The sequence below is a fragment of the Camellia sinensis genome, chromosome 15 (assembly GCF_055761805.1).
Source record: "Camellia sinensis isolate YWXY chromosome 15, ASM5576180v1, whole genome shotgun sequence".
Lineage (NCBI taxonomy): Eukaryota > Viridiplantae > Streptophyta > Magnoliopsida > Ericales > Theaceae > Camellia > Camellia sinensis.
In genome coordinates, this window is record NC_138975.1 from 121,472,715 (window position 1) to 121,544,803 (window position 72,089).

At 36.7% G+C, this 72,089-nt stretch overlaps 3 protein-coding genes, 1 long non-coding RNA gene and 1 pseudogene across 7 annotated transcripts; 2 read left to right on the plus strand and 3 right to left on the minus strand.

Annotated features, from left to right (window-relative positions):
* Window positions 1-538: 538 nt before the first annotated feature.
* Window positions 539-5,443, plus strand: LOC114304423 (uncharacterized; annotated as a pseudogene). Its single transcript, XR_014356344.1, has 4 exons — window positions 539-1,023; window positions 3,197-3,513; window positions 3,601-3,826; window positions 4,068-5,443. The product of XR_014356344.1 is annotated as an uncharacterized LOC114304423 (transcript).
* Window positions 5,444-15,041: 9,598 nt separating this feature from the next.
* Window positions 15,042-19,845, minus strand: LOC145813460 (uncharacterized). Of its 3 annotated transcripts, none has more exons than XR_014356550.1 (4): window positions 19,576-19,845; window positions 19,315-19,419; window positions 16,200-16,572; window positions 15,042-15,994 (listed from the first exon to the last, which is right to left on the minus strand). XR_014356550.1 is itself a non-coding variant. In XM_082908887.1 (3 exons), exons 1-3 carry the CDS (start codon window positions 19,774-19,776, stop codon window positions 15,755-15,757), a joined length of 546 nt encoding a protein of 181 aa, XP_082765013.1. In that variant the 5' UTR covers window positions 19,777-19,845; the 3' UTR covers window positions 15,617-15,754. The 3 variants fall into 3 exon arrangements, 1 of the variants encoding a protein (XP_082765013.1); XR_014356549.1 differs by having other exon boundaries at window positions 15,766-15,994; window positions 16,063-16,572; XM_082908887.1 differs by lacking the exon at window positions 16,200-16,572 and having other exon boundaries at window positions 15,617-15,994.
* Window positions 15,217-15,738, minus strand: LOC145813254 (uncharacterized). The gene has a single exon (XM_082908538.1). It carries the CDS (start codon window positions 15,736-15,738, stop codon window positions 15,217-15,219), a length of 522 nt encoding a protein of 173 aa, XP_082764664.1.
* A 38,452-nt stretch (window positions 19,846-58,297) lies between the features above and the next one.
* On the minus strand, window positions 58,298-62,210 carry LOC145813508 (uncharacterized). Its single transcript, XM_082908987.1, has 3 exons — window positions 61,852-62,210; window positions 59,263-59,648; window positions 58,298-59,186 (listed from the first exon to the last, which is right to left on the minus strand). Exons 2-3 carry the CDS (start codon window positions 59,644-59,646, stop codon window positions 58,632-58,634), a joined length of 939 nt encoding a protein of 312 aa, XP_082765113.1. The 5' UTR covers window positions 59,647-59,648; window positions 61,852-62,210; the 3' UTR covers window positions 58,298-58,631.
* Window positions 62,211-62,241: 31 nt separating this feature from the next.
* Window positions 62,242-64,924, plus strand: LOC145813509 (uncharacterized). The gene is made up of 2 exons (XR_014356624.1): window positions 62,242-62,594; window positions 64,779-64,924. It is a non-coding gene; the product is annotated as an uncharacterized LOC145813509 (long non-coding RNA).
* The last annotated feature ends 7,165 nt before the right edge of the window (window positions 64,925-72,089 follow it).

Sequence of the window (72,089 nt, forward strand, 5' to 3'; positions counted from 1 at the left end):
TGGAGAAAGGGTTCCAACCCAATTTCATTACTTAGACCATCTTCAACCCTGAACCAAATCTGGCATCAAATTTAAAATTTGGTGAAAAAAGTATTTTTTCATGCTCCAACGGTTTCACCAAATTGATATCAAATCGAGATTTCACCAAACGTTTCACCAAAATGAGGACAGGCTCCTCATTTCATCAAAACACTGTGCGTGACCGTTGGGGGAAACCAATCGGTTGACCACCAAAAGGTTCAAACAGTTCCAAAAAAAAGGTCAAACAGTTGAAAAAAAAAATTTTTTTTTTTTGCCTTACCGATGACCAGCCGGTCGACCACTAAAAGGTTCAAAAAGTTCAAAAAAAAATAAAATAAAATTTTGGCTTAACCGGTCGACCGGCCGGTCTACTAACCGGTTATCCCGGCACAGATTTGATGAAAATCAACCGTTAGAACACTCGGTATCAGATTGAGGAAAAAGTCATTTTTTTACTTAGATTTGATGAAAAATTTGATTCAGGGTTGGAGATGCTAGGGTTGGAGATGCTCTTACGGCACTATAATAAATGGACTATGCAAAATTGGAAACACCAGTGCTGCTATTCTTTTACTAAGAAAGATGGAATAAATAGGAGGTTGTGAGCCTGGACTAGTGGAATACAGCACGGTCATCGATAGACTTTGCAAGGACAAACTAGTAACCGAGGCTTTCAAGCTCTTTTCGGAAATGATAGGTAAAGGTTTTTCACCAAATGTCGTCACTTACACGTCATTAATTCAAGGTGTATGTAGTTTAGGTGAGTGGAAAGAAGCTATAAGATTGTTGAATGAAATGGTTGGTAAGAATATCTCGCCAAATGTTCAAACTTTTACCGTTTTAGTTGATGCACTTTGTAAAGAAGGAAAGGCCAAAGAAGCACAAGCTGTTGTTCAATTGATAATCCAAAGAGGTGTGGTGCCTGATGTTGTCACTTATAGTGCTGTAATTCAATTGATAATCCAAAGAGGTGTGGTGCCTGATGTTGTCACTTATAGTGCTGTAATGGATGGGTATTGTCTGTGTAAGAATTGATGTATTATTGATTGTTGTATTGATATCTATTACAATGATTCATGATTCCTATATATAGAAGAGGGTGAGTGTGTAGTAGGTGAGGAGTAGGTGAGGAGTAGGTGGAGAGTAGGTGAAGTAGGTGAGTGTGTAGTAGGTGGTAGTGGTAGGTGTGTAGTAGGTGGATTTTAATAGCCCCCCGCAAACTCAAAGGGGATAGGAACTAACCAACTTGAGTTTGGAGAGAGTAACAAAACAAGAAAATACATAAAAAGAAAAGAGGATAGGAGACACTGTATGGCCGTGTCAGACCGTTGGTGAAGGCACTGAATGGTGGTGTCATAACGTTGTAGAGGACACTGTATGGTAGTGTCATAACGTTGTAGAGGACACTGTATGGTGGTGTTATAACGTTGTAGAGGACACTGTATGGTTGTGGCAGACCGTTGTAGCAGATAAAGTCTGGACAGTTGACGAGGTCACACCGGACCGATGGAGAAACTAACCAGAATCAAATGTCGGGACAGTTTTATGTGGTCATGTCGGACCGTTGGAGATGCTAATCGGAATCAATGTCGGGACAGTTTTATGTGGTCATGCCGGACCGTTGTAAAAGGCTAACCGGAATCAAATGTCGGGACAGTTTATAGGGTCATGTCGGACCGTTGGAAAAGGCGCACCCTCAAAAGGTGTGCCCAATTTTTCAAAAAGGCGTGCCATCAAAAGGCGTGCCCAATCCATAAAAAGGCGTGCCATCAAAAGGCGTGCCAAATCCATAAAAAGACGTGCCATCAAAAGGCGCGCCCATGTTGGTCTAGCGCCGAGCGGCGCATGCTGCGCGTGGCTGCCTTGGCTATTTAAACAAGGTTGAGGCGGAGGCTGTGCAAACCAGTCTGAAACCGCCGAACATTTGTATTCTGAAATACTCTGTAACCAATTCTTCTCTGAAAATACCAGTCGAAAATCGCTGCTTCGCTGAAATACTCAGCAACCCAAAAAACATGGCCTCGTCTTCTCGGTCAGCTACCCAGAACATGGCCTCGTCTTCCCGGGGTCTGCTCACTCTCTTTCCAGACCTCAACGAGGAGTCAACAAGAGAGATAACTGGTGCGGTGGCCCGTGAACCTCAACCAAACACCTCTGGTTTTGCTCCGCTGAACTTTCTGATGTGGTCGGTGGAGCAAAAAATGGCGGTGCAAACGGATATTGAAGCCAATCAGTATACATTGAAGTCATGTGTGGAAACCATGACTGCGGTCACAAACTTGTCGCACCGGCTGCAGAGTAGGACAAATGAGGTGCAGCAGTTAAACGCCCAACTGGCTCTGCTCCAACGCATGTATAAGGATGCGCGAGCAGAGATAAGTGTGCTAAAGGCGGAAAATAAGGAGCTGAAGCGGAAGGCCACCGTGATGTTCCGATTTGGAGGGCCGCCATATGCTGCAGTGGAGGAGCAGGGGGGAGTGAACGTGCTCGGCGGCGTGGGAAACACGGAGGCAGCACCGTCAAGGGCCGCCCAGGACGGAGGCAAAAAGAAAAGACCGGCGGCAGAGTAGAGAAGAAAAATCCCACTGTGGGTGCGGTTGTTTTGTTTTTGTGTGTTTGTTTTTTTTTTTTTTTTTTTTTTTGATGTAAAATGGTGATCGGGGTGAGCCCCGATATGAATAAAATGAGAGTGGTGTGCAGGCCGTCTTCGTCTGTTTGTTGTTTTGTTTTGTTTTTTTTTTTTGTTTTTCGGAACTTTGAAAATCAGAACAAAAGATATTTGGTTGGGAAGGGTAATCAAAATATATTTGTGGGTGTGTGTAAGGGTGGATAAAAAAAGGGTCAAAGAGCACATGGAGTCTGATTTTGTGTGTTTTTTTTTTTTTTTTTGAAAAGTAAGGGAATCGAATAAAAAAAAAATATGGTGATGGTGATGAAATGATAAGCATAGTGATAATGAATATATAATGATGAATATAAAATAATAAAGGAGGGACTGGGAAACAGGGAGAGCACCAATTAAGCTTTAGAATAAAAAAGAAAGTTTGGGCGGTGGATGGGTGAGTAAATAAAAAAAAAGAAATTAGAAGTGTAGAGCAACTAAGCTTTATAATAATGAAAATAAAGGTGAAGATTTGTTTAAAAATAAAAAAGAATATGGATGTGTGTGCAAAAGGTGATGGATGATATGGCTGCCATGGAACCTTTCAAAACGGCCATCAAAAGTCGGACGGCCTCGCGTGCCAATGGCATCAATACCAGGCTAGACCCAAAGACCATAGCCACCGTTCTCAGGCATTCTGAAACAAATACTGCCCCAGCCATGGGCACTGCTGCATGCAATCTACCTATGCGGAAGCTGGAAGCTCTTGAGCTGGTGAGAGGGGCTTTGACAGCAAAGCATTCTTCATCAATGCCCTGCCCCCACCATACTTCCAGTAGATTGGAGCTGTATTGGCATATTCATATCAACAATTACGACACTGTTCTGAGGTGATGTCTCCCGAACGCATATATACTTATCGGATTCCATGGTAACATGAGTGAACAGGATGAACTGTGGATTTATCCCTATGCTAGACAACGTGAGGGCCTCCCTTATGCTGATCGGAGCATTAGCGGCCGCCGTGGTGGCGAGATCGAACCTCCGAGATCAGAACTCGGATCTACGAGAGAGAAACCGATTGAGAGATTCGAATCGCTGAGATCTGAGACAGCGAAGCAAACCTCGAACCCTCTCCGGGAAATAGAGAGAGAAAGTAGGAGAGAGGTCTTGCGAGTTGATGGAGGTCTCAAATTGGTTGAGGTCCGGCGGGCGGCCAAGGCGAGGTTGCCGCCCGCCGGTGAAGCGAAAAATATTAAATTCTTAACCTTGCTCTGATACCATGTAAGAATTGATGTATTATTGATTGTTGTATTGATATCTATTACAATGATTCATGATTCCTATATATAGAAGAGGGTGAGTGTGTAGTAGGTGAGGAGTAGGTGGAGAGTAGGTGAAGTAGGTGAGAGTGTAGTAGGTGGTAGTGGTAGGTGTGTAGTAGGTGGATTTTAACAGTCTGTGTGGCCAAGTAGATGAGGCAAGGAAAATGTTTGATGTTATGGTCAGTAGGGGTTGTGCTCCTAATGTTTTCGCTTATAATATCTTGATAAATGGGTACTGTAAGATCAAAAACATAGATGAAGCCATGAATCTCTTTAAGGAAATGTCTTGAAAAGGATTGCTTCCTGATACTATTACCTACACCACTCTTATTGGTGGCTTGTGCCAAACAAGAAGACCTCAAGATGCACTTTTGCTTCTTGATGAGATGCAAACTTATGGCCAAATTCCTAATCTGTTTACTTTATCTACTTTGTTGGATGGCCTATGCAACAACCAATATCTTGATGAGGCATTGGCATTGTTTGAAAAGATTGAAACAGCTGGATTAGTTCCTAATATTGTTGTCTATAATAGCCTAATACAACAAATACTTTTATCAGTGCATTGCCTACTTAAGTGTAAAGCAACTCCGCTTAAATAAAATTGCCATTACCTATGGCTCCAAGAGCATTCACTTTTAGGCGCATATGAGAGAACCAATGCAGACAATAATAGTTCATCCACAAATATCTGAGAATGTTGCTTATTTGACAAAACCAGTTTCCTGCAAGGTACATACAACAGATAAAAAGGTATCATGATAAAGACTAGATGATATATAAAACGCAAATCCCAGAAGATCATATCACAAATGACATCAGCGAGAAAACATGGTTCTAGCACAAGACACAAACATCTCTCTTTACATTCTCTCTTTTAGTAAAAGCAATAAATATCTCTCTTTATATCAAGAAACCAAGTTCAAGAGAGAGAAGCAGATGAAGAGTTTGAGAGGAAGATGAACAGAGAGAGTGAGAAATCATCAGAATGAACAGTAATAGAAACTACAGAGTTGAAAACTTTACTATTCCACAAAAAAAAACTACAAAAATTTTCTCGAAGTTCCATAATTTCTAAATCTTGGCATTCATCTTCTTAAACTTTGAAAGGTATGCAATGATGTATCTCCTTTGTCCTAGTGCTGTGTGTCTTATTTTTAAGGAATGCAAAGTCAGGTAGGTAATAAAAAATGATTAATTACTGATAATAAATAACATATTTCATAGAATCTGGATCACTTGATAGTAAGTCACAGGCACAACGAAACATTTTTCAATTACCAGAAAGTTAAACTATAGACTAGTATTAATGAAGTACTGCACAGGTCAACTAGAAGATAAAATGGACCGACACTTGAGAAGAAACACAACTCATAAGCATTTCAAGACAATTGCTATCGAACTTCCAAAAGTCAAAGTCAGCATCAAACAAAAACAAGTGACCAAAAGAAAATAAAGTTATCAACATAAATATTAGAAAGGGAATGACCTGGAATTCCACACCGTGCCAAAATCACAGCTTAGCAACAACAGAGCCCTGCTATGCTTCATAACTTCACTTTCAAGGACATCAAGGGAAGATGCATACCAACTTGACATGTTATCACTTCCATATTCATCTTTCTTTACAGATAAGTTGCTATGCATCTTGTATCTTTCAAGTGCAGCCATAAAAGTTTGTTTTGCCACATTATATAATGGCAGAAGAACCTGAGTTGAGATGCCCAACTTATGGTCTCTACACCAAAAAACTGTCTCTGAAGGATTAACTTTTGATACTCTGGATCCCAGGACCCTATGCATAGTCCCAACAGAAGATAGGAGGGAACCGACAGCCTCTTCATTGAGCGCGACAAACTGGGATGGATGAATAAACCCCACTTCATCACTGAATGCAAGTAAAATATATTATAAAGATAAAACCAAGGCCATGAAAATAAGTGAACAACAAAATGTCACAAAGAATCTCATAACTCCCCATATTCAGAATGAATCAAATTTCCCCTGTAAGGATTTGCAAAGCAAAAAAAAAAAAAAAAATGAATTGTTTAGCACAAAAAGAAGATGAACGATGTGTTGTTGGACGGCTTTATTTAGCATAAGTCATTATGATTCTACGATGACACAACAAAAATCAAGCTAACATAGAAAACTTTAAATATTTGTAATTATGTATGATGTGAACTAACTCATGAATTACGTGTAAATTATAAATTGAAATACCCATAGAAGGTCTGCTTCTCAGAAACCAATATGTGTGTATATATATATATATGAAGACATTTGAACCATGTGCAGTGCATGCACAATGAGAATCAAAGAGCTGTAGCCAATTTTGATGAGATAAAGGCAAAAAAAGGGATTTATGATGCTTGAAAGAGTTAAACACAGTGATGACATGGTGCAATTGACTAAAATTTCTTATATCTGAAACTGATATATCAATGATGCTAAGATTGAACTAAAAGGGTACACATTTTCTTTAGCATTCCAAAAAGTACTATGTTCTACTTTGAACAGCCTCTGTAATTCTTTGAACAGCCTCTGTAATTCCAACGATTATATTTCAGTTATTTCATTCTCTGTTTTTTTCCAAAAATTTTTTTTTTGATAACCCATTGAAAATTTATTTGCAGAAAACTGAAAAGCCAATGAATTCCCACATAAAAATTCAGTGAGATGCAGATTTAACTTTTTTAAAATTGCACATTCAGAATTCAGTCCCTTTATTTTTCTGTTATTGAGGAATCAGTTGAACATGCAGAATTCCTTATTGCTTTTTATTGGCTTACACAATCGAAGCTACTATTTAACCATAGACTCATCACCTAAGCTTGTTCCAACACTTAGACATGCATGTGTACATTACATACACCTATATATTCCAAATTATTAATCGTTGAAGAAGAGAGGGAGGAAACGCAGAAAAGGAAGGAAAAAAAAAAAAAAAAGAAAAAGAAAAAGTTAGACTCACATTAATGATGTTTGAAAAAGAGAAATGATACCGCCCTCTTTAAAAGAGTATTAATGATGTAAAAAATTAAAAAATAAAATTAAGGTTAAAATATTACATCATATTAGACTCACACATCAATTAAAGCTCTTAATTTAGAGTTTTTAATCTTTTTTTTCTTTGAAAAATTATATTAATTCTTTGTCATTGTAATTATTTAGACGGAATGAAATATTGAACTCATACACACTCTCTTTCATTGCTTTTATTTATTTATTTCTTTTTTTTTTCTTTTCTTTACTTTATTTTTTTTAATGTCATTTTTTCTATTTTTACTAAAAGTTATTACTTTTATATAAGTAAGGAATTTATAAAATAGAACTATTAATCACAAGGGTGTCAATGTAATTTTTAGAATTTCAAAAATAATATGTAATTGAATCAAATATCAGAGAATGTCAGTGTAATTTATCAAAAAAATAAATAAATAAAGGGTAAATTACAAATACATTTCTTAAGATTTGCTTAAAATATATATTGCTCCCTGTGGTTTGAAAAATTACAAATACCCCCTTATTAAAAAAATTTATTTAACAGAATTAACTAAAAAATGAAATTCATAATTGCTCTCTTATACAATAATAAAATTACCTAAATTATTAATTGAAATATATTTTTAACATCGTTAAAAACTGTTAATTGACTTTATGATTTATTAATAAAAGGGGCGATTTATTATGAAATTAGAAATCTTAGGGGTGGAATGTAATTTTCAAAACTACATGGGCAATTTGTATTTTAATGAAATTTGAATGAGTGTATTTGTAATTTACCCATAAATAAATAAAGTGGGTCAACTCGGCGAATAAAGTGGGTCAACTCAGCAAGTTTTTAAACTCAAGTGTGGCGAGCAAGTTTTTTTTTTTTTTTTTTAACCACTCACAATTTATTACCTATACTGATTTCAATATATTAATAAAAATAGTATATATTATCTCAAAATTGATTTTTTTTAATTGAATTTTTTATTTTTCATATTTTTTTATTTTTATTGAATTTTTTTAATATTTTATATATTCTTTTTAATATACCTAATATAAATATGCTTAAAAAAATATAATATTATACCAAAAATATATAATAAAAAATTTTAAAAAATTCAATATATTTTTATATTTTTGTGTATTCATTGATTTTTTATATTTTTTTATAAACATTTTATTTTTAAAGTATATCTAGGTGAAGTATATCTAAAACATTAAAAAAATTACTTAACATATTAAAAAATTTAGTTTAAAAAAAAAAGACAAAAATTAAAATTTTTAACCCATTACACACCATCAACATGAAATTCCCGAAAAACAGGATAATTACTCCCCCTTTCACATTGAGGCCTCGTTTGGCAAGTGACTTTTTTAGTCAAAAAGTTAAAAAGTTACTAAAAAAATCAAAAAGCCAACAATTCATACCAAAAAGTCAAAGATTCTCTTTTCTCTTTACTTTTTATACATTTTTTCGTAAAAAGCCAAAAAGTCATCCCAAACATATTAGTTTTTTTTAACTTATATTTTAGCCAAATAGTCAAAAAATTACTAAATTAACTTGTTTTCAAACGAAACCTGAATAAAGCTTAAGACCTCCACCGCCAGTGCCCCCGGCACCACGTGATTGGAGGGAATATATATTTTTTTGGCCTACTGGGGGTGTTGGGGTCCCTAGCACCGTTGCTTTCACATTATCAAACACGTAATACTTCATCCACCTCCATTTCCTTTTTTTTATTCACAATCATTACTCAAAAATCGTGCACCTTTGTCATCACTATCCCTTTATATTGCACCACTACAGTGTGAGTTAGGTCAAGTTTGGCATGTCTCAAAAAAGATAAAAAGTCAAAAAGTTACTCAAAAAGTTAAAAAGTTATCACTATTCACCAAAAAAAATATTAAAAAATTAATTTTACACACAAAAATACAACTCATCAATCACAATAAAGTCAGATATGTGCTGCGGTTCAAAAGGAAAATTGCACAGTTGGGTTGAATTTGAACAAACTGTTGTTCGGCCCGTGGGGGCCCATCACAGGTCCCGTTTTGATAATCTGAACCGTTGAATATGTAGAACTTGTCGAGTACTATATGTCTATAAAAAATCATGTTGTTCGGATATCGATAACTATATGATCAAATCAGTTTTGTATAAAAAAAAGGATGGTGTTATAGTTAACGGTTGAAAAATAAATAAATCTGATCAGATAGTTATCGATATCTGATCAACGTGATTTTTTACAAGTATATAGTACTCGACGAGTGCTACACATTGAACAGTTCAGATAATCAAAACGGGACCCGTGATGGCCCCCACCAGTCGAAAAGCACCGTCCACTAAAATGCCTGAAAAGTAGACAATTACCCTTACCATCTATTCAACCTGCGCATGAAGGATAGTTGTACAACCCAAAAAACAAATTTTCTCCTACACACTAATTTATACAATTTTTTAATACACATTTTTTTTTATAAAAAAGTCAAAAAATTAACCCAAACAACCATATTTTTTTCTTAACTTTTTAATCCAAAAAGTCAAAAAGTATACTTATTTAGGATATCCCAAACAACTCCTTAGTGTAAATAGGTACCGTTCCATATAACAAAGAACATTTGAACATCGATAACTAGTTTGACAATATGGAATCAAACAATTTTCCCCCGCTTAGCAAAGAATAACCCAATACAAATCATCGATTTGGCATTGGTTATTTGAATGATAAAACGAAAAATGATAAAATAGGCAATAAGAAAAGAATGACACAAAAGGGGTTAATAAAATAAAATAAAATTGATACAAAAGGGGTTCTTAAATTAAAAAATAATGAGAGGTTATTATAGTAAAGGGCTAGGAGTGAAGGAGGATCGCAATGGTGAAGAGATTTCCAATAAGAAAAGAGGAACTAGATTGGTAGAGGTCACAAGTCTAGGAATGGCATGATCGGCTTGGAAAAGGTGGGAGATTGTTGGGATTAGCATCAAATTCGACGACTTAAGACCATCTCCAACGGTGAACCAAATTTTTCATCAAATTTGAGTAAAAAAAGCTAATTTTCTCAATCTGATATTTCTTCCTCCAACTGTGCATCAAAAGGGGAGGGTCGACCGGTAAGGCAAAATATATATTTTTTTTAACCTGTTTGAACCTTTTTGACCGGTTTGAACCTACCTATTTGAAAGGGAACTGGTCGACCGGTTGGTCAACCGGCCAGTCAACCGGTTGGTTGACCGGTTGGTCTCCTCCAACGGTCACGCACAGTAAAGTAGTGAAATCTGTACCCTCTTCTCACTTTGATGAATTTTTTGTTGAATTCTCATTTTGATACCAATTTGCTGAAACCATTGGAGCTCCAAAAAGTGACTTTTTTTATCAAAATTTAAATCTGATGCCAGGTTTGGTTCACCATTGGAGACGTTCTAAGGTAGATTCGAAAGGTAATAATGGTTAGAGAATGAGAACTATGGGATGAAAGATGTTGGTCGAAGTTAGTAGTAGTGGCTGGGGTACAAAGTGGCAGTTTAGTTAGGTTGAAAAAGGGTCATGGATCTGGCCCAAATGAGTATAGTTCTGGATTTGGGCTGTGAATTTGAACTTCAATTCGGTCCATTGGACCACCCATTTCTGCAATAAAGATGATTCATTGGGCCATCCTTAAACCTGTCAAAAGTTATAAAAAAATGAAGGACAAATTACCCATATGCCATTTTTAAAAATTATGTGTTCTATTTAATCCCAAAACTTTTTAGATAGACTCAAGAGTCACGTGCCCATTTATCTTCTCTTCCTTGCTTCTTTTCTTTATCTCTCTTTCTCTAATATCTAACGACGACTACAACTATGACCATGCCTTCCTTCTTTTCTTTCTCTTTATAATCTACAGTCATAGACGACTAACGACCACCATTGATTGGGGTTCATCGACAATCACCAAGCATTGACTCCTTATTTCGCACTCACCGACGGCAAAGAATATGAGTTTCCGATGAAGAAGATAAGTAGATCTACGTCAGATCTGACTAGATCTAAACAAAAAAATAGTTGCCAGAATACGAGCCTCTCTATATCTATCTATTTCCTTTGATCTCTCAGTTTTTTTACTTTTTTTGTACTATGCACTTCTATTTTCTTGTTATAATAGAGAAAATTTTCAATTTTTAAACAAATTGTTTTCGAATTTTAGTTACAGGCGGTAAAAACAACAAATTTTTATGGTTTCAATTTTTTTTTTTTGGTGCTAAAATGAATCATTCTTTGGAACTATAAAATTTTACAATTTCATAACATGTTTTTAAATTTGATTAATAAGAATAAATGCTTAATAAAATCATTCTTTGAAATTATAATATTTTATAGTTTCAAAACTTACTTTTCAATTTGATTAATATTGGAGATTATTTATTTAAATCTTACAAAAATTAAAAATAATATATGTTTATTCTCATTGTTACTGTTTGTTATTCTTATTTTTTCCTTTCTTTCTTCTTTTAGTTTATCAATATTTAGCATATTTTGCTATATTTTTTCGCTTTAATTTCTTAATTTATTTTTTTTCTTGCAATATTCTGAACATTCTGGTGAGTCTCTAGAGATATTCTTGACGTCCAACGAACATTCTAAACATTCCGATGACTTCTGATGACGTTCAAAACACTCTGACGATACTTCGGTGAATTACTGGTGATACTTCGACAACTTCCAGTGATGTTGAACATTCCAGCGAGTCCCTGGTAATCATCTTACGGAAGTTCGACTGTGATAGGATGTAGCAACGTATTTAAATTTAAAAAAGGATATTTTAGCAACAATGAAAAAATATAGCACTAATTGGTACAAGTATTTTATTTTGGGACTAGATAGATTTTGAATTTTGTATATGGACCTATTGGTAAGTTCCCAAAAAAATAAAAAAACAACAACTTGTTTGGTTTCACTTTTCAGGATTAATTTTTCAAAAAATTAAAATTTTTTATTTTTCATATTTTTTTTGTTTTCACTGAATTTTTTTAATATTTGAAATATTTTTTTAAATTTTTTTTAGATATACCTAACATAAATACACTTAAAATGTATAATATTTATGAATTTTTTGTTTAAAAAAATTCACTAAATACTAAAAATATAAAAAATATATATGAAAATTCAGTACATTTTCGTATTCTTGTATATTTATTAATTTTTTAAATTATTTTTATAAATATTTTATTTTAAAAATATATTTAAGTAATGTATATCTAAAAAAATAAAAAAATTACTTAAAATTTTAAAAATATTTATTAAAAAAAAAAATTTAAAAATTAAAGATAAAAATTTATAGGACAGGCATTGGCCCGAACTGGCCTAAGTTGGGCTTAGTTGGAGGGTATCCACACAAGAAATATTTGCTAAAAAAAATCATAAAGGTGTATAAATGAAATACAACAATGCTAAGTAGCTAAAAATTTTGTGGCTCAAATGGCTCAAATCACTTACGCTGTGTTTGGTTGGGGGATTTAGGAAGGGAAATGGAAAGGGAAATGGAAATGACAGGAAAAGGAGAAAGAATTAATAGAATTCCAAATCCCAACTATGTTTGGTTGTGTTGGGAATCCAAGGAGGAAAAGAAATCATTTCTCATGAACTCTCTCATTGTCCTTCACACACAGAATTGTAGTCATGAATTGCAATAACAAAAAATAAGGTTGCACATGATCAAAGTGCTATTTGTTTTTTAGAAAAAAAAAAATTAATTAATTAATTTTTTTTAAAAAAATAAAAAATCAATCAAAATAAAAAATTAATTTATTATATTTTGATAAAAATAAATAAATATATATATATATATATATTAATTTGATAAAAAATTAATCAATCAAAATAAAAAATCAATCAAAATAAAAAATAAAAAATTAATTTGATAAAAATAAAAAATCATAACTAAACAAAACTTTATTATATTTTCTCGACAAATATATATATATATATATATATGTTATTTTCTTCTAATTTTTCTAATCCAACCAAAAATGTACGAGAACATAACAACCACATCAATCACTAGAGCACAGAACAAGTGAAAACATATAGTCAAACACTAAAATTACACAGCTCATCTTTTTTTTTTTTTCTTTTTCTGTTTTTGAGAACACTGAAGATGCATATATGATTGAATTTCCTAGCAAACAAAAGCATATGTGATAGAGAGAAAAATTATGCTCATGCAAAGAATAATTCCACAGAGACGGGATTTACATATATTTATATATGATATTATTATATTGTTGGTTGCAACCATGAAAAAATGCTATGCTGCTTACAGACAGACACAAACCAGCATCATTGGTGTGTAAATAAAACAGCATTGATGTGGAATTCTGAACCAACAAACACCAACTTTTGACATATTGTAAGTAGCAAACCAGCCCAAACACATGTAAAACTACAATAGTATACTGATATATTGACAATAATATAAAAGCATTTATATATTAGTGGAAGAGCTTCCCCTCCAAACTTGATAAAGTTTGAATTGCAGATTCAACAGACAGACACCAATTTAAATTGAACATAATGATGATTCCAAGAGTTCTATTATGATGATCAGAATAATCTCACAAGCATTACCAAAAAAAAAAAAAAAAACAAAGAAATAACATCAATGTATCATAGTGCAGCAATGCATCACAACCACCTACAGACAGCTAGCATAAGCAACAACATAAGTGCAGAACACCAAACCAAAGCATAAGACAGCATCAGCAGCAGAACATCAAAACCAAGACACCAGACTCATCCACCAATATAGAAAACATAACATCAATGTATCATAGTGCAGCAATGCATCACAATCAGAATAACAGATTCATCTACCAAAATAGACTCACCACCAACTAATAGAGTCTACAGACAAAAAATCCAAGCCTAATGATATTTTCATAGATTCACCACATCCCTGAAATATTCAAATAAAAAAGTACCAACGAAAGAAAAATAGTACTACGCATCAAAGATTGAAGATCCGAATTTAATAGACAACCAAAGACCTCGGTGTTCAATAGGGCATTCTATGTACGCTCGAGCATCACTCACTTCTTTAGCAAGAACTTGATACACCTTCATTCGAGAAGCATCACTCATGCCACTAACCTTCTCAATCTCCTCAAATAATTGTCCATTTGTGTAGTTCCGAAGGTTACCACGATCAAGCGCTGCTGCAACTGCATCTAGACCTTCCTTAATTGACCTTATTTGCTCACTCAGAGTGTCACCTAATTTATTCTTTCTCTTCTTTGAGTTAGAGGAACAAGATACTTCAGCAGTTTGGTCATCTTGAGTTCCAATCCCATCAAAATTCTCTGAGAGTGACTCAGTATGATCAGTATTTTCATCATCCAAAAGAATTTGTTGCCCAGCCCAACGAAGTCGCTTTTCTTTTGGACCTATAGCAAGACTCCCAGTTGCTCGATCCTTTTCGAAGAGTTGACATAACTTTTGAAAGTTTTGAATCGGAGCATGTCGAAATTGAGAAGCTTTAGGCTTTGCCTATAGAGAATAGCATATATAATATTATATTAAATAATGATGAACAAATATTGTAATTTTCTAGTACAGAACTACATCAATCTGACAATTAGATATGCCTTGAGGTAAGCTTCCCATACACCTGCTGTAGCTTCAATCAGTTGTGTTGAATGATTATATCCAAATCCACTATTAGTTGTTAACATATCGTTAGCCATTGCAAGATTCCTTTTTAAAGTCTTCAACCGATTCCTTACATGACTGGAATCACAATGTACACTAAACTTGGTACTCACCGCATTGCTTGCAGGTCTATAAGCAGATGATGTAAAACTACCACCAATTTTTTGCCCTTTGAGCATTTGGTCCAAGAGTGAGTCAATAAGAACAACATCCATTTGATTATTCCATTTCAAATGTTTCTTGTCAATTTCTACTGAACATTCTTGGTCACCTTCCACCTACACTCAAAAATGCCATAAAACATATCGGAAGAAGAGCATAACTAGTAGCAAATTATCACCCAAACAAACGCAATGTTTCACATAATACAATAACAAATTAAAATATAATTCATTCCAAGATAACATTCAAATAATAATAATTAACTTGTCAATTTTTTGTTTTATCAGCAAAAGAAAAATATTATATTGATGTAAAGAAAATGAGTACATAATGGGTACATCATAAGAACAAGAACAAGAAGAAGAACATCAAATAACCCTTCTAGCCCCTCTCTGTTTTCCAAAATCCATATTATAATTTGATTGTCATTGAAGATTTATATCATAATCTCTCCACATGTCAGTAGCTATTCGCTCCCTTAACAATTCTCCTTCCCTACATTCTTCAGCTAAACTTGATCTAGCCACGTTAGATTGCACTTGTGCTCTTCTAAGCTCTGTATCAACCTCCTCAATAAGACTTTCATTGGGATCAACACCCATGAGGTAGTTGTGCAAAATACAACAGGCCAAAACAATATCTGTTTGAGTGTCAACATCATAATATGGCTCTGTCCCACTTCCTAAAATTGGAAACCTTTTCTTTAGGACACCAAAGGCTCTTTCAATTGCATTTCGCAAAGATGCATGACGAAGGTTGAAAAGCTCTCGAGAATTTTCTGGTTGATGAACACTATACTCCTTCAAATGGTAATGAGTACTTCTATATGGAGCAAGGAACCCAGTTTTTAGTTGAAATCCTGCATCTACTAAGTAATATTTCCCTAGGACCAACAAGTAACTAAATGATGTTAGTTTGAAAGAAAACAAAAATAGATTTATATTCATCAGCATATATACACGTTCAGTGATCACCTTGAGGAATGATCAATTTATCCATTTCTCTTGTTAATGCATTATCTAATATTCTCGAGTCTGAAGCAGATCCTTCCCATCCCGGAAGGATATATGTAAACTTTAAATCAAAAGAACATGCAGCCAAAGCATTTTGAGTGGGATAGCATTTTCGTCCTCGGTATCTTTGTGCATCCTTGTTTGGCACTCTTACACGAAAATGTGTACCATCAATCGCACCAACACAATCCTGTAAAAATTCATTATTTGTATCCAAACATATAATATTATATACCCTAATTGCATTCATGTAACTACCTTAAAATAAGGCCAATACTTGGGATTGTTTCTAATCTCTGGAGGGCAGTTGAATCCATCAGGTTGCTTTAAAAAGATATCTTCCAATGATATAATGGCTTTAAGAACTTGATGAAAATGTCGACTAATAGTCTCACCTGATCGTCTATAAAAGAACTTGATCGTACGGTTCCTCAAATTATGGCCAATTATATGAAGGAATTTTGCAACTTGTTCTTCTACTTTACTTTGAGGATTGTCTCTAAGAAACTGAGTTCTTTTAAGCATGCTAACTAGTGTGGCAAACGCATCTTTGCTCATGCGTAACTGGCTACGACAATCTGCATCTTCCAAAGTCGTTAGCCGTTTAATTAGGGCATATCTTTCATAATCTCCTTGTTCTTAAATTGACTTCCTTATATGATCACGACAATGAAGAATTGAGACAAGGCTGACAGCATATGAAGCATACATAGCTACAAAAGTGGCTGCCCACTTTCTATACTTTTCCCACTCCTCTTGATCATTTATCTACAATTTTTTAATATAAAAAATCACATCCACTTGTTAATAATGTTCTAGAATTGAAATGATACTTCAAAAAGTTCATAGACTAGGCAACACTCAAAATGACAACCCATTTGATTGGTTAACTTGAAGCATGTAAAAATGAATAGGAGACAACAAGTTGATGCAGAAATATGAATTAATAGGCCCACTTTATCTTTTTTATATGGTGTTACATTTGAATTCTTCCTTGGTCAAATGGTAAACTATTTGGATGTTAATCAGGAAAAAACTCCAAGTGCTAATCAGGTACCAGGTCTTATGTATTAAGTTGCTAAACTATATTATTCCAAAATAAATCCAAGAATCAACCGTAGCATTAAGTTTAAAAAAATCTATCATGAACTCATAGAACTATTAATTTGTTTGTGCAGGAAATCGTGATTGAATCAGCAGCAGCAGAACCAAAGACAAATTGAAGCACAAACTCATAAATAAATAAGAAGCTTGTCCTATTCAAATCAGAGTTTTATAGTTCCAGTTTATGTATTGATATTGTATTGTTTCTACTTTAATGTTGGGAAAAACTCAAAAAGATTGGAATAGTAAACGGCTAAATTGTGTACAGGTATTGAGCTGTCTTAGTGGGCACATCTGTCACTCTTGTAAAACTGAATTAATGTAGAAGTGTAATTTTCATTAGTTGTCATCCATCTATTGCTTAAGCTATGATTAGACTTATAATGAATTAAACAAGATGTGTGTATCCCTCCTCCCAACAGAAAAGGAGAAACAACAAACATATGGATCCAAACAGAAAATGGCATTGGCAGTGAAATACATGAGCTAAACATTGAAATTTCCATCTTATAAAGAAGAGTAAAATAAAGGATACAAATGTCATACAAAGGCAGCACAAAATGAACCCCACTTATTGTCATAGTATCACTGCCATCTCTATCTTGGCAGGCTTCTCAAGCATTCTAAGCAGGAAAGGAAGCTAATGGATTTAATCCTAATAAAGGCTTCATAAATGCCTAATTCAGGATCACTTGTGAAGATGAAAACTGCACAGAGTGCTACAACCAGTGGTGGACCCAGAAATCATGAGTAGAGGTGCCATGTTAACTCAAAATTAAAACAGTGAATTTGTTATGAAATGAAAACAGAACCATCTAATAGTAATGACATTAGCAAATTCTCCAATATGACAATAGTCATTTATCAAAAATGAGGCATTCAAATGCTTGCAATCAACGAAAAAGGTCCAGTTAGACTGTTAAAGGAACGTGTGTGGGGAGAACACAAAATAACCTCAAACTCATCAAGGAAAAAAAAAAAAAAACTAAAAAGAATACAACTTCTAAGCCTTGAGGAACCCTAAGCACATTTTAAAATTCTGACTTCACCATTGTATGCACTATTCTAGTAATGAAATATGTTTAATTTGCCTGTGGTGGTTGAAATAATGAGAAGTTTTCTTACCTAAAGGAATGCTTTCTTCAATGACAATGATATCCACTCCAAGAATTCATGTTGGTTAATTATAAACTTTTTTTGGTTATTGGAGGAAAGAGGAAGTCAAATCTGTAACCTCCTAATGAGATACTATACCAATATTTTTTAAATTTATTTTTTCATTTGTTTATTATTATGTTCATAATAGATTAGGGAGTTGTTACTTAATGATGACATGAAGAGGGGCCTCCAAAGCATTATATATATATCTGAACTTCCTAGATTGAGAAGCAATCCTAATTCCTAAAACATTTAAATTTAAGAGAAATATTATATGTTATTAATTTTTTATATTTTTTTATCGCTTATGTGAATATTTATGCATTAGTTCTTTGTTTAGAAATTATCATTAAATAAATAATGTAAATGAATAATACCTTATCATGCATTCTCGTAATATTGAACAATAAAAAAAAATCCCAATATTATATTGTATGGCTTACATTGTACACAACTTGAAATTCTCTATAATACGTGAAATGATCCATGAACAAGTCTTTTGTGCTTTTCGGTTTGAAAGTCAATTTAAAAATGATTGATGTGTTAAACGCATTTTAATAACAGTGCTAGAGTGAGATTTCTAACAAAAAGAGTTGTTCTATTTTAGGCTGAAAGTTAGTTTGAAACCAAATGGCACAACAAAACTTAATTGGTTGACATGAAAAACACAACTCTTTTCTAAATTGAAAATTAAATGTGTTCTTTCTAAGTTATGGTTTTTTGTAATATTCTGGGTGAAACATCCACACGAGTAAATAAAAATAAGTAAAAAGTAATTCATGAAATAAAATATTTTTGTTTTGATGTGCATCATTTTTCCCTATAAATTATGAGACCATTTGTAAGTATCTTTGGCATTAAGAAGCACTTGTATGTAACAGATTGCTTTATTGAATGTAATGATTGTGATACCTATATGCCTCAAAGTGAGATTGTCGTTGTTCAGAAATTGAAGCTAAATTTTTTGACACAAATTACAAGTATTACTCGATTGAATATTAAAGGGTATTTTTGGTTGCATTTTGATATCAATAGTCATTGTGAAATGTACATCATGCAATTGTATATTACTAAACTGTGCATATAATCTATGGGTAATTCTATTACTCTGAACAAATCCATGTATCTATAATCTCTAATTCGTAATAAAATATATATATATATATAGGTGTGTGTATGTATGGAATTTTCAATACAGATCTGAGTTTGATGAGAGGAGAAGAGAAAACGAAAGAGGGGCACCAATACCTGATCGAAACTTTCGGGCAATGAATTATCAATCGAGTTCAGTGATTGAAGATCACCAATTGAAGCAGATGATGATCCCCGATTGGAGCGATTTTCTGAATGATGCTGCGAATTAGAAATTCCTACCAGAGTTAGATCTGCAATTTCACTTCGAAGCAAAATTGTAAAGCAACTTGAACATAAATAAACAAATTGGTGGAAATCAATAGAGATCTGAGTTTGATGAGAAGGTAAGACAAAATGAAAGAGGAGCACAAATACCTGATCTAAAAATCCAGGCAATGAATCTTCAATCGAGTTCATTGATTGAAGATTACCAATTGAAGCAAATGATGATCCCTGATTGGAAGGGTTTGCTGAATGATTCTGCGAATCAGAGTTTGCTACTGGAGTTAGATCTTCAAAACTCGTCGATGGTGGTTTTTTGAAGCTACTCAAGAATGGTTTCCTGCGAGAAGCCATGAACAATGAAACTCTCTCTCCCCGATAAATTTTTCCCCTCAGTTTTCTCAGTCTTTTCTCACAGATATAAAATAGAATTGATGTCCTAAAAGGTCTCCTATTTCTTTATTTATTTCTCACCCCCTTTCTTTTCCCATATATTTTTTATTATAACCAAACATAAATAGGATTACATTTCTCATTCCTTTTCCAAATCCCACCCCAAAAACCCCAACCAAACACAGCATTAAAACGACGTCGTTTTGACAGATTTGAGCCATTTGAGTCACAAAATTTTGAACTACCAAATATTTTCCAATGAAATATTATTTACGAAGTCAAATATACAGTCTGTCACTTCATTGTCCTTTAGCTAGTTCTCATGCAAAACGGAGAACACATGGTACAATACCATTAGCTACTCCGGCATTGAGGGGAGGAGCATGGAGTTCTCTACTTGGCTCTCTATTGGGAACGGTCTAAATTGGGCCAAGTAAGATGGACGGTTGAGATCAATTTATTAAAAAAATAAAAAATTAATTTTAATATATATATATATATATATTTTAATAAAGTAATCTACTCCCTCCGTCCCAAAATAATGGTCTCTTTTGGAGAATCCAACTTTTTTTGGTTGTACAATTATTGCATTTGAAAAAAGTTGATTTTCCAAATTTATCCTTTTGATAGTACATTTTTTGAGAATATCAATGTCATAATTGTACTTTTTATATTGTTTATTAATTTAAAAGAACGGTAAAATAGGAAATTTATATTATTTTTTGTACTTGATTTTTGAAGAGGGACTAATATTTTGGGACAATGAAAAATGGAATAAGGAACTAATATTTTGGGACGGAGGGAGTAAGTTGTTCATCTTTACTTGGTCCAATCTAGACCATTCATCTATACTTGACTATGATTAGATGTCTAAAAAGGTAATTTAATTAAGGATAAAATTGTAATAAAAGAATTAATAAGTGTAGTGTACTGAGAAAATAAGAAGTGTGTAACTAAAATTAGAGTGATTCTACTTATACTACTACTTTACCTCTTTACACATTTCATCTCGTTACACCACTAAAAAAAAAAATTAATTCTCATTACACCTATTATATTATCAAAACTAATCCTAAAGTAAGACTCTTCAAAACTCTTTCATCTCTATACACTAATAGTTTTTGGAAGGAAAATAAGGGAACAAAGAAAGTGCTCTTTTGGGAAAACAACAAAAAGCTACGTTCAGCAGCTCTAAAAATGCAATTTCCTAAGTTTGGTGGGGGTATTTTGGTCATTTTGTTGTGATATGACACCATAAACAAATAATAACTCAAAAAGAAAAAAAAAACTTTTTACTAACTTTCTAAATCACTTTCCAAAAAAGTCAAAAAGTTTGGTTAAAAGACAAAAATCAGCTTTTAACAAACTTCACAAAACACCCAAATACATAGCAAGAGGAAAAAGAAAGATGCAGGAAAAGTGCCTGTTCGGTTACACAATGCTAAACAATTTACATTCCTCTAATGTTATGTTGTCGGAAAAAATATGTTTATTCAACGTTTTTGTTATTATACATTTACAAAGTCACTTTTTTCCAAACAATGATTTTTAAATTTGTATCGGGCATATTTGGTTATACAATGCTAATGAATTTGAATTAATCCAGTGCCATATTACCAAACTAACTTTTTTTTCCTAGTAGTATGTTGTCGTTCGATTAGATGAGAACAAGAAATTAAACATACATCTATAAAATCATACATAAAAACTATAAAATCATGTTTAAAGATTTGTCTAGCCACCTGTCGTTGTACGTTGAAAGATTTATTTTTCCTTTAAGTATCCATAAAAAGTATCCATAAATCAAACATACATCTATAAAATCATACATAAAAACTATCCATAAAAATATTCATACAAACATCAAGTGTAAAAGCATCCATAAAATCTGTAAAATTATAAAATAAGACATGATAATGATCTAAGTAGGCTCGATAGTTTATACTTGCACGAAATGGTTTTCATTTACAAATCCTATGCAGATATCTCTTTGATCAAGTGTTGCAATCAATACCGATCTAAGTGGTAGAAACGTCAAGCACTGTTGCATGGATAAATGATAAAGAACGACTGGGTAGTATGCTATCAAATGGCCTATGTAGGGCATAGTCATCTAATGATGAAATCTAGGGCCAGGTTCGAAGTAGGATAAGATAGAGGTAAGGTCATCAACCATTTTCTTGTGAACCAAATAATTATATGCAGTGCACTACATTCGAATACAGCTCAAGTGTAAGTCTTGATTTTTTGCCATTACCTCCCGTATCTGATGTTTTTATAATAATGACAAATTCAGTATTTTTCTCAACATCAGAAGTCCATTTAATTAATGCTTGACCACTACTAAAAATCTAAATATAATAAATATATTTATACGTCAAATTATTAATAAAACTTAATACAAATTAAAAATAAGAAAAAATTGTGTTCATAAAAAAACTTAACAAACCTCGTATGTAATGAATTAATGACTGGAGTCCACTAATAATGTAGTACTTGTATTGTTGCAATGAGTAAAAGTATAATCATTTCAAGCAAAAAAATAAAAAAATGAAACGAAAATACATGGTAATGAGTAGCCGAACAAATTAAAAAAATTCACCCTTGGGTTACCGAAAATATATATTTTCTTTGACAGTTGGTTACCAAACATATATCTTTTGTTCAGCAATGTGATGCTGGACTATTTTATTTTGTTCGATTTTGAAACACTGAACAAAAGTCGAAAAACAATATAGAACAATGAAACAAAAACCTACCAAATAAATAAAAAAACTCACTATTTCACTTTTTTGATGTTTCTTTACCTCCGTTTCTTCATCTATTACTTTCTTCTATGATCAAAATACTATGATTCTCACTTTTTGAAAAGAAATGTGTAAGAGAGACAAACGTTTGAGAAAGGAAGAAGAAGAGTAGAGATTGAAAACTAAGGGATGTAAAAAGATAATAAAATATATTTAATTTAGTATTTTGTCCTTAAAGGTAATTTCATACATGGGTAAAATTGAAAAAAATAAACCCATCTCATATGAAGAGTATAAAGAAGTAAAGTAGTGGTGTAAGTAGAATCACCCCTAAAATTACTAAAAACATTTTGATTAAAAGTACTAAATTATTAAAATGATAATTCACTCAGAAATTACAAATATTATACATATTTTATTACACTATTTTTAAATTTCTTAAGATTTGTCTCAAATACCCGTAATGTCAACTTAAATATAAAGCCATTGAAGCGCTATTTTTAGGGCTCAAAATATGAAAGGCCCCAAAACTTTCATAATCATTTTATTATAATTAAAGCCTTATATAATGTTAAAAATAAATGCTTGTGACTTGTCAAATTTTTTCCTACAAAATTGCATTCAACTTAAAATTTTCGATTTTGAATGATCAAAATAACTTATTTTAATTAATTAATTTTCAATTTCTCCTTTACATATCTCTATTATTGAGATTCATCATAAAAAATATGATTTACTTAGACTCTCTCCAATTTAGACTCAAATCTTTCATCAAATTTAAATTTGATAAAATTTTTGTGAAAACGGTGTTCTAATTGTTTCACCAAATTAACATCAAATGAAGGGAGCTCTATTTTTTTCATCAAATCAAGGGGTTGTTTAACCTTTTATCAAATCTCGTAGGTGACCGTTAGTGGACGGCCGAATAGATGATCAGTCAGTCAAAGGAGTGGATGACTGGATTGAGAAAAATTTGAAAAAGATTTACATTAGGCCGGATGATCGCCCGGACATCCTCCATGTTGACCGATTGTTTGACGAAAATTAAAAATTTAGTGGTGGAACGCTTAGTATCAAATGAAATTTTTAATCCCAAATATTTGCTTAAATTTGATGAAAAAAAGAGTAAGCATTGAAGACACTCTTATAGTTAATAAAAGTATCAACACTAAGGGTTCGTTTGGAAAGAACCTTTTTAGACTGATTTTTTTGGCTAATTCCGTTTGGAAAGAATTTTTTGATTGTTTTGTGAGAGAAAAAGTGAAATAATTATAATTTAAATGTGACATTTTGTCTTACTAACTTATTTAGTCTATTTTATCATTTTATACTTTTTTAATCCCAACTCACTTCTAACTAAGTTGCCAAACTGTAACTAAACCAACCACATAAAAAGAACAATATGAATTAAAAAAATAAATTAAATAAAACTAAATTAAATGAATAAATATAACAACAATATTAAGAAACCTTATTTAAATTTATCGCATTAGATCTAAAATTGTCCCAACTTGAAAATACACAATAACCAAATTCATTTACAATTTATATTTTTAGAAGTTTGTGTAAATTTTGGTTTTCTCCAACAACAATAATTCATAGCACTAATTTTGGTGTTCTAATAGAGCACTAATGACATGACAAGAAAAAAAAAAAACAAACCAAGGCCAAAACATCACATCACAGTTGGTGGGGTCCACTGCTAACTCATTAGAGCTGGCTTTAGAGCTCAAGAATTAGAGCTCCAAACCATTTTTCTTTCCCCAAATATATACTAGAGTGAGAGATGAGAGATAACGGGACAAGCTTAAGAGCGTCTTAAACGTTTTATTTTTTATTTTTATTAAATTAAAAGAAGTTTAAATTTGGTGTTCCAATATTAATATTAAATTGAGGAATTCTTAAACTTTTCATCAAATTAAGGATGCCTTTAGCGTTCATCAAATTACTGTAAAAAGTCATTGGGACTATACACCGAACAACCAGCCGGTTGTCCGACCAATTGTCCTCTCGAACAACCTCTTGCTTGCTTCAGATTTTTAGTAAATTTACACTAATAGATTGATCGACCGAATATCTACCAGATCAAGTAATTTGATGAAAAATAATAATAAAAAATTTGTTAAAATATTCAATGTCAGATAAAATTTTTACTTAAATTAAACATTAGAAATACTCTAACATGTAGATAAACCATGCGCTTTCCCCTAACATGTGTTATTTTGAGGGTGATTATATTTTTTTACTTTTTAACTAAGAAAATTATTTAATATTCTCGGAGCATCACGTATCTGTATTTCTTAATCAATCATTATTCAATATGTCTTCTCATGTTTCCCAATCACCCAACACAATACTCCACCTATCCACATTCTCCACTGATTACAATACTATGAAATACTATGTGTCTATATTACGAGATTACTGAATAATTACCCTTTTAACCCTTATCCTCTCTCGATGTTTTTATTTTTTACAATTTTACCTTAACCCTAACACCAAACCAACCCCAACCCCACCCAACAGATCCGGCCGAGCTAATCCAACTCTCACCACCAGCCTGGCCGACAATTTCTCTGGCCATTTTAAGCTTTAGCGACCCCAACATTAGGCAACCACTTCCTAGCCACTACCCCCCTCCCTCCATCCCTCTCTCTCTCTCTCTCTCTCTCTCTCTCTCTCTACACTTATGTCAATATGTGCAATTTCTCCTTTGATAGGCCTTGTTTGGAAAGAAGATTGAGCTAAACTAGTCCACTAAAAGATAAAATAGATTAAAATAATTAATAAGACAAAATGTTACATTCAACTTATAATTATTTTATTTTTTCTCTTACAAGTTACAACCATCAAATCAATTAAAAAAAAAAAAAGTCTACCAACTTTTCAAACACAACTTTTTTTAATTAGATTAAAATAGTGAAAAAGTCAAACAATCAACTACCCAAACAAGCACATTTTGTGAAAAGAAACCATAGAATAAAGACAAATTAGCTTTTTATTTTTTAGTTTTTTAATTACCAAAAATAAGATTTTGAGAACTATTGAGATAAAAGAAAGGGGTTTCAGATATAGAAGGTGGGAAGTAAGGTATTGTTGGGATACAAAAAAAATGAGGAATTAAAGAAAAGTTCGGAACACCACAAATTATTTCAGTGCAAATTTTCGTAATCACTTTATTATAATTAGAGCCTTATATAATGTTAAAAATAAATGCTTGTGACTTGTCATATTTGTTTCTACAAAATTGCATTCAACTTACAATTTTTGATTTTGAATGATCAAAATAACTCTGTTTAATTAATTTATTTTCAATTTTTGCTTTATATATCTCTATTACTGAGATTCATCATAAAAAATATGATTCACTTAGACTCTCTCTAATCCAGACTCAAATCTTTCATCAAATTTAAATTTGATAATTTTTTTTTGTGAAAATAGTATTCCAACTATTTCACTAAATTGGCATAAAATGAAGGGAGCTCTATTTTTTTATTATTATCAAATCTCGTAGATGACCATTGGTGGATGACCAGATAGATGACCGGCAAGTCAACCGAGTGAACGACTGGATTGGAAAAAATTTGAAGAAAATTTACACTAGGCCGGATGACCGCCCGGACATTCTCCCGGTCGACCGATTGTTTGATGAAAATTAAAAGCAGTGGAACGCTTAGTATTAGATGAAATTTTAAACCGCAAATCATTGCTTAAAGTTGATTATAAAAATAAAAAAAAGAAAAAGCGTTGGAGATACTCTTATAGTTAATAAAAGCATCAACACTAAGGGTTCATTTGAAAAATAAAAAAAAAAAAAAAAAAATTAGCCTATGTTTTTGGTTAATTTCGCCTGGTTAAATTAGTTCCGTTTGGAAAGAATTTTTTAATTGTTTATGAGAGAAAAAGTGAAATAATTATTTGAATGTGACATTTTATAGTATTAACTTATTTCTATTTTATCTTTTTATACTTTTTTTAATTCCAACTCACTTCTAACGAAGTTGCCAAACTGCAACTAAACCAACCACATAAAAAGAACAATATGGATTTAAAAAAAAAGAAGAACATAAAACTAAATTAAATGAATAAATATAACAACAATATTAAGAAACCTTATTTAAATTCATCACATTAGATCTAAAATTGTCCCAACTCGAAAACGCACATTAACCAAATTCATGTACAATTTATATTTTTAGAAGTTGGTGTAAATTTTGGTTTTCCCCAAATATATACTAGAGTGAAAGATGAGAGATAATGGGACAAGTTTAAGAGTGTTTCCAATGTTTTATTTTATTTTTTTAATAAAATTTTAATTTAATGAAAGAAGTTTAGATTTGGTGTTCCAATGCCAATATCAAACAAATATGAAATTGAGGATTTCTTAAATTTTCATTAAATTGAAAATGTTTTCAGTGTTTTATCAAATTACTGTAGAAAGTCGTTGGGACTATACACCAGACAACCGGCTAATTATCTGGCCAGTTACCTTCTCGACTAGCCTCTTGCTTTCTAAAGATTTTCAATAAATTTATGCTAACTGGTCGATCGGCCAAATATATGCTCGATCAAATAATTTGATGAAAAATGAAAATTTTCATTAAAATATTTAATACCAAATGAATTTTTTACTTAAATTAAACATTAGAAATATTCTAACATGTGGTATATTACTCTAGATAATCATAGCACTTTTTACATAACACGTGTTAGTTTAAGGATGGTTATATTTTTACTTTGAGTAAATTATAAATACACCTCTTAAAATTTGCTTAAAATATGAATTGTTTCTTGTGATTTAGAAAATTATAAATATCTCCCTATCAGGATTTTTTATTTAACAGAATTAATTGAAAAAATAAAATTTCTAACTGTTTACCCCTACAATAATAAAATTATATGAATTATTAATTAAAATAAAATTTTAACATTATTAAAAACTGTTAATTAATTTGATAATTTATTAATAAAAGAACCTATTTGTTATGAAATTAGAAACCTTAATGGGTATAATGTAATTTTTAAAATCACAAAAAATAATTTGTAATTTAAATAAATCTGAAAAGGTGTGTTTCTTTTACTTTTTACCCTCATCCTCTCTCGATGTTTGTTTTTTTTTTTTTTTTGCAATTTTACCTTAACCCAACCCAACCCAATCCAAACCCAACCCAACCCAACCCAATCCAAACCCAACCCAACCCAACCCAATCCAACCCCAACCCCACCCAATAGATCCGGCCGAGCTAACCCAACCCTCACCACCAGCCCGGCAGGCAATTTCTCAGGCCATTTTAAGCTCCGGCGACTCCAGTCGGAGGTTGAAGATGCTGCGGTGTAGGGTTCTCGACGGTGGGAGTGAATAGTGGAAAGATATAGAGGGTGAGACAAGGGAAAATGTAGGGCATGAGTGTTGCAAAGATCATCTTCTCTCTACGTTGATAAGGTACACTATACACGAAGAAGCTGATATAAGTATATATATAAGTATATGTACGGGAGCTAAATATCCGACGTCATCCGTACTTCTCGTGTCCAAGCTGCGCTTCATTCCGATCAACCTGAGAACACAGTGAAGGTGAGTTACCCGACGATGTGTTGCCGGAAATACCCTCCGACGATCAAGTTAGCACACTTTTAGAGATAGAGAAAATAAGGGACAATGTGGTAGTTGAGCTCTCACCAGAGGATGTTTCAGCCCTGAGTATGAGGGCGCAACCTTGTTTATATAGTCATGTGCGCGCTTCTACGCCCATTCCCCTTGGACGTCTGGACCTGCTCCACTCTCTCATTTCCCCATGTGTCAGCGCAAATACAGCCGAACATCACCTAACGAAACCGCCAAACGGCTTTGGCGCGAACAGACAGCATGGTGCCACGCCAACACACCACGACTGTGCTACCTCTACGCCGCATAATACTCTTCACCGAGCTACGCAGTCACACCATGTCCGCGCCACTTGTCCGATTTCTTAGATAATTTCCTTGTGGCTCTACCAAGCTCCTTAGTTATGACTATGCAAGAGCCCGATCCCTGAGGTTGGCAGGACTAATCTAGTTCGACTCTGAAGAGTGCATAACTTCCCCGGATTGGCGATCCACAACTGTTCCAACTTAACCGGACTAAGACCTCGATCAAGTGTGCACCCAATGTCTGACTGAGCAGGGGACTCTGACTCTGGCCCAAATTAGCTCGACCTAATATCACGACGCAAACCTCCCTCTCAATTACCCCTTAATTCCGTCCATGCCAGCGTAACCGAGATTACCTTCTCTGGCCTGGTCACCCATCTGCTTAGTCTTTAACTTAAAGTTATCCACTGCGCGAAATTTCACGCTCGGCCTCATGACTTGCTCGGTCAATGCTTCGACTTTTTAACCTGTCTTTTCAAGGCTGACACCGGTCTTATTTTAGACACGTGCCATCCATTCATTGGCCTTGTACAGCTAACCTAGTCGTCCCACGCCGTCTCTTCAGTTTCAAATTTTGGCGTCTTTTTTGTTTTCATATACATCCCCCTTTCGTTTCATCCTCCTTTCTCACTGTTCATCTTCTCCATTTTATGCACAGCCATTTCTCCCGAAACCAGTGTTATTATCCCCGATCCATAGTGCTCAAATCCCAGCCTCCATTGTATTCGTGCCTTGACGTCATCATCACTAGGGGTGCACCTCTTCGATTGGACCATCGATCGGAACTCTAACCAAGTAAATCTTTCGTATTCTTCTCCGATATTTTTTTTTTCTTCAAGTTCCTCATGTTCTTGGGCTTTAGATCCATTGAAGAAACTCAAAACACTAAGACACCATCTAGAATTGAGATAGGTTAGGGTTTTGTACTGTTTTCATCGTAAAAGAGCTTTAGTGCCCCTCGCTTCTCACACTGTTCATCATCTCGTGTGATAAACAAGTGAGAATCTGGGCTTGACCGGGCTACAAACGCCTTTCCAATCCCAAAATGAAAGTCAACCGGGTAGATTTATTGTTTGCGGGGGATAAGGGATCGAACTAAGCTGTAGCAGTCGTGCGACCGGACTTAAATCTGACCCGCTCGCGCGACCGAGCTAACCAAAGATTGAGCGGCCAAGAGTGCTCAATGAAACCGAGCAAGAATAGGCTCATACGTGCGACCGCGCGACCGCGCTACCACTTATATTTGGTTTTGAACTGCAGACTCTTAGGGGGCCAGGCACACCAACACAAGGGCTCTCAAAGACTGAGCAGCCACCGTGCAAAACTTTTGCCGACTTTACACTTCCGTGCTGAAACAAGTTAGCCTCCAATGGGGCACTACCGCTTCCTTGTTAACACACCAGGCGAGCTAGCCGCGTTCTGCGAAGAGTACGGCATTCCGGCTGATGTCCATCTAGAGCTCGATGAGGAGGACATAAACCCATGGAGTAGGTTGGAGTCCTATTCTTTTACCGTGCTAAGCACGGTAGAGGGGGGACTGCGCTTCCCTGTGCAGCCCTTGGTCTGCGAGTTCCTAATACGCACCAGGCTAGCTCCAACACAAGTATCCACCAACACATATAGAATCATAAATAGCGTGGCCAAGTTAAACCACCGGCTTGGTTTAAATCTAGGCCTGACCGAGATCTTACGTCAATACACTCTCGGACACACTGCGAACGGGTACAATTATTACCTAAAAATAAGACCAGGCCAAGAACGTTTAGTGACCGGCACACTGGACAAGGATATGCACGATGATGACTTTTTCTGGGTGTCCGGTAACTACGAGACCGCCGATGTGCCCGGTTGGTACATCAACAAGAACTTCAGTTCTTCTTGTAAACCGAGCTCCCTAACTTGTTAACTTTTCCAATATTTGTTACACCAAGCTAATCACTTTCCTTTTGCAGTTATTTAACCGTTACAAGCCAATTACCTTTATCCTAACGAAGAGGCAATCAGAGCCGCGCTGAGATATCGGCACCGAGATTGCCACGAGCTTACGTCCCAACTTATCGTTATTCAACTCCCCGCAGAAGCAAGGTAACAGACTTTCTCCAGGCTCATTCTCCTTCGTCTGACCCAACTTTGCCAAACATGCCCCTAGTACGATTAACCGAGGAGAAAGAGATGGCAAAGAAGAGCCAGATTAAAAACCTAATCACCGCCACTTCTACCAAGCTTCTGAGCGTGCCACCTCCTACCGCCAGCCAGAACTCAAGGACTGTGATTGCCCTAACCTCCGCAGCCGTTCCACCTGCTGATTCTCGCCGTGCTGGCATGCGGGCCCACTCAGCTGATCCCTTCGCCGAGTTCGTGGCCGAGCTAAGCATTGAGCAGCTAGTGCAGGATACTAAGCCCACACCTCCGTGGAGGTCGGAGTTCAAACACCGGGGTAAAGAAATCCTGGCCAACACATCAGTCAAAGGGGATAAGGAGCACCTCTTGACTTTTGATCTATCAAAAGCGTTGTTGTTACCGAGCGACGTGACCGGGAGCGATCATGCTCCCGACACCCGGCTCATGAAATCGGCTGTCAAGTCCATGACCAGGGTATGATTTTGAATTTCATCAAGTTTTTGCTCGATTTACTTCTTTGCCTGTTCTAACTTTCTTCTTCTTGTAGGCCATCCAAAAACAGCACCTCGTCATGGACCGCATCGTTAATTTGTGCCATAAAGTGACCAAGCTAAATAATACCGGAAAGAACTTCTTGGCCGAACTCGGTTAAGCTAACGCCTCGCTCGAGATAGCCAACGTCGACAATTCCAGGCTTCTTGGCCAACTTGGTAGGGCCGAGCGAGAGAGCGGCTTCAAGGAGGCCGAAGATAACTACACCAAACAAGTTGAAGCCACCAACGACATCTTCTTCAAGTCTGGTTGAAAGGCTGCTTGTGAAAAACTTGGCCAAGGATCTAAAACCGAGGTGTTCACCTCTCCTCCCCGTGCCTTCCTACCGGTCTACATGGTGCCATATGCCAACGAAGTCTTCAACTCTTTGTAGGAGAAGGCCGAGGAAGAAACACATGAAAAGGCTAAGGAGGGGGCCGGCCAGAGGGAGACTGGCGACAAAAAAAGGACCACTGTGGTCGATTTGGAGGCCGCCACTGAGGGAGCCAAAGATGAATTTGCCGACCTCTGCCCCATTACTTAGATTTATGCCTTTTCTTGTTTGTTTTTTGTAATCTTTTGTAACCGAGCTGCTAGTTCCAACTTTTGTACTTACAAGCTCAATCAATGAAATTTTTTTATTCACTTGTCTCTTGTATGTTGCGTTTCGGCTTTCAACCGCGCAATAATTAGCCATTGATTTAATCCAAGAAAAACATCTCGGTCTAAATAAAAGTGAAACCAAGCATCGACTCTTTGAGCCAAGGAAAGTCATCTCGGCTAGAAACTTGAATAATATGTTAACTCTAATGGCCGAGAAAATCATCTCAGCTAAAAGCTTGGGGTTGAACAATTCCTCAACTCTAAGGCCGAGCAAAATCATCTCGGCCGTAAACTTGGAGTTGTTCAATTCATCAACTCTATTAGCCGAGCAAAATTATATCGGCTGAGAGTACAGAGTTGAGCAATTCATCAACTCTTCTAGCCGGGCAAGATCATCTCGGCTAAAGACTTAGAGTTGAACAATTTATCAACTCTAAGGGCCGGGAAAAACCATCTCAATCGTAGCCTTGGAGTTATTCAATTCATCAACTCCATTGGTTAAGAAAAATTATCTCCGCAGAGAGTACAGAGCTGAGCAATTCATCAACTCTTCTAGCCGGGCAAGATCATCTCGGCTAAAGACTTAGAGTTGAACAATTCATCAACTTTAAGGGCCGAGCAAAACCATCTCGGTCGTAGTCTTGGAGTTGTTCAATTCATCAACTCCATTGGCCGAGCAAAATCATCTCGGTACAGAGTTGAGCAATTCATCAACTCTTCTAGCCAGGCAAGATCATCTCGGCTAAAGGCTTAGAGTTGAATAATTCATCAACTCTTAAGGCTGAGTAAAACCATCGCGGTCATAGTCTTGGACTTATTCAATTCATTAACTCCATTGGCCGAGCAAAATCATCTCAGCTGAGAGTATAGAGTTGAGCAATTCATCAACTCTTCTACCCGGGTAAGATCATCTCGGCTAAAGGCTTAGAGTTGAACAATTCATCAACTCTAAGGCCAAGCAAAATCATTTTGGCTGAGGGTCTGTTGCCCCGTGTTTAGTGCAATTCTTTAACCATAACAAATTTTCTATGTACGGTAATTTGTTTCTATTACATATAGCATTCATGAACTCACAGTGACTGAAAGAATTACATTGATAAATAGAGGGGAATGTGTCACGATCCAAACCCGCCCCTATGGGTTTAGCACCGTAACCGGCCAGTAATCCGAGATTACCGAAGGCCTGCTTAACAGTCAAACAGAAATACAGAGTACAGGGGCTAGCGGAAGCCAAAACAGTAATTAAAAGATGTCCAATGAGCTGTGACAATCTGTATGCAAAAGACTTTTCATAACATATTCACATGGGATACAAAAGCAGTACATACATACATTATTTATAGGCATTCAGGTTAGGGATCGAGTCCCCACCATAACAGTACGGTAACAATCTATACAGTGTTACAAAACCAGATACAAAGGGGAAAAACTAAAACACCTTGAAAAGCCCTAGCTTGAACAGATCTGGAATCTCGAAGTGAGGCACAAAGGTTGGCTTGACAAAACAAGGACTCAGCCTGACGCTTTAGCAACGGTCCGGTGCCTGAACACCTACATATATATATAAGCAGGGAGCTAAAGCCCAGTGAATAACATATGCGTAAAGAGGCTAAGAATGAATGTCCCTTCAGTATTGAAAACAGTCATTTATCAGTATATTAGTCATTCAGTTTGTGGCTCATAATTCACGCCATAATAGTCATTCAGAAACTATAATAGTCATATGTGGTACACCCAATAGCAAAACAGTACAGTAGGTCTTAACAGACCGAACAGTCAATGATGGCCATCATATCAGTAAACAGTAGTGGTTCCAAACATGGGAACCGACAAAGATCTCTATAACAGAAGCAGTAACAGTTCAGTAACAGTATATTGCTATGGATGCCACGAATACAGTTCACAAACAGGACAAACATTCATTCAGTAAACAGTATCATTTCATAAAGCAGTACAGTCATTTGTTCAGAAAATAATCTCAATTGAACATATCTTTACAACATTGTTACTTACAGAGTTCTGGGCTACAGATAAGCTAGTACGCGTCCTCGGATGCCAACCCTACACAGTTACAGAGTGAACACACACTATGCTACACAGTTGGGAAATAATAACTTAATCCCTATCTTGACTCGGTGTGGTTCTACATCAATATTCTCATTAAGATGCCTTAAACTAGGCCTAAGAATGCCTAGAATGGAATGAGGATGCAAAGATGCACTTTAAAAACATTTTTAGAATTTTCAGAAAACAGAGGTCCCGCTCGAGTGTGGGTTGCCCCACTCGAGCGGACATGCAAACAAAAGGCTCCGCTCGAGCTTAAACTTTCCCGCTCGAGCGGACTGTAAAAGTACTAGATGTGTGAAAATCACGCTCGATGCGCACTCGACAACCGCTCGAGCGTGTGACACAAGTCCGCTCCAGCGAGCAAAACCCCGCTCGAGCGAACTGTAAACACAACAAAAGTGCTGGATACGCGAATTTCCCGCTCTAGCTCTACTTACCCTGCTCGAGCGGGAGTCCAAAATCTGGAAGTTCCAGATTTGAACCTCAAGCTCAAAATCAAGTTTCAATATACCAAATTCGATCCTTTTGGGCTAATTTTCTGGAAAACACTTTAAAACTCATAGTATAACACGATTCAAAGCTCAATTTGTAAAATCAAGGCCCAAAAGTGAGTCAATTAAACCCAATTTCAAACCAAACTTCAAGAACATACTTCAAATGTAACATGCATGTGTTCAATCAAATTCAAGGCTTCAATTACTTGCTCAAATGAGCTCAATTGCCTCAAAAACAAGATGAATTCATGGACTAAGCTCAAGATATGAACATGCATGTGGAATTTCATGAAGAACAACCTCAAAATGCAAGACCATGCACATGCATGCATGGATTAAGCTCCAATTCAACATTATTAGACTAAATCAAGACTTAATTCTTCCATAAATCAAGAACCATGCAAGAACTAACTTGAATACATTAATGAGAGGTTGAATATCCTACCTTGGGTTCTCAATTACAAGTCTAGAAGCTCAATTTGCCAATTATCTTCCAAAATCCCTAAGCCTCCAAGCAAATCAAGATGAAACCAAGTTTTTCTCCTAGCCCTCTCTCTCTAGTCGGTTTGGTACAAGCAAATGGCTGAAGAAGTGTTGATTCTAAGTCTCAAAATATGATATGGAGTGGGCCACTAAGTGGCAAGGCTGTAAATAAGGCCAACTCTTGTAATTTATCAATATTTAATCTAATTTAATCATACCAAATCACATTTCAATTAAATATATCATAAAATCATATAAATCTTAATTAGCACAAAACATCAATCAATTTCAGATTCGGCCGCCGATAAGGCCTTCAATTTGCAGTTTAAAGCATAAAACATGAACATATAATTTAATAGTCAACAGGTAGAATTGCATTCCAACTAGCACAATCAATCAATCAGTTTAATAATTCAGTCAATCAGTCAATTAACATGCTTAATCATAGATTAGTGCTAATCAGTAGTGTTATCAGTAAGCAGTGGTGGGGGTTGTTACAGAATGCTTGTCCCTTACATTCAAAGATGGAAACTAAAAATAATACAACTTGAGATTGACTGCGTTCCATGGCCGGAGTATGGCTTTGCCATCCAAATCTTCTAAGTGGTAAGCCCCCTTGCCCGCCAGACTGGTTATCTTGTAAGGCCTTTCTCAGTTTGCCCCTAGCTCCCCTTCGCCCGGCACCAGAGTGTTGCCCATCACCTTCCTTAAGACCCAATCCCCAACTTTGAACGATCTGGGGTGAACTGTTTTGTTATACTTTCTGGACAGTTCTTGTTGATATGCCGCAACATGGATCAGGGCCTTTTCTCGACGTTCTTCTACAAGGTCCAATTCTAAGGCAATGGCTTCGGCGTTTAAGTCGAACTCAAAACATTCGCTGCGGATGGTGGACATACCGATCTCCAGTGGGATGACAGCTTCCATGCCATATGCCAAGGCGAAAGGCGTCTCCCCGGTTGAACATCTTGGTATTGTTCGATAATCCCAAAGAACATTCAGAAGTTCCTCGGCCCATTTTCCTTTGGCTTTCTCTACCATTTTCTTTAATCCATCTAGAATGGTTTTGTTTGATGCTTCGGCTTGGCCGTTGAACTGTAGGTAGGCCAGTGTGGAGTTATAGAATTCTATTTTTAGTTCCTCACAAAATCCTCTAAGCAATCGCCCATCAAATTGGGTGCCATTGTAGAAAATTAAAGCCTTAGGGACTCCGAACCGTGTTATCACGTTCTGCCAGACAAACTTTTTCAAATCCTTTTCTTTAATTGTCGCCAAGGGCTCTACTTCGACCCATTTGGTAAAGTAGTCCATCGCGGCTATGAAGAACTTGCGGTTGCCTGGCGCGGTTGGAAGTGGTCCCACTATGTCAAGACCCCACAGTGCAAAAGACCATGAACTTATGAGAGGAAGGAGCTCTCTGGCCGGCTGATGAATTTGGTGGGCGAACTTCTAGCATTTCTTGCATTTCCTCACATATTTCTGTGCATTTACTTGCATGCATGGCCACCAGTATCCATGCAAAATAATGAGGTAGGCTAAAAATCTCCTGCCAATGTGGCTTCCACACATGCCTTCGTGAATCTCGTAAAGGAAAGCTTCGACTCTGTTCGGGTGAACACATTTGAAGTACGGACCAGTGAATGATTTCTTGTACAAAGCACCGGATGGAGAGAGCCAAAACCGCTCAAACTTCACCAGAACTTTGTGTGCTTCTTTCTTGTCAGTCGACAGAATCCTTTCTTTAAGGAAAATGATGATAGGGTCCATCCAAGAAGGACCTAGCTAATTCTGTAACGCCCTCAAAAATAAACCCATCATAACATACATTCACGATAAATAAAAGAGATTTCATATTACAATCATCAAAGTATTCTTACAAAAGGTATTACATGTTAACAACAAAAGTAAATGCTCTATAGGCTTACAACTTTCCAAGTCAACACTTGGATACAAAAAGGAGAGTACTAACTCTACACAAAATAAGCCCTTGGCTTGATATACATGTAATACAACAAAAACAACAAAAATGAGTCTGATAGCCTCAATCCTCCCAAGCTACGTCCTTGGAGGTGGCATAACACCTGTACCTGAAAATAATGTCCCATATAAGGTGAGCCAACGCCCAGTAGAGATATGCTAAACATAATATGAGCAATAACTAAAACATTAGCACTTGATAAACGTTTAACTCATATAAACCAACATACAGTACAATCCAGTCCCATTATCCTTCACTTAACAAAACTCAACTTATAAACACGGCTCAGAACCTGGCCAAGCAACTTAAGTGAGACTACATCTCATGCCAACAATACTTCAAACTGCCATTTCACGAAAATTGCGTCCGCGGGATTCGGCACCCATGTGTAATTATTTTCTTATGGCCATTTTACGGAAATTTCATCTGCGGGACTCGGCACCCATGTATAGATATTTTCAGATTGCCATTTTACAGAAATTTCATCCGCGGGATTCGGCACCCATGTATAATTATTTTCGAATTGCCATTTTACGACAATTTCATCCGCGGGATTCAACACCCGTGTATAATTATTTTCGAATTGCCATTTTACGAAAATTTCATTCGCGGGATTCGGCACCCATGTATTCAAATACTCATCATATACAATGACCAATCAATACACAAATTCGTTGTATTATTCTAATCGTCATACTTAATGACATACTCAAATTGATTAGTTTTAATTCATCTAATCATCATGCAGTGTCTACAACAATCAAGACTATCCTCCACCGATAGCCCAAAGCAGTTATTTCTAAACAGATAATAAATGCACCAACAGATAAATTATCACATTTTCAAAGGTGAGTGATTAATGAATCCAACTCCACCATGCTACCTCATAATGAGCCAATTTCATTATTTTCACTCAATTTCATATTCCGATAATAAATGTCATTAATTACACTAATAGCCCAAATATACCCAAACATGGCATTTTTTCCTTTTCCTCTACATTGACCCAAAGGTCTAAATATTATCAACAACATCAATAACCACCTTCTTAGACCCAAAACACATACGTTTGAATCAAAAGAACAAAACCCCTTTTTCCAATATAACACATCTCAAACCCTAACTTTCCAAATCAAACCATTTATACAAAAAGCTCAACATTTAGGTTAAAGCTCATAAAAATGAGTAGTTATCCTTACCTCAAATTCGGAGCTCAAAGGAAGAAGGTGAAGAAATTTGAAATGCTCCAAACCCCAATATTTTCGGATCAAAACGTAGCCCTCAACAAGCTCCACACTTTTTACAAAGGCCCAAGGATAGAAGAACACTCATACTAGATCAAACCCTAGAAAGAAGTTAGAGTTTTAGAGTGAGGTGTTCTCCAATAGAGGTTTTGAAAAGTAAGAAAGAGAAAAAGAGTTGAAAAAGTGATCCAAAAAGTCGAACTTCGGACTGATATACAAGTCGCCCCGCTCGAGCGTGGAACTCCCCGCTCGAGCGTCAGACACTGACTCACGCTCGAGCGTCAAAAGCGCCGCTCGAGCGCCGGATGCACACTTCCAGAAGTTTTGCAGACCATGGTCCCCGCTCGACCGTCAGACTCCCCGCTTGGGCGGAGGAACAAAAACGAAAGGTCCCGTTCGAGCGTCAAAACTCCCGCTCGAGCGTACGACGACCTGCAGAGACAAAATACTAGGAGATGAGTATTCACGCTCGAGCGTCAAAACTCCCGCTCGAGCGGAAAAGCAACAACAAAGGGCCCGCTTTAGCGTGAATGCCAAAATCTAGGCATCAACTTTTGATTTTTAACACAACCAACTTGTTCCAAACCTGCCCAACACAACCCAAGACTCAAATACAAAGAGTAAAGGATGGAAATGAGAATAAGACAACAACATAACCACGGAACCAAGTCCGAAATGCAATAATCAAAGGAAAGGAAAACCGGGATCACTATAACCTCTCCCCCTTAAGGAATTTCGTCCCCGAAATTAAGTACAAGTTTTCCTCAATTCTCAATAACATTACCAACCAACCTTCCACAACCTGACCCATTACCGGTCATCCCATCTCTTTTCAAGAGACAAATCATAATATATAACTCAATATGCATTTTTAACATGCTTTCCTTGAAATTCAACAAATTTCAATACATAATCCACACTTCACTTTTACATTCAATGCCAATAATATATTTGCATTTCTAAAACAAAATTAACATATGCAATATTAAAATAAACTTCCATTTCAAGGCAAGTCCCATAATACTTCCATAAATCAAAACATATACAATGTTTTACAACTTAAGACATTTTTCATGCTCTCAAAGTTCATCAATATTACAAAATTCCCAATACATGATTACACATCAACAAATATATCTGGAGATTTTTCACGGACCTCCAACTCACGTTCCCAAGTGGCTTCTTCCACTCCGTGATGTTTTCACAAAACCTTTACCAAGGGAATGGTCTTGTCTCACAAGACTTGCTCCCGCCTATCCAAGACCCGAACCGGTCTCTCCTCATACGAGACATCCTCATCTACCTCTAAATCGGTCCGATCCAATACATGCGATGGATCCGGCTCGTACTTCCGAAGCATACTGACATGAAACATGTCATGTACCCCCGGACAACTGCGGCGGCAAAGCTAAACGGTAGACAACCTCACCAATCCTCTCAAGGATCTCGAAAGGGCCTATAAACCGAGGGGACAACTTCCCACTCTTCCCAAATCTCATCAATCCCCGCCTAGGTGATATTTTCAGAAAAATATGATCACCCGCCTCAAATGCATTTACGGTCGGCATAACTCTTTTGGCGACTCTGGACTGTAACAAGCCTCCTACGGATAAGCTCAACTTTCTCCGTCGTTTCCCTCACCAACTCCAGGCCCAACAAAGGTGCATCACCCACCTCGGCCCAACAAATTGGAGACTTACACGGTTGGCCATACAAGGCCTCAAACGGTGCCATAACGATACTGGATTGAAAACTGTTGTTGTAGGAAAACTGCACCAAGGGCAAGTGCCTCTCCCACGACCCACTAAAGTCAAGGACACAACCTCGAAGCATATCCTCAAGGATCTGAATAGTACGTTCAGACTGCCTGTCAGTCTGAGGATGATAAGCCGTGCTAAAGGTCAATCTAGTGCCTAAGGCACTCTGCAAACTCTGCCACAACCTAGCAGTAAAACGTGGATCTTTATCTGAGACAATCGACACTGGGACCCCGTGCAACCTCACTATGTCCCGAATATACAAGTCGGCAAGATGATCGATCGAATCTCTCATGCGTATAAAGATGAAGTGCGCCGACTTAGTCAACCGGTCTACAACCACCCAAATAGCATCACTACCTCGCTGAGTCCTCGAAAGACCTACAACGGAGTCTATAGTGACATGCTCCCACTTCCACTCGGCAATAGGCAAGGGTTGTAACAAACCCGCTGGACTTTGATATTCGGCCTTCACTTGCAGACAAGTAAGGCACTTAGACACAAACACAGCCACATCTCTCTTCATACCCTGCCACCAAAACTGGCGACCCAGATCATGATACATCTAAGTGCCTCTCGAATGTACCGCAAGGCGTGAATGGTGAAATTCTCAAAGTACTTCCTCTCTGCAAGACTCTGGCACAAACAAACGGTCTCGGTATCTCACACTCAGGTCGGGATACACCGTCAAACCCTTCTCAGCCTTCCCGTTAGAGATCTTTTCTCGGAGGGATTCTACCTCAAGGTCACCTCCCTGTGCCTTTAACACTCGATTCACAAGTGTGGGTTGCGCAACTATAGAAAACAAGGCCGCAGCCTCAACGGATTCGCCCAGAAGCAAATTGAACTCGCCAAGTGCACCCAACATCTCCTACTCCCAGATGGCTTTACAAGCTACATCACTAATGGATTTCCTACTAAGGGCATCGGCCACAACATTGGCCTTTCCCGGGTGATAATGCAACTCGAAGTCATAGTCCTCAATGAACTCCATCCACCTCCTCTGCCTCAAATTCAAGTCTCTCTGTGTAAACAGGTACTTCAAACTCTTATGATCCGAGAATACCTCGAATCTCTCACCATAAAGGTAGTGTCTCTAAATCTTCAAGGCAAAAATTACTGCTGCTAGTTCTAGGTTGTGAGTAGGGTAATTCCTCTCGTGAATCTTTAACTGACGTGAGCCATAGGCTACCACTTTTCCCTCTTACATCAACACACAACCCAAACCCTCTCGTGAGGCATCACAATAAACCACATAACCCAAACCTCTCTCCGGAATAATCAACACTGGAGCGGTGGTAAGTCTAACTTTCAACTCTTGGAACGACTTTTCACAAGTCTCACTCCACACAAATTTGACCCCTTTCTGCGTCAATCGAGTCAACGGTGAGGCTAGCCTGGAGAAATGTTTCACAAATCGACGGTAATACCCAGCTAATCCCAAAAAATTGCTGATCTCAAAAACGCTCTTAGGCTGTGCCCAATCTTGCACTGCCTCAATCTTGGAAGTATCAACAGGTACCCCTTTTCCGAAAACCACATGGCCTAAGAACTTGACCTCTCATAGCCAGAACTCACACTTCCCAAACTTGGCATACAGCCTATAGACTCTAAGCAACTCGAGCACCACTCTCAATTGTTCCTCGTGCTCCTCCTCTGATGGCGAATAAATCAGGATGTCGTCCACGAAAACGACTACAAAACGATCTAAGAATTCCTGGAATATCCAGTTCATCAAGTCCATAAACACTGCCGGTGCATTGGTGAGCCCAAATAGCATCACCAGAAACTCATAGTGGCCATACCGCGTATGGAATACCGTCTTCGGAATATCCTCCTCTCAACTGGTGGTAACCCGATCTCAGATCTATCTTAGAGAAACAACGGGACCCCTTCAACTGGTCAAACAGATCATCTATACGGGACATAGGGTATTTGTTCTTAACCGTTGCTCAATTCAATTTCCGGTAATCAATACAAAGTCTCAAGGCACAATCTTTCTTTTTAGCAAAGAGGGTCGGTGATCCCCACGGCGAAGCACTAGGGCAAATGAAGCCCTTACCTAGCAACTCCGGGAGTTGAATCTTCAACTCACTCAACTCGGCTGGGGCAAATTAGTAAGGTGCCATGGAAATCGGCGCCGTGCCAGGCGCTAAGTTAATAGAGAACTCAATCTCTCAATGTGGTGGAAAACTCACAAGATCCTCGGGAAAAACGTCCTAGTACTCACAAACCACTCTCGGCAATACAGTCTGGGTCTCATCATAGTCACCACTCATAAAGCTAGCGAGAAGACCACTAAGCTCACTCCGCCCTCGTAGATCATACACCAATGGCAACACACTACCAACCCGATCCCCCAAGAAATGGAAATAATCCCCGCTCAAGGTACATACTGTGACCTTCTGGCGGTAACAATCAATAACTTCCCGGTATGACGATAGCCAGTCCATACCCAAAATAACATTAAAACCCGACATAGCCATAACTACAAATCAAAATGGAAGTCGGCGGTCGGCGACCTCTATATCGCACCCTCTACACCCTTGTTTCAAAATTAACTCACCCCCGACAGGTGATACAACACAAATAGGAGATGCTAACTGCGCTAACTCCAACCCCAAAACAGATGCAAATGCAGCAGATATAAAGGAATGAGATGCACCCATATCAATCAACATATTGGCAACCGAGTTACAAAATAAAAAGGTACCTCTCACAACAGATGGAGCCGGTACTGGATCCTGCGCGGTAACAGCATATACACACCCTGTAGGCCCCTGATCTACCTGCTCACCTCTCAGAGCAAAAGATTGGTGCACAGACTGAAACGATGAAGCCCCCTGATTGGCCCTTGAGGCCTGAACAGACTGTGCTGGCTGCGAACTCTGCGTCTCGAACCAAATGCACTGGGTGTACCACTCAACTGTGGGCAGAACCTCTTCAGGTGCCCCGCCTGACCACACTGGTAACAGAAGGACTACCGGCCTCTGCCCTGACTCTAGCTCTGAGGTCGAGCCGAAGATGAAGCTGCTCCCTGACCACCTCCCCTCTGCGGGCAAGCTGGAGACTTGTGGCCTAGCTGACCACACTTGAAACAGGTAAAGTCTCCCTGGCTGCCTCTCCCAGAACCCGAACTCGGTACTGGAAAGGTAGATCTCACCAAAGCACTTTGGGACTGCTCAGGGTTAGAACCCCTCTGCCTCCTTCCATCTCCCTGGTCATTCTGACTCCTCTTGGAGCCCCTCATCCTCTCCTCCTCCTACTGCATCATAGTCTCCATATGGGTCGCGACATCCACAAGACGCCCATACTCCCGGATCATGGATCCCTCAACTCTCATCTTGAGGCCATGCCTCAACTTCCTCTCAAACTCGATACAACGACGTTCCTCAGACGCCACAAGCTCAGGTGCGAACCTAGATAAACTAGTAAATGCGGCCTCAAACTCGGCCACTGATAAACTCAGCTGCTTGAGCTGACAAAATTGGTCCCTCAGCTTCTCCCTGACAGCTGGGGCTAAGAACTTCTCCTGGAAGCATCTACAAAGGCCTCCCATATGCCACCAATACGACCCCTCATGAACTTCCACCACTGACCCGCATCCCCCTTAAGCTGGAAAGATGCCAAGGTTACCTTCAATGCCCCGTCTTCGATGCCAATCATCTCAAATGTCTTAGTCATATGTTCCAACCACTCATCAGCCTTAAGCAGCTCTTTCGGATCCCCAACAAACTCATCCGGATTAGACCGGAAGAACTCCCTCTTCAGAAAGGAAGTTCCTGCATCAATAACCTGAGCCTAAACTGGATTCTTAGCTCTGAGAATGCCCAAGGATTCCCTCATAGCTCCTGCTATCTCGTGGGCTAAGGCACCCATGGCCTGCTGCCCCACTGGCTTGGCCACATTGGCCTGACCAACACCCTCCTGCTGCGCCGGAATCTCATCCGGTATAGGCATCTCCTGCCTCCTAGGCCTACCTCGCCTACCACAACGTCCTCGTCCTGACATCCTAATAAAGGTAACGAAGAACATTAGCACATTCACAAATGTGCCGAAGCTATAACACTCGCGTCCTAATGCAATGGACAACTGTAATTCATTCCACGTAAGTACATAATAAGCACCTATGAATTTCATTTCTGGATAATGATAGTCCCGAGGCGTTACTAGAGTGGTTAGAAACAGTATTGATCAAGTGCTTTTCCAACAAGATTCACAGAAACCCAAGGATCCAATCAACATGCTAGAAACTAAATCCCATACCCAAATAGTCACATAAACATGTTATCACGTAAGCATATAACACTACATCTAAGTCTCTATCAAGCGAGACGAATCCATTGTGGTACTAACCACGTCCCGCGTACCCAAAGTATTCGAATCCGGTACGCTCTGATAACAAGTTGTAACGCCCTCAAAAATAAACTCATCATAACATACATTCACGATAAATAGAAGAGATTTCATATTACAATTATCAGAGTATTCTTACAAAAGGTATTACATGTTGACAACAAAAGTAAATGCCCTATAGGCTTACAACTTTCCAAGTCAACACTTGGATACAAAAAGGAGAGTACTACCTCTACATAAAATAAGCCATTGGCTTGATATACATGTAATACAACAAAAATAACAAAATGGAGTCTGATAGCCTCAAGCCTTCCAAGCTACGTCCTTGGAGGTGGCATAACACCTGTACCTGAAAATAATGTCCTATATAAGGTGAGCCAACGCCCAGTAGAGATATGCTAAACATAATATGAGCAATAACTAAAACATTAGCACTTGATAAACGTTTAACTCATATAAACCAACATACAGTACAATCCAGTCCCATTATCCTTCACTTAACAAAACTCAACTTATAAACACGGCTCAGAACCTGGCCAAGCAACTTAAGTGAGACTACATCTCATGCCAACAATACTTCAAACTGCCATTTCACGAAAATTGCATCCGCGGGATTCGGCACCCATGTGTAATTATTTTCTTATGGCCATTTTACGGAAATTTCATCTGCGGGACTCGGCACCCATGTATAGATATTTTCAGATTGCCATTTTACAGAAATTTCATTCACGGGATTCGGCACCCATGTATAATTATTTTCGAATTGCCATTTTACGACAATTTCATCCGCGGGATTCAACACCCGTGTATAATTATTTTCGAATTGCCATTTTACGGAAATTTCATTCGCGGGATTCGGCACCCATGTATTCAAATACTCATCATATACAATGACCAATCAATACACAAATTCGTTGTATTATTCTAATCGTCATACTTAATGACATACTCAAATTGATTAGTTTTAATTCATCTAATCATCATGCAGTGTCTACAACAATCAAGACTATCCTCCACTGATAGCCCAAAGCAGTTATTTCTAAACAGATAATAAATGCACCAACAGATAAATTATCACATTTTCAAATGTGAGTGATTAATGAATCCAACTCCACCATTCTACCTCATAATGAGCCAATTTCATTATTTCCACTCAATTTCATATTCCGATAATAAATGTCATTAATTACACTAATGACCCAAATATACCAAAACATGGAATTTTCCCCTTTTCGTCAACATTGACCCAAAGGTCTAAATATTATCAACAACATCAATAACCATCTTCTTAGACCCAAAACACTTACGTTTGAATCAAAAGAACAAAACCTCTCTTCCAATATAACACATCTCAAACCCTAACTTCCCAAATCAAACCATTTATACAAAAAACTCAACATTTAGGTTAAAGCTCATAAAAATGAGTAGTTATCCCTACCTCAAATTCGGAGCTCAAAGGAAGAAAGTGAAGAAATTCGAAATGCTCCAAACCCCAATATTTTCGGATCAAAACGTAGCCCTCAACAAGCTTCACACTTTTTATAAAGGCCCAAGGATAGAAGAACACTCCTACTAGATCAAACCCTAGAGAGAAGTTTGAGTTTTAGAGTGAGGTGCTCTCCAATGGAGGTTTTGAAAAGTAAGAGAGAGAAAAGGAGTTGAAAAAGTGATCCAAAAAGTCGAACTTCGGACTGATATACAAGTTGCCCCGCTCGAGCATAGAACTCCTCGCTCGAGCGTCAGACACAGACTCACGCTTAAGCGTCAAAAGCACCGCTCGAGCGCTGGATGCACACTTCCAGAAGTTTTGCAGACCATGGTCCCCGCTCAACCGTCAAACTCCCTGTTCGAGCGGAGGAACAAAAACGAAAGGTCCCGTTCGAGCGTCAAACCTCCCGTTCGAGTGTACGACGACCTGCAGAGACAAAATACTGGGAGATAAATATTCACGCTCGAGCGTCAAAACTCCCGCTCGAGCGGAGAAGCAACAACAAAGGGCCCGCTCGAGCGTGAATGCCAAAATCTGGGCATCAACTTTTGATTTCTAACACAACCAACCTGTTCCAAACCTGCTCAACACAACCCAAGACTCAAATACAAAGAGTAAAGGATGAAAATGAGAATAAGACAACAACATAACCACGGAACCAAGTCCGGAATGCAATAATCAAAGGAAAGGAAAACCGGGATCGCTATACGTTCCGTCTGCTCTGAGTCTTTAATGCTCGGTCTTGGGAGGAATTTAATCAGAAGAAGGCTGGGAGTTGATTTGTTGGCCATGGAAGCTAGATCAGCCAACTCATCTACCCAGCTGTTATCTTCTCGGCCGATTTGTTGGACTTTTATGGCTTAGAATTTCTTAATTTGCTCTCTTACCAAAGTTTGGTACTTGGCCATTCTGCCATCTTTAGCTTTATATTCCCCAGAGACTTGGTTTACAATGAGTTGGGAGTCACTGTAGGCCATTAGCTCAGATGCTTGCATTTGGAGTGCGTTTTTCAGTCCGACTAGCAGTGCTTCGTACTCAGCCTCATTGTTTAACGCAGGGAATCCTAGCGTGATGAAATATTCGATGGTTAATCTATCTGGGGAGATCAAGACTACTCCCAGCCTGGCTCCATGCCTATTTGAGGCGCCATCGACAAAATTTTTCCACATTTCATCGATGAAAAGTTTCCAACACTCTGCTGGGTCCTGGGATACTTGAAGGTTCATACGATCAGAGTTGCCCGGCTACTCAGCTACTTTCACGGCAAGCTCGCTGTTGAGGATTATAAAAAACATGCCTTCATCCCCCCTTGGCGATGCGACGTCAGATCTAACTAGTTGATTGGTTATTCCCAAATCTAATAGCGCATTGCCAGGATGAAGTGAGCTTTCAAGTGACGGGTTTGTGGACGGGCACACAACTTTTGCGTCGCTTTCAATATTTGGTCGGATGAGAGACTGTGCAATTTTTGTCGTGCCTACCCCCTGTATCCCAGTTGTATCGGTAAGATCCACTAGGCAAACTAGATGAATTCCAGACAAGAATTCTACAATGAAGTCGATCAATGCTTGGGCTTTGATGGCAGTTCGGGGTTGAAATTTGACGTCGAATTGCCCCAACTCGACTGCCTATTTTAGAATTCGGCTGGAAAAGTTTGCCCGTTCAAATAAGGCTCTCAAGGGGAAATCGATTAGTACCACGATCATGTGAGTGTGAAAGTAGTGTACCAACTTCCTTGAGGCCATCATTAGTGCCAAGGCGAGTTTCTTCAGGGGCAAGTATCTCGACCCCACCGGGAGCAAGGTTTTGCTCACGTAAAAGATCAGTAGATGTTGGATGCCTTTTGCCCAAACAAGCACTGCGCTTACAACATGTTGAGAAACAGCCAGATAAAGATAAAGTTCTTCACCGTGCTTCAGTGTGACTAAGAGCGGAGCGGATGATAGGTATGTCTTTAGCTCGGCTAAGGCTCTGTCACAGTCCTCGTCCCACAAAAACTTGGCCTTCAAGGCTTGGAAGAAAGGTCGGCAACGATCTGATGACTGACTTATAAATCGGTTAAGTGTAGCTGCCATCCCGGTAAGATGTTGCATGTCCTTTGTCGAGTTGGGTTGCTTCAATTCTTGTATGGCCTTGATTTGAGAGGGTCCACCTCAATGCCACGGTTGGTGACCAAAAAGCCCAAGAATTTTCCTGACCCCACCCCGAAAGCACACTTTGACACATTCATACGCAGCTTGTGTTGTTTGAGAATGACGAACATCTTCGCCAAGTCAGACAGGTGGTTAGCCTCACGCTTGCTCTTTATGACCATGTCATCGATATATTCCTCCATTGTTCGGCCGAGCAAGGGAGCGAACACCTTCGTCATCAACCTTTGAAAGGTTGCCCTGAAGTTCTTCAACCCGAAGGGCATAACTCGATAACAGAACAACCTCCTTGGTGTGGTGAAAAATGTAACCTCCCGGTCAGGCTCATGCATAGCGATCTGATGATAATCACTGTAAGCGTCCAAGAAGCTGAGTCGATTGTGACCAGCAGTAAGGTCCACCAATTGGTCAATTCTAGGCAAAGAGAAACTGTCTTTAGGGCAAGCGCGGTTAACCATCTTGTAATCAACACAAACTCTCCATTTGTCGTTCTTCTTTGGCACCACGACCGTGTTGAAAACCCATCAAGGGTAGTGCACTTCTTGGATTGCCCTTTATTCAAGCAAGTTTTTAACCTTCTCTGCGACTACCTCGGCGTAATGAAGCGTTGATCTTCGCGTTCTTTGAATGATAGATCGGGCATCGGGAAACACGTTGAGTTAGAGGCAAATAAAGTTTGGATCGACACTAGACATGTCGTAAGGCGTCCACGCAAACACTTCGATATGTGTCACAAAAAACTCCACCATCTCCAATCGTTCTTGGGCGGTCAGGCTGGATCCCAACAGAAAGAACTTCTCAAGATTAGCTTCGTTGATCCTCACCTCTACCAAGTCTTCAACAACCTTTTCTTCGGCCTTAGTACCCACATCATCCAGGACGTTTTGATCCTCCGGCCCTTCAATCATTTGCACGAATCCTTTAGTTGTGCGGCTCTCATTCATGACCACGAAACATTGTTTGGCCATGACTTGATCGCCCCAGATTTCTTCAATCATCCCCGTAGCCGAGGGAAACCTCATGACTTGGTGGTAGGTCGAAGCCATGGCATGAAGCTATCATCAGCCTAAGATCAAGTTGTATATGGAAGACACCTTCAATACCCAGAACTCCACCTGTTTGACCATGGTCCTTACTTTGACTGGCAAGATGATCTTTCCCATGGGCCACTCCGGTTACGAGTTAAAGCCGACCAATGGCGAGGTCTAAGGGCCAAGTCTTTATCACTTAGCTTAAGTTACCTGAAGGCGTCGTAGTACATTATTTCGACGGAGCTACCCTAGTCGATCGGAATGCACCTAATCTCAAAGTCCTTGACACGAAGGGTGCCCACCAGTGTGTCATTGTGTGGCATTTGAATTCGTTTAAGATCCCAGCTTGAAAAGTTGAACACATCTTTCACCTCGGTTTTGCCTTTCTTGACCGCGGACTGGACAAACAGGACTTCCCTCAAATGCTCACTTTTTTTACCATCCCTCGGGGCTCGCATACCTGCGCTGGCTCGATAATGGTGTGGATCACATTGATCACGCCCTGTGGAGGGGGCTTCTGCGGAGGCCAAACCATTCGGCTCAATCGGGGCATGGGGTATGGCCATGACGCCTCCCTCAATGTAACAATTCAAGAGTTCGACGGCCACTAACTCCTCTAAATGTTGTTTCAGAGGTAGACAGTTCTCAGTACGGTGCCCTCGCTCGCCCTGAAAGATGCAACGATACCGCGGATTGAAACCTTTCTGCGAGTCTCCCAACTTAGCCGGAAACCAGACGTAGATCTCGTCACAAATTTCGCTAAGGATGCAGTAGATTGGGATCTTGAAAACCGTGGTAATGTCCGTCAGGGCGTTCAACTTTCTCTACACATTTGTCGCGGCGTCACTAGGGTAGTCAGCTCGGTCGGAGCGGTGACCCTTATCTCGGTTGCTGCAATCTACTCCGCAGTTTGACTCTCTTACGCGGTCACTCAAACGGTTTGCCTCTTGTCTGACCACATGAGCCTTTCCAGCCACTCTTTTGTCCACTGCCGCCGGATTCACCTTCGCGGTGGCCGCGGTAGCATCATCCTCTACTCGAATATGCTCGTTGATGCGCTGCATCAGTAGCTCCACGGTCGCCAGTTAGTTCATGGTAAGCAAATCCCTCAGTCTATGTCCGACTGGGAGTCCGCGCTTGTATTGGGTGATTGCTAGGTTGGTTGGGCAGTCAAGGATTTCATTGAAGGTTTCCCAATACTTGGCGATGTATGCTTTGAGTGAGTCGTCTGATTCCATCTTGATGCTTAAAAGGTGGTCGACTTCCTTTGGTGTTTTGGTGTTTGTTTTGAATCGGGTCACGAATGCTTTCGCCAACTGCTGTCACCTTTCGATACTCTCCTTCGGCAGCCTCTTGAACCATTTTAGGCCCAACTCGCCCAAACTTGACGGGAAAATAAGGCACATGAGAGCGTCGTTATGCCTGTATCCAGCCATAACTTGTCGGAAGTGGCTCATGTACATATATGGATCGATTTTTCCGTCGTAGAGCGTACACTTAGGCTAGTGAAAGCCCCACAGGGAGCAGTGTGGTCTCTATCTCAAGGGGGAATGAGATGATGCTCAGCTGTGCCAAGTCTCTGTCCAACGGGACATGCACAGCTGGACGCGGTGGCGACATTACGACTTCTTTATTGGTGCGACCTCCGTAGGATAACCGTTGCAACGCCAACACCCTTTGTGCCTCCCGCCGGCACGCTCGTTCTTCTAAGACGTCCCTCAAGTTCTCCGAACGAGCGAAATAGGAATATCTCAACGTCATTGACGGACGTGAGGGACGGTAACTGCTGTCTTGCGCGCAAGACTTCTCTGCTGGCGGGTTAGAGTCACCAACTCCATAACTTCGGGTGATAGAGAAGGATGGTGTCCGCCTCTGGTTCTGGCATTCTGAGCGAAGGGGTTAGGTGCGCTCACTATGGTTACCCACTTCAGCAACACCCTTCCATTTGACCTGCCACTTTAGTGCCTCCATCTCCCCCGCCATCCTTCGAATGATGGCATCTTGATTTCTCAGTTTATGCTCCAGGCACTGAGCGTACAATTCTCTTCGCCTCCGATGCCCGTCGGGGCTTCGCGAGTGGTCAGTGCTCCTTACGCGCTTGTCTCACACATCTCTGGGGAGCCTTCTAGGAGAGGTTTCCAGACTAGCCATGGTAGGGATGGTAAGAAGACATCTATTCTCCGAATGAACTCCGAAGTGATGTCATCGATGGTAAACAGCGGGACGTCGTTGTTGTTCGCCATGGAAGACGATCAGAAGAGCTTGGAGGACAAGATTTTGTCTGTCAAACTTTCCCACAGACAGCGCCAATTGTACGGGAGCTAAATATCCGATGTTATTCGTACTTCTCGTGTCCAAGCTGCGCTTCACTCCGATCAACCTGAGAACACAATGAAGGTGAGCTACCCGGCGGTGTGCTGCCGGAAATACCCTCCGACGATCAAGTTAGCACACTTTTAAAGATAAAGAAAAGAGATGGGACAATGTGGTAGTTGAGCTCTCACCAGAGGATGTTTCAGCCCTGAGTATGAAGGCACAACCTCGTTTATATAGTCATGCGCGTGCTTCTACGCCCATTTCCCTTGGGACGCGTAGACCTGCTCCACTCTCTCATTTCCCTACGTGTCAACGCAAATATAGCCAAACATCACCTAACGAAACCGCCAAACAGCTTTGGCGCGAACAGACAGCGCAATGCCATGTCAACACACCACGACCGTACTACTTCTGCGCCGCGTAATACTCTTTACCGAGCTACGCAATCACACCACGCTCGCGCCACTTGTCCAGTTCCTTAGATAATTTCCTTGTGGCTCAACCGAGCTCCTTAGTTATTACCGCGGAAGAGCCCGATCCCTGAGATTGGACTAATCCAGTTCGACTTTGAAGAGTGCATAACTTCTCCTGACTGACGAAGTGTATTTAATAATTTTTTAGTTTAAATAGTTAATAAAAAAATATATTAAAATAATTAATAAGATAAAATATTATATTTAAATTATAATTATTTTATTTTTTCTTTTATAATTATTAAATTAATTAAAAAAATTAATTCAAATATAATTTTTTAATGAAATTAAAAATAGTGAGTTGCACACCCATCCACGACAATCATACCTTTTGAGTTATTTAGGGCCAACCCAACCGAACCCCTCAAAAAAAATAAAAAATAAAAAAATAGAGAAAAGACAAGCAAAAGCGCTGGCGCTCTACGCAGACGCGGGAAAAGAAAGTGGTTGTTCCCCCTGACCTTGAGGCCTTTGCGGAGAGATACTGGCTACTAGGGGTGTGCATAATACCGCCGAAACCGCCAAAATCGCACCGAACCGCACCGCCAAGGCAAATTCGTTATTATTTGCCAATCAAACCGCCGGTTTTTGGTAAGAAAAATGGCAAATTCTAGTGACACTTTTATCAATCCGCCGGTTTCTATTTTTCTTCTAAACCGCACCGACCCGCACCGCTATTAAATCATGTTTTATAAGATTCTAAAAATTCTTTTTTACTTAAGTTTGCTTGTTGTTCTATACCTTAGAATATAGTATTACATTACTGCTCGAGGGGAATTCAAGATGTCAGTAATCCAAAATAAAGTTGGATTCCAAATCACTTTTCAATCTTTTTTTTTTTTTTTCTGGCCATGTTGCAAACTTGCATCAACTCACTTTTCAATCTAAATACTTTTCAACAGTAAACATTTTCAATATATTGTAAACCCTGAATGATATTAATTTTATGTATTGTATTTGATCATTGTAGTTTCCACAGATACTTGTAATGAACTGATGGCATAGTTGTTGGTATTATCATGTTGTTACTACACTTGCTGCATCAGAAGAAAGTTTCGCAAGATGGTTAACATCACGGTATCTCTCGTCTTTTTTTTACTCTTTGATTTAAGTTTTGTAATTTGAATTATATTTTTTATAAACCGCCAATTCGCCCGAACCGCCAAGGCAAATCTACCATTATTTGCCAACAGAACCGCCGGTTTTTGATAAGGAAAATGGCAAATTCTAGTGACACTTTTATCAATCCGCTACCCGCCAAACGGCTTCTATTTTTCTCTCAAACCGCACCGACCCGCACCGCGCACACCCTTACTGGCTACATACTGTGGGCCCCACTCAGCGTCCGTACATCACTACAATAAGAACATTTTTTTTTAAAATATACCAACCCGTTAATGTGGGCCCACATTGCGGTTTCGGAATATTTCAATATAATATACACGTCCTGTTTGGGGATGTTTATTTGGATTAAAGTAATCAATAAATTTTTTTTAAAAAAAATAAATAAATAAAAAATGTGATGTGATTAAAAAAAATAAAAAATTACTTTTAACTAAGTTGTCAAAACAATCAAAAATAAACTAAAATAGTTAATATTCCTTTCGTTTTAAAATATTAGTATGTTATTCTATTTTTTTTATTATTTTAAAATATTAGTTTTTAAAAAAATTAAGAATTAAAATAATATAAATTTCTTAATTTTTTCTTCTTTTAAATTCATTAATAATACAAAAAAGACAATTATAACAATTGATATTCTCGAAATCATATATTATCAAAGGGTAATTTTGAAAAATTTATCAACTTGTTTGATTTGGATTTTCATAATTCACTGTTAGAAAATTAAATTTTTTTTGTTTTTCGCATTTTTTTTAATATTCTAAGCAATTTTTTTAAAAAAAAATTTAGATACATCTAACATAAATACACTTAATTTGTGAAAAAAAAATCTTTAGAACCAAATATCAAAAATACAAAAAAATACAAAAATTTTTTTTTGAGAATTCAATACATTTTTCGTATTCTTCTCAATTTATTTATTTTTAAATATTTTTTTTACAAATATTTTAATTTTTATATATATTTAAGTAAGGTGCATATAAAAAAGTAAAAAAAAAAAATTGCTTAAAATTTTAAAAATATTCACTAAAAAAAATACGAAAAATAAAAAATTCAATTTCCAGAAAATTTAAACTAATCACACTAAATATTTTTAAAGTATAATAATTGTACTAACAAAAAAAAGTTGGATTTCTCGAAAACTAATATTTTAAGACGGAATAAGTAAGACAATATGTCACATCCAATGTATCATCATTTTACTTTTTCTCTTATAATCATCAAATCAATCATAAAAAAAATCTTTATGAACATAATTTTTTTAACCAAATTAAAATAATCTAAAAGTCAACTGTTCAAATGAACCCTATATATATTCTAAAAAAAATAGGAAAATTACCTAATAGTGGCAAAGAAGTTATTGTCGGACAGTAGGAAATCTTTCAAAATTACAATAGCAATGATGAGTAAAAAAGTACTATAAAAGTAGAAAGATAATGAATGAGATTGCATTAGATGGGTGCGATGGAAGAATAAGAAAAAATATTGAAGATTGATGGAGTTATAGAGGAATAACAATCACGAGAGTAGGGAAGTTGCATGGTGGCAAAGAGGGATTGAATGAGGTGGCGAAAAAGGACATGAATGGTGAAGAAGGGCATGAAGTAATGAAGAGAGGTTGGCGAGGGCTGAGAGAGACTAAAAAATGCTAAAAATGAATAGATGAAAGCAAAGAGAATGTAGTGAAGATGACCGAAGTATGGTTAAGGCTTATAAATAAGAATAAAATTAAAATTTTATAAGGCAAGTTGTAATAAAAAAATAAAAAATAAATAAAGATGGACTCCAAACATAAAAGATCCCCTTATCATCTTTCTTTCTCTCTTTCTCCCAAACATATCAATTTCATTAGAAGCTATCCAAACTAAGGTCTCGTTTGGGAACATGCTAATTTAGTAACTTTTTGGCTAAAATATGAGCTAAAAAAAACTAGTATGTTTGGGATGACTTTTAGATTTTTACGAAAAAATGTGCAAAAAGTAGAGAGAAAAGAGAATCTTTGACTTTTTGGTATGAATTGTTGATTTTTTGACTAATTTAGTAACTTTTTGACTTTTTTGCTGAAAATGAGGGTTCCCAAACGAACCCTAAATAACCATCTTAGCTCTACTTTCTATCATTTTTACCACCACTTTCATTGATATTTTTCCTTCATTAATTACCAAGTTAGACTCCAAAATTATCATGCCTACATTATTATTAAATTGGTAATTTGCTCATCAAAAAAGTGTTGTTTACTAAGGGTGCAAAGTGCCGCCTTTTATTTTACAAGTATCAAAATGCAAATTTTACAAAATTATAATGTAAAGTGTCATTTCCAATTTCATAAAGGCAAACAACAATTTCAACAAAAGTGCAAAAAGGACAATGATAAAAAAAAACTGTTCAGGTCATGCGTAGGGCTCCACCAAATCAATCTAGGTGAGTGTGACCAAATAATGCCACTGAAAGCTAGTTGAAAATAAACCTTTTGGTAAAGGCCAATGTCCCAAAGCACCACTTCTCCTGTTAATGTGACGACAGTGTTGTCCAAATTTGTCACTCCTGCATTTGACTTCATTCCTTGAAAAGAATATGTTATTTATTTAAATAAATAAATAATCATATACTATTTTTCTTTGAATTACACTTGAGGTATTTTTATTAGGTTGCTATTAATATTGTGTTTTAAGTATTACATAATGATTGTCTAAAAAAAACAAAAAAAAAAAAAGTATTACATAATGAATATGTTTGTCATAACGGAATTGGATAGTTTTAAATAAAATAAATTTGGATAATTTGTAACAAGCGTTTAGGGACACTTGATAAGAACTAATTAATAATGTTTATTGGGTAAATTACATTGACATCATCTCAAATTTGGTCCAATTACATTTTATTATTTAACGTTTTGAAAATTACATTCTCACCCCTTTAGTTAGTAGTCTCACTTCACAAACCTCCTTACTTATATAAAATATAACAACTCCTAATAGAAAAATAGAGAAAATTATATTGAAAAACAAAGTAAAGGAAAGGAAAGGGAAAAAAATAGAAGAAGTAAAGCAAAGTAAGAAAAGAGATAGGGCATGAGTTCAATATTTTCGTTCCATCTAAATAATTACAATAATACAAGGGTTAGTGTAATTTCTCAAATATCAGGGGGTGATATGTATTAAACTCAAACTTTAGGGAGTGTAACTGTAATTTACCCATGTTTATTTTATCTAAGGAGTATTCAAATTTATTAATTTTAAATAATAACCTAAAAATAAAAAAAAATATTAAGCACATCTAATTTAATTATTAGGTTAAAATTAGAAAATTATTAAACTCAATACACATTAATATAACATTAAATACACATTAATAAGTTAAAATTTAAAAATTTAGACAAATGTATTCCTACAAAATTAATAATCTCATATATCATTTTTCACAAGCAAACATGATATATGTTGAGTATTGAAATGTTTGTTTCAACAGACTTAGACCATGTTATTGGATTAATAATCTAACAAAATGCATCATTTGATGCTTGGCTAAGAAAATTGAGGTTGGACTAATAGTCCATCCTCATTTTTTGGGTAAGTACCATCCGGACATAGTATTCTCCATGTAGGAGACTAGGGGTGCTCGCGGATCGGTTTTGTGTGGTTTGCAATTCGGTTTTGACCCGCCCGCATCTATGCGGTTTGGAAAAAAAGTCAACCCACAACTGCCCGTAGTGCGGTTTATGGTTTGTGCGAATAGGGTTTGCAGATGTGCGGGCGATTGCGGGCGGTCTGCGGTTTACACTTTTTTCTTTAAAAATTAATTTTTGAGTTTTTTTTTTTTCCCAACGAATTTAGGCATCAGATTCATTTTATATATTTGTGATCATTTGACAACAATTTTCTGATGAGTTTACAAATAAAAATTGAATATCAATGCATTAAATGAAAGTGTCCAAAACAAAGAGACCCTACACTAGCATTTTTGCATGAAAAAAATGTATATCAATGCATTAAAGGTTGTACTCAATTAGAATTGCTAGTTCAGTAATCAATAATCAAACTAGAAGCTCCATCGACCACCAGAAGAAAAATTTTATTAGGAAAAAGTGGATGAGTCACCAATGAAAATCATATAAGAAACCAAGTTTAAAACTTAATAATTCTACGGCATTAAGAAAGTTGAGAAATACTTAAAAATAAGGATCCTAGTGTCATAGAGAACATAATGGTGCTCCTTTTAAAGTTACAAAGTTGGTATATAAAAAATAATAATAATAATAATAATAATAATAATAATAATTAAAGTGCGGGCGGTTTTTGCAGGTTGCGAGTTTAACCCGCGACTCGCCTGCAACCCGCAAATTTGTCATATTTCAAACTGCATCCGTCCGCATTATGTTTACGAAACCGTCTATTTATATGCGGGTTGGGCGGTTTGAACGGTTTGGATAAACCGTTGCCCACCCCTATAGGAGACCCCTGTTTGCTTTTGAGTTTTTAAAAATAATTTTTTGAATTTTGAATTCATATTTTTGTATTTTTAATGATTTATTAAAATATTTTAATCAATTTTTTTTAAAAAAAAATTTAGACCCAGTTAGGGTTTGTTTGGGGTTTGCTTTTTTAGTATATATATTTTTTATGAAAAGATGTACAGAAAAGTAAAGAGATGATGTGACCCAAATAAGTACATTTATCAAATAAGTATACTTATTTAAATCATCTCAAACAATCCCTCAATCTTAATATACTTTAAAAAATTGTACAAAAATCTTTAAAAAAATCATTGAATATAACAAAATACGAAAATGTATTGAATTTTTAATTTTTTTTTTTTTGTATTTGGTGAATTCTTTTAAGTTTTTTTTCACAAATATTATACTTTTTAAGTGTATTTAGATTAGGTGTATCTAAAAAATTAAAAAAAAAAATTGTAAAGTATTAAAAAAATCACTAAACACAAAAAAATACAAAAAAGAAATGAATTTTTTAAAAACTAGACTCAATTTTTTGAAACCAAACATTGAATTCCAAAAAATGATGAGATACAAAATAAAGGACTAAGGCCTTCTTTGTTTCACCGGATATAAAATAGAGGATATAATATGATGTGGGATATAGTCAGGATATATAATGAATAAGATATATGTATTTGATAGTATATCCCCCAAATCATGTTTGTTGACTTGGTATATATGACCGGATATATGTTATCCATGTTTGTTTTATAAAATATATCGTGGGATATAAACAAGTAATTTCCAAAATTACCCTCATAATATATTTTAAATACCCATATTGCCCTTATGTCCATCAAAACCAAATTGTTCAAATTAGGAAAAACAAATGTAAATCAACAAATTAAAAATTCATATTATTTTTTATTTGAACAAATTAAATATTCGTATTAAATTCAATAATTTTTCAAAACAAAAAAAAAATTATATTAAACTAATGTCCACTGATAAAAAAAGTTATATTATATTAAATTCAATAATTTTACCCCCAAAAAAAAAACTAATATTCATTCTAAAAAATTTTATCTTACAAAATAATCATTGAATGAAAAAAAATAACATCTTTATTCATTCATTCATCACACATCATTATTCTTATAAAATAATCCAAGCCATTATAATTAAAAATAACCTTCATTCATTCTAAGTAAATGATAACATTTTTTTACAATAGATAACCTTCAACTTAATATATTAAGCATCATTCCAACAAAATTAAGCAATACCAATATTAACCATACTTCAGCTTACTTATAACCCCAACAATTAGATTGAAACTAGGTACAAAAGCCATTTCTAGGGGATATAAACCAGTTAGTCTGTGAAAATATTTCTAATCCTCCTAATTACTATACAAAATAGGCACTACACATGTGCCTGAGGAGGAATAGCAATACTAATATTATAATATATAAATAGATATATGTCATTAGCCTACAGCAAACACACTTAAACACACCCAGCCAACAACAAACATACCCATTCCATTTTTTCTTCTTCAGGCAAGCTAAAGAACAAATCAACCCTTTCAGCATCCTTCACAATAAAGGTAGCTGCTCTCAACCTGTCATTCGTGTTCAGTCGCAACTTGGCTAGTTCCCCATTAACCAGCTTCTTAGCTTGAGACAAGTCTTGGGCATACCCAATCCTATGAGCAATTTCTTTCATGGTAGTGTTGGTTTTCTTGAAGAAGGAACCAAACTCAACAGCCATATCAACAAGACCCTTTGCAATACCTTCAGCTTCCCTAGCTCTTTTCTTAGAAGTTGTGCGTGGGCCACCTTGGTTGCATGGAGTCCCAGATGCTGATAAGGAACAATCAGGCAAATCAACAATTAGAGTGTAACACTCCTCAGTAGTTTGGTCCTCTTTTTCTAAGGCATCAACCATGTCAGCAGGTCCTTCAGCCAAGACTCCAGTGGCTCTATCCTTGCCAAAGAGAATTACCCAGTCCTCGTAGTAAATAAAAGGTAAATTTCTCATGCCCTTGGCATCTGGCTCCCTCTACAAAACAACATTTTTTCAAAATTTATATTTCTAGTTAATAAATAATGCAAAATGGTTAAGGTAAGTTTTTTACCTTGACATAGTTTTCCCAAACTTGGTCACTGTCGACCAAAATCATCTTCTCAGAGTCATCCCACCCAAAGCCACTCAAGCGAAGCATGTCAGTAAGCAAATTGTATTGTCTTCTCCAAAATTTGATCTTTGACTCGATATGAGGGGATGCACGAAGATCAGTTCCAAGAAAAGCCAATATGAAAAGCTTCTCCAATTCAGAGTAAAATCCACACCTGAACTGACCATTGTCAGCCTTCCATTTTTCACTGAACAGATCCCTCATGGCTCGGATCAACATATCACACTCTTTCGAAGTCCACACTCTATGACCTCTTGATGAGGAAGCAGTTGCCTTTCCCTTACCCTTTTTTCGACATCCACTAGTAACAGTTGTGTCATCCATACCTAACACATAACATGCAACCATTTTTAACAGAACAATAATTTTATTAAGACAACCAAACAAACACTCCTATTAAGTTATGTCTTCAACAAATAACTGAAACATAAAATAAGTTACATGTCTACATCATCCTATTAAGTTACAAGTCTCCAACTCACTACACAACATAAGTATTAAAAAACATTACATCCAATGAAAATAGTACTTAATTTTACATCCTATTAGCTAACCACTCATTATACATTTGGTTAGCTAGAGTGTCCCTCCAATTACTCCATTGGTCAGATCCCTCAATTGTGTCAATGTACTCGTCCCCTGTTTCTTGATTATTTGGCAATGTGTCATCTAAGTCTACCTCCAATGGATCCATAGGCATCTCACGTTTGATGAGATTGTGTAGAAGACAACAAGCTGTGATAATTCGACATTGGGTCTTGATTGGAAAATAGGAATATGTTCTCAATATTGCCCATCTAAGCTTTAGAAGACCAAAACATCTCTCTATTATGTTACGAGCCGTGGAGTGCTTCATATTGAAGAACTCCTCTGGATTAGTTGGGGCACCCCCTTCCCTCCAAGTGGACAAGTGGTAACGTTGTCCTTTATAAGGTGCTAAAAAGCCCTCCCCATTAGTATAGCCTGCATCAACTAGATAGTAGGAACTTGTAATAATGTAGGATTATATAATTATATAATCACCTAATTTAAGTACAAGTCCAAAGGTTATACATAGTAAAGATATTGTGAAATGCAGCTGTACCCGTTGGCACTCTCAACCCATTTGGTCTACTTATGGCATCTCTAAGTACTCTAGAATCTGAAGCGGAACCTTCCCATCCAGGTAAGACATATATGAACTACATGTCATGGGAGCAAACACCCAAGACATTAGTCGCAATTTCACCCTTATTTTCTACTTATTTTCCTCGTAGCCTCAAATCATTCCAGCGCAGCATGCAAAACGACTATATAAACTCCACAAGTATAATTCATGGATGATACAATATGTTGCAGGGCAACATAGGCCTCAATGAGGTCCCTTCTACCATCAAATCCTTTATTACTTGCCATCTATGAAAAGAAATAGTGCATAAGTAAATTAAATAACTAAAGCAATCAAATAGATAACTAAATCAATGCTAACTATTATTCACAATAGCCCCTTGTAAACAATCAAATTATGTAAAATAAAATCTGATTCAATCAAAAATCAGTGGGTAAACTAACTTATTATGTAAACTAACTTTCCCAATATATAAAATCAGATTATTTATTATGTAAACTTATTATGTAAACTAACTTTCCCAACTCACTGGATATATAATCTGATTATGTAAACTAACTTTATTTATTTTTATAATCTGGATATAAACTATTTATTTTTATAATCTGGATATAAACTAATTATGTAAACTAAATCTGATTATGTAAACTAACTTTATTTATTGATTATATAAAATCTGGATATAAAATCAGATTATCTTTAAACTATCTTTTCCAATATATAAAAATCTAATTATGTAAAAAAATCAAACTCTTCATAGATTATTTATTTATTTTTATTTTTTTTAATGTCAAGAGTTTGATTCAATCAAATTCCTAGACTTTACATACAAAACAAATAAATTTTTATTGCTTGAATCAAAGCCCCAAAAAAAAAAAAAATAAATAAATAAAACAGAGATATAAATCTGGTTCCAATAAAACAATGAAATAGAGACAAGTTTTTACTAATTGAATCGAATTTGATTACAAAACAAACAAAGCCCTCTTCTGTTATCTCAGTGGGTTTACAAAACAAACAAAGCCCTCGAATTTGATTACAAAACAAACAAAGCCCTCTTTAGATTGAACAAAAAGTTCCAAAAAACAGTGGGTTTATTCCAAAAAGAGCCAAAAAGTTTCAAAAGTTCCAAATCAGTGGGTTTACAAATCAGTTTAAAAACTTTTTGTTATCTCAGTGGGTTTAGAAATCAAAGTTCCAAAAATAAATTTAGAAATCAGTGGGTTTAGAAATCAAAGTTCCAAAAATCAATTTAGAGTGAAACTTTCACAAGTTTCTGGCCCTCTTCTTTACGATTTTTGTTCCAAAAAACAGTGGGTTTATTCCAATCGATTTTTGTTAAAAATCGTACAAACAAAACCTAAAACCAGAAAATCAAAAAAAAAAAAGAAAGCAAGGTAGAGGGAAAAGATGATAATCACCGGAATGAAGTCTTGCCAACGGAAATCAGTCACAAAATTTAGCAGATCTACACGATGTACACCAGAGCCTTTTTCTCTTCTGCTGGATGTATATGAGCTGCATATATTTTCTAAGCCCTAGTCTGTGTATATAAGATAGACGAGGGTATATTGGACTTTTTAACTCATATCCCAGACGAGGGGATATGATATAACAGAGGGGGGACTTGGATTGTATATCCTCCAAATTTGGGGGATATACAATCCGAAGGTATATTATATCCCCTTCAAACAAAATTTGCAAACATGGGATATGTGGGTCCCATTGGATATAATATCCAATCCCAATCTTCATATCCTGCAAACAAACAGGGCCTAAAAGAGATATTTAAACTATCAATCAAACCTTATGGCCCTGTTTGTTTGCAGGATATGAAGATTGGGATTAGATATTATATCCAATGGGACCCACATATCCCATGTTTGCAAATTTTGTTTGAAGGGGATATAATATACCTTCGGATTGTGTATCCCCCAAATTTGGAGGATATACAATCCCAGCCCCCCTTGTTATATCGTATCCCCTCGTCTGGGATATGAGTTAAAAAGTCCAATATACCCTCGTCTATCTTATATACACAGACTAGGGCTCAGAAAATATATGCAGCTCATATACATCCAGCAGAAGAGAAAAAGGCTCTGGTTTACATCGTGTAGATCTGCTAAATTTTGTGACTGATTTCCGTTGGCAAGACTTCATTCCGGTGATTATCATCTTTTCCCTCTACCTTGCTTTCTTTCTTTTTTTTGGATTTTCTGGTTTTAGGTTTTGTTTGTACAATTTTTAACAAAAATCGATTGGAATAAACCCACTGTTTTTTGGAACAAAAATCGTAAAGAAGAGGGCCAAAAACTTGTGAAAGTTTCACTCTAAATTGATTTTTGAAACTTTGATTTCTAAACCCACTGATTTCTAAATTTATTTTTTGGAACTTTGATTTCTAAACCCACTGAGATAACAAAAAGTTTTTAAACTGATTTGTAAACCCACTGATTTGGAACTTTTGAAACTTTTTGGCTCTTTTTGGAATAAACCCACTATTTTTTGGAACTTTTTGTTCAATCTAAAGAGGGCTTTGTTTGTTTTGTAATCAAATTCGAGGGCTTTGTTTGTTTTGTAAACCCACTGAGATAACAGAAGAGGGCTTTGTTTGCTTTGTAATCAAATTCGATTCAATTAGTAAAAACTTGTCTCTGTTTCATTGTTTTATTGGAACCAGATTTATATCTCTGTTTTATTTAATTTTTTTTTTTGGGGGGGGGCTTTGATTCAAGCAATAAAAATTTATTTGTTTTGTATGTAAAGTCTAGGAATTTGATTGAATCAAACTCTTGACATTAAAAAAAATAAAAATAAATAAATAATCTATGAAGAGTTTGATTTTTTTACATAATTAGATTTTTATATATTGGAAAAGATAGTTTAAAGATAATCTGATTTTATATCCAGATTTTATATAATCAATAAATAAAGTTAGTTTACATAATCAGATTTAGTTTACATAATTAGTTTATATCCAGATTATAAAAATAAATAGTTTATATCCAGATTATAAAAATAAATAAAGTTAGTTTACATAATCAGATTTTATATCCAGTGAGTTGGGAAAGTTAGTTTACATAATAAATAATCTGATTTTATATATTGGGAAAGTTAGTTTACATAATAAGTTAGTTTACCCACTGATTTTTGATTGAATCAGATTTTATTTTACATAATCTGATTGTTTACAAGGGGCTGTTGTGAATAATAGTTAGCATTGATTTAGTTATCTATTTGATTGCTTTAGTTATTTAATTTACTTATGCACTATTTCTTTTCATAGATGGCAAGTAATAAAGGATTTGATGGTAGGAGGGACCTCATTGAGGCCTATGTTGCCCTGCAACATATTGTATCATCCATGAATTATACTTGTGGAGTTTATATAGTCGTTTTGCATGCTGCGCTGGAATGATTTGAGGCTACGAGGAAAATAAGTAGAAAATAAGGGTGAAATTGCGACTAATGTCTTGGGTGTTTGCTCCCATGACATGCAGTTCATATATGTCTTACCTGGATGGGAAGGTTCCGCTTCAGATTCTAGAGTACTTAGAGATGCCATAAGTAGACCAAATAGGTTGAGAGTGCCAACGGGTACAGCTGCATTTCACAATATCTTTACTATGTATAACCTTTGGACTTGTACTTAAATTAGGTGATTATATAATTATATAATCCTACATTATTACAAGTTCCTACTATCTAGTTGATGCAGGCTATACTAATGGGGAGGGCTTTTTAGCACCTTATAAAGGACAACGTTACCACTTGTCCACTTGGAGGGAAGGGGGTGCCCCAACTAATCCAGAGGAGTTCTTCAATATGAAGCACTCCACGGCTCGTAACATAATAGAGAGATGTTTTGGTCTTCTAAAGCTTAGATGGGCAATATTGAGAACATATTCCTATTTTCCAATCAAGACCCAATGTCGAATTATCACAGCTTGTTGTCTTCTACACAATCTCATCAAACGTGAGATGCCTATGGATCCATTGGAGGTAGACTTAGATGACACATTGCCAAATAATCAAGAAACAGGGAACGAGTACATTGACACAATTGAGGGATCTGACCAATGGAATAATTGGAGGGACACTCTAGCCAACCAAATGTATAATGAGTGGTTAGCTAATAGGATGTAAAATTAAGTACTATTTTCATTGGATGTAATGTTTTTTAATACTTATGTTGTGTAGTGAATTGGAGACTTGTAACTTAATAGGATGATGTAGACATGTAACTTATTTTATGTTTCAGTTATTTGTTGAAGACATAACTTAATAGGAGTGTTTGTCTGGTTGTCTTAATAAAATTATTGTTCTGTTAAAAATGGTTGCATGTTAGGTATGGATGACACAACTGTTACTAGTGGATGTCGAAAAAAGGGTAAGGGAAAGGCAACAGCTTCCTCATCAAGAGGTCGTAGAGTGTGGACTCCGAAAGAGTGTGATGTGTTGATGCGAGCCATGAGGGATCTGTTCAGTGAAAAATGGAAGGCTGACAATGGTCAGTTCATGTGTGGATTTTACTCTGAATTGGAGAAGCTTATCATATTGGCTTTTCCTGGAACTGATCTTCGTGCATCCCCTCATATCGAGTCAAAGATCAAATTTTGGAGAAGACAATACAATTTGCTTACTGACATGCTTCGCTTGAGTGGCTTTGGATGGGATGACTCTGAGAAGATGATTTTGGTCGACAGTGACCAAGTTTCGGAAAATTATGTCAAGGTAAATGTCACGCTCCAAAATTCGGACAATTAAATATTATATTAAAACTAACCCTAATCAATATTCCATCATCCAAATCTCAAGGGTGAAACAAAAAAACTAAATGCAAACCAAACCATCCACCATAAATTCATAACTAACCAATACCTCAATATCAAGGTAACAATAACTAGTCAACACAACTTAAATAAAGTACGGTTACAAACCATGCCAAATTATTCCAATACTAAGTCATAAAGAGAATAATAAATACATAGTCTAATATCAATCCTAAGCTCAAGAAAACAAAAGAAGTCCAAACGACAGGTCCAACACTATCGTAAATCCACGTCACCACCAAAGGCTCTACTAATCCTGCAAATGAAGCTCAGCTGCGCTCAAACAGAACGCACCCGAGTTGTCAAGAGACAAAACGGGTCAGTATACAGGTATACTGGTATGAGTACAAGAATTGACACCCACGTGTCCACCAGACACAAACAAAAAGTACATTATTTCTTGTTACGGAACAAGACAAGTAGTTCCAACCGTACCGAGACGAATGGGTAGTTTCTCGAGATACGGTGGCATTTAGTTTCTTGTCCGTACACAACAAAATATAAATTGATTATAAAATAGACAAAATAGAAATAAAAAATATAGTGGGTCAGCCCTGCATAAAAAGTTAGTAAGACCCACCATCCTGCAAAACAAATAAAGTTAGTATAATTTAATCATAAGTAACTTGTTGAAAAAAATATAAAATTACATCGTTTCATACTTAAGTAATTCGAATTGATCAAAACTCAAAAAACGAAAGTTGTACAGAATCAAATTTCCTAAAAGATGACGTGACGAATTTAACAGAAACTGAACAGGTTAAGAGAAAAAATTGATATAAAAATCTAGACAGAATTCAATCGAAAAAATCTAAGGCTGAAAAAGAACAAAAACTACCCTAAGATGATTTTTTTTCCGAAAAAAATTCAAATCATGAAAAGTGTGCAGAATAATATTTTACTTCAGTTTATGCAAAACCAATAAAAATGAGCTCGTTTCGTGGGTTAAAACAGCCTATAACATCTACATTACCAAAAGGAATCAAACCGACAATAACCAATGTCATCCGATTATAAGTTCTAATCGATCTTTTTAATAAAAAGCTACAACACAAAAGTTGTCCAAAATCACATATACATGCCTCTCCTCAAATCTCATAATTTATTGAGGTCGATTACTATTTTTCAAGATGTACAAATCAATAAACTCATAATTAAATTTTTGTACCTTAACTCCACCACTTCGGCCCTCCCCTTCCGGCCTACACATATATCCCATGTGCCTCCCATATACCTAACACCGCTCCGAAGCCAAACTTGCACAGGGATATCGTCCCGAGTTTGACTCACACTCCCCGGATGGTTAGCATATACGTACGCGCGCAAATCAAAGCACTCGTCTACTCATGAGAACGAGGCAACAATATATATATATACACAACATCTCACACATGAGAATAAACATAACAATGCCGAGCCTAAGGCATTCAAATAAATCTCATAATCCTCACTTTTTGTTATACACTCTTTCTCACAACACTCAAATACAACAACAATCCATGGAGTCATGGTGGAGTATAATGAATTTATCTATGGGTTCTTAATTAATTTTCATGTCATATAACCATATTAATTTTAGTTTCATATAACCATGAAAGTGATTACAACCATAAAATAAATCCATATAAAAATCCTAAATCTGACATAACAACTAATCAAAATAATTAAAATTAATCTCTCATTTTTATGTAAACACAAAATCGAACTAATATCAAACAAATAGGAAAAAACTAAGAATTAAACATAAATCAAGGGAAGTGGGTTTTGTACTCACAATACTTTATTGAAGATCAAAGAATATTTAGAAACTACTAGAGTCACCAAAACAAAACTCTAATCTTTCCTTTTCTTCCCTCTCCTCTTTTTTCCTTGCTGCCGCCCCTTTCTTTGTCTTCTTTGATTTCTCTCTCTCTCTCTCTCTCTCTCTCTCTCTCTCTCTCACAACTTGGTTTCTCTCTTATCCTTATGATCTCCTAAACCTAGTTGAATACTTCTATGTTATTATATATATAATAACCTAAGAGCTAGTATAACCTAATAATCTTATACTATAAACCTAAATCTCAATATATAATAGCTTAATAAACTATAATATACAACAAATTTAATAATTACAACCTTAAATGCCTTAAATATCACATTAAACCTTATGTAACCACCCAATTAATAATTACACCATTAAATGCATTAAATATCACATTAAATCTCATGTAACCACCCAATTAATAATTACAACATTAAATCCATTAAATATCACATTAACTCTCATGTTACCACACAATTAATAAAGTCAAAAATAAAATAAGATAATAATAACCATAATAATAATAAATACTGACTAAAGAAAATTAGGGTCGCTACAATATACACACCTCAAAAGAATCTCGTCCCGAGATTTGATAGAAAAGAGTACTAAACAAAAAGTTCCGAATGCATATGCCGAACTTTCTCTTCTAACTCCCAGGTAATATCGTTCTCATCTTCGCGCCATTGCACTTTCACCAAGTTCACTTTCTTGCGCCGCAACTGCTTTACATCCCGATCTAGAATAGTAACCGGTCGCACCACATATGTTAGATCATCACTAATCTCCAACACTTCTGGTGATACTACTTGGGAAGGGTCTTGTACACACTTCCGCAATAAAGATACATGGAACACATTGTGAATCATAGCTAAAGCAGGTGGTAGAGCTAATTTGTAAGCCACATTACCAATCCTTTCAATGATCTCATATGGTCTCACAAATCTAGGTGCTAACTTTCCCTTCTTTCCGAACCGCATAATACCCTTTATCGGCAAGACCTTCAAAAACACGAAATCTCCAACATTCAACTCAACCCCCTTGCGTTTTCTATCAGCGTAACTCTTCTGACGACTCTGTGCAGTCTTAATCCGTTCCAGAATAATATTTACCTTCTTCGTAGTCTCCCTCACCAACTCTGGCCCTAACAACAGCGCATCTCCTACCTCCATCCAACAAGCAGGTGATCGACATGGCCTCCTATACAAAGCCTCAAAAGGTACCATCCCGATACTAGAGTGATAGCTATTATTATAAGCAAACTCCACCAATGGCAAGTGTTTTTCCCAACTACCACCAAGATCGAGGACACAAGCTCTCAACATATCCTCCAAGATCTGATTTACCCGCTCAGTTTGCCCATCTGTCTAGGGATGATAAGCCGTGCTCAAGTCTAACCTAGCACCCAAAGCATGTTGAAAACTCTCCCAAAACTCTGCTACAAACAACGGATCACGATTCGAAACTATAGAAACAGGTGCGCCATGAAGTCGCACCACTTCCCGAATATATAGCCTAGCTAGTTTATCCACAGTTCGATGAACACTGATAGGAATAAAATGAGCAGACTTTGTGTGTCGATCCACTATCACCCAAATAGATTCATTGCCTCGCTTAGACCGCGGCAATCCATCCACGAAATCCATAGAGATGCACTCCCACTTCCAAGTAGGGATCTCAAGAGGCTGCAACAGTCCAAACGGTCGTTGGTGTTCTGCCTCAACCTGTTGTCACACATAACATCGGGAAACATACTCTCCTACGTCCTTCTTCATACCTTCCCACCAAAACGTTCTCTTCAGGTCATAATACATCTTAGTCCCACCAGGGTGAATGGTATATCGGGACCTATGGGCATCATCCATAATCTCTTTCCTCAATTCAACAATATTGGGTACACACAACCTGCCCTTGAATCGCAATCCCCCATCTGAGTCCACAGACCAATCAGTAGGACAATCATCGATCAAATCCACTACAAGGTCATCGAGCTTGCTAATGAGAAACCTATCTAAATTCTGCATCTGACGAACTTTACCCAGTAACGTCGGTTGCACAGTCAAACTACCAATGTATGTCTTCTCCGCACACTCTATTGGTTGAACATCATGCATCGAAATTAACTCCAAGGACTTCCATTCTTGAATCATCAAAGAAGCCATAATCCCATGTTGTCAACTAAGTGCATCAGCGACCACATTTCCTTTCCCTGGGTGGTAAAGGATCTCGAAATCATAACTACTGATAAATTCAACCCATCTTTGTTACCTCATGTTCAACTCTTTTTGAGAAAAGAGATATTTAAGGCTCTTGTGATCTATGTACAATTCAAAGTGCTCCCCAAACAAGTAGTGTCGCCACACTTTCAACGCAAAAAAAAACCGCTGCTAACTCTAAGTCATGAGTAGGGTATCGTCTCTCATGAGGTTTTAGCTGTTGAGAAGCATAAGATACAACCTTCTGATGCTGCATCAATACACATCCCAACCCAGTTCCACTCGCATCAGTAAACACTACTAACTTTTCCCCTTGTACCGGTATAGTTAACACCGGTGCTGTAGTCAACCGCTGCTTTAACTCCTGGAAAGCTTTCTCACAATCATTTGTCCATATGAACTTCACATTCTTGTGGGTCACTTGGTCATGGGTTCTGCAATAGTGGAAAACTTCTCTATAAATCTTCTATAATAACCAGCTAGTCCTAAAAAACTTCTCACCTCTGTAGGGTTCGTGGGCTGCTTCCATTCTTTGACCGCAACAACTTTTTCAGGATCCACCGCTATTCCCTGATTGGACACAACATGCCCCAAAAATCGAACTTCTTTCTTCCAAAAATGACACTTACTGAACTTCGCGTATAATTGTTGCTCCCTTAATGTCTACAATACCACTTTCAAGCGTTCTCTGTGTTCTTCCTTATTCTTAGAATACACCAGGATATCATCTATGAAGATAATCACAAACTTATCTAGATATGGTTGAAAAATTCTGTTCATCAAGTCCACGAAGTAGGCAGGAGCATTGGTCAAACCAAAAGGCATTACAGGAAATTCGTATAACCCATATCGGGTTCTAAAAGCAGTAAGCGGTATACTTTCCTCTGACACACCCATCTGATGGTAACCCGTTATGAGATCAAACTGAGAGAAAATGGATGCCCCCTTCAACTGATCAAACAAATCATCAATTCTAGGTAGTGGATACTTGTTCTTGATAGTCACCTTGTTCAGCTCTTTGTAATCTATGCACATATGGAGAGTGCCATCTTTCTTGGAGACAAAGATCGCAGGTGCTCCCCATAGGGAGTTACTTGAACGAATGAACCCTTTCTAAAGCATCTCTTCCAACTACTTCTTCATCTCCATAAGCTCTTTAGGCGCCGTTCTGTATGCCGCCTTAGAAATTGGTGCAGTTCCTGGCATTAAGTCACTTCGAAATTCTACTACCTGTCGAGGTGGAGGTCCAGGTATCTCTTGAAATACATCCTTAAACTCACGTACCACATCTACCTCACTAATATCCTGCTTAGGGATTTCTACCAAGCACAGAAAACTCGTCATCACCAACTCTTCTCCATTGCTAGAAGTGTGGGTGAGCTGTGACATACCGGGAATATCTATATTTACAGTCCTTCCAGCACAATCTAGAGTCACAAAGTGTTTTCGCAGCCAATCCATACCCAAGATAATTACAAACCCCTCAAACCCCAACACAATTAGATCCGCATACAAGACTTTGCCCGCAAAGTCAATCTCAAAATCTTTACACATCTCATAAAGAGTAACTGCCCCTCCTAAAGGGGTCTCAATACGAATAGGTCTAGACAATGAGGTAGTTACAATACGTTCTCTTTCTACAAACTGTCTAGATATAAAAAAATGAGAGGCACCAGCATCAAAAAGTACTCTAATGGGTTCTTAAAAAAAATTTAAAGATACCTTCCAGCCATCACCTTCAAGTTAAACATACAAAAAGAATTCGTTCAAAAATACTTAGAAAAAATTCAACCACTAACCTAAACCAACTAACCCATGTTTCCACAATCCGAGGATCACCTAAACTCTCACAAGTCTAGGGTAAACTTGGCTCTGATACCAAACTGTCACACCCCAAAATTCAGACAATTAAATATTATATTAAAACCAACCCTAATCAATATTCCATCATCCAAATCTCAGGGGTGAAACAAAAAAACTAAACGCAAACCAAACCATCCACCATAAATTCATAACTAACCAATACCTCAATATCAAGGTAACAATAACTAGTCAACACAACTTAAATAAAGTATGGTTACAAACCATGCCAAATTATTCTAATACTAAGTCATAAAGAGAATAATAAATACATAGTCTAATATCAATCCTAAGCTCAAGAAAACAAAAGAAGTCCAAACGACAGGTCCAACACTATCGTAAATCCACGTCACCACCAAAGCCTCTACTAATCCTGCAAATGAAGCTCAGTTGCGCTCAAACAGAATGCACCCGAGTTGTCAAGAGACAAAACGGGTCAGTATACAGGTATACTGGTATGAGTACAAGAATTGACACCCACGTGTCCACCAGACACAAACAAAAAGTACATTATTTCTTGTTACGGAACAAGACAAGTAGTTCCAACCGTACCGAGACGAATGGGTAGTTTCTCGAGATACGGTGGCATTTAGTTTCTTGTCCGTACACAACAAAATATAAATTGATTATAAAATAGACAAAATAGAAATAAAAAATATAGTGGGTCAACCCTGCATAAAAAGTTAGTAAGACCCACCATCCTGCAAAACAAATAAAGTTAGTATAATTTAATCATAAGTAACTTGTTGAAAAAAATATAAAATTACATCGTTTCATACTTAAGTAATTCGAATTGATCAAAACTCAAAAAACGAAAGTTGTACAGAATCAAATTTCCTAAAAGATGACGTGACGAATTTAACAGAAACTGAACAGGTTAAGAGAAAAAATTGATATAAAAATCTAGACAGAATTCAATCGAAAAAATCTGAAGCTGAAAAAGAACA

Bases quoted from the DNA above. Each gene is read 5' to 3' on its own strand.
- LOC145813508 (XM_082908987.1), bottom strand. From the start codon at position 59,646: ATGGATGACACAACTGTTACTAGTGGATGTCGAAAAAAGGGTAAGGGA. The intron at 59,187-59,262 runs GTAAAAAACTTA...GTTGTTTTGTAG, and splicing joins TTTGGGAAAACTATGTCAAG to AGGGAGCCAGATGCCAAGGG.
- LOC145813254 (XM_082908538.1), bottom strand. From the start codon at position 15,738: ATGAATATAAATCTATTTTTGTTTTCTTTCAAACTAACATCATTTAGT.
- LOC145813460 (XM_082908887.1), bottom strand. From the start codon at position 19,776: ATGGCTTCTCGCAGGAAACCATTCTTGAGTAGCTTCAAAAAACCACCA. The intron at 19,420-19,575 runs GTATTTGTGCTC...TCTAATTCGCAG, and splicing joins TGCCTGGATTTTTAGATCAG to CATCATTCAGAAAATCGCTC. The intron at 15,995-19,314 runs GTATTGGTGCCC...GAATTTTTACAG, and splicing joins TGCCCGAAAGTTTCGATCAG to GATTGTGTTGGTGCGATTGA.